We start from the raw sequence: 56572 nt of genomic DNA, 5'->3' as shown, positions 1-56572 counted from the left end.
CTGCGGCAGGGCAGATGGGGGATGGCGGGTCAGCTGGGCACTCAAGGCCCTCCACGGGAGGCCTCTTGCCTTCTGCGTCTGGAGAAACCTCTGGCTGCCGGTTCCACCACCAGAGTTATTTCTAAGCAGAGTCCAGCGATTCCCAGAGCCCAGTGCCCCCCGCCCAAGCCCTAATTCCAGCCTCGGGTCAGCGTCCCGGCTCGCCCTCCCCACCTCAGAACCCAGGGTGAGCACAGAGCTGGCGCGGGCACAAGAGAAACAGCTCTGGACACTTTGATCCCAGAGGCCAGATTCCTCCTGAGCCTCCCCGAGCCCCACCTTGGATCCCCGAGGGGTGCGGTGGGGTGGGCGCCTGGGCTGAAACCCAGCCCAGAGGCCTGCCTTCCACAGACAGGGCTGGCCCAGCTTGGGCAGGTGGAGGGGCAGAGTCAGGCTCTGCTCGCCAGGCTGCCCCTCGGCTTCTGCCTCAACAGTCCCCAGGGCTCCAGCTCAGCTGTGGTCAGAGCTGTGGGGTGATGGCTCATCGTAAAGTAAAGGGATACAAGTGGCGGTGCCTCCAGCCCGAGGTCTTCTGTAAAAGGATCACCAACCCCAGTAAAGCCCGGGAGGCTGAGGCTCAGAGAAGCAAGTGACAATCATTCCTGCCCGAAGCCTCACGTCCAGACATCTGCGCTGGGCCCGGCACCAGCTACTCCATCCTCTACCCGGACAGCTGACCCCACGACCTCCAATGGGGGTTATGGATTCGGTCCTCATTAACGGCTGATCACCCCCACCCCCAACACACGCAATTTTTTGAGCCTACCACGTGCGAGGGCAGCACTAAGAACCTTATTGAGGTATCACCTCATCGAATTCTCACATCAGGGTACCAAGGTCAGGACTGTTAGCATTCCCACCGGACAGAAGAGGAAACTGAGGCCCAGAGAGCCAAAACCAAGCAGCCAAAGTCACAGAGCTAGGAGGTGAAGGACTCAGAGCTAAGCTCTTGCCCTTGGTGCTGAACTGTGGCTGCTGGTCCTTTGGCGTTGGGATGGGAGGAGACAAGGCCAGAGACTGAGGCAGAGAGGACTGAAGAGCCAGGACCCCGGAGGGGGCTCGAGGCTTAGAGAAGAGGGGTGAGGCTGAGCAGGGGAGGGGTTTGGGCTGCCTAGAGCCAAACCCAGGGGGCGGGTTGGGGACTGGGTGTGAGTCAGAGCCCCTGGGTGGCCCCAGACATCTGAGGGTCACAGAAGGGCCCCGTCAGGAAAAGCATGGCAGCCCCTGGGGTGCACTCAGCCTCGTCCTGGGGAGGGTGTGGGGGCTGCTGGGGGGAGAAGGGGAGGCCGTAAAGCTGTCAGGAGGCCAGGCCTCTTCCTCCTGTGCCCCTACCTCCCAGGAGACTCCTCATTCACCCAATACCCAGGCTGGACCCCTGAGAGCCTCGCTGACTCCTCCCTCAGCCCCACATCCAACAACGCCTTCCAGGCCTGCTCACCGTCCTCCTGGTCACCCTCTGTCCCCAACAATAGCCTCCTTGAGCCTCCCCTCCCTGGGCCGACACTGCCCTGCAGCCCCCACTTCTCTCTCCACGGCCCTCCCCGTTGCAGATCCTCCATGGCTCCCACTGCCCTCAGCACAAAGCCCTAGCCCCTTGGTCTGGCATTCAAGGTCATGTGGCCTCTGACCTCATCCCTGCCCATTTTCCTGTCCCCTCCATCGTCACCTTCCCATCATTCAGAACTGTTTGCTACCTTCCCAACTGCAGACACTCTCTCCCCTCTGGACCTTTGCACCTGCAGTTCCCTCCCCAGGGACACTTTCCTAAGTCTTTCCAGGATGCTCAGGTGCCACCTCTCCAGGATCGTCCCCATGCCTCCCTCACTCAGGCTGGACCCCCAGCTCGCCCACATCCCTGGTCACTCGCCCCCCTTTATTGTAACTGCCCTGCACTGTGAGCTCCTCCCGGCAGCTGGACAGACCCATTCCCACCCCGCCATCAGTTGGAGGAAGCAATCCCTTGGCTCCCCCTAGTGGCCACATAGGGGAAATTCTTGGGTTTCACTGAGCACAAGAAGGGAGCTGATCCCTGAGCAGCCACTGGGTGCCAGACTCTGTGCCTGGTGTTTGACAGGCCCCAGCTCAATGGATCCTCATGACACACCCTTGGGGGAGGTACTACTGCTCCTATTTTACAGAAGTGGAAACTGAGGCTCAGAGAAGCTTGTGAGTTTCTCAATGCCACCCAGCTAGTAAGAGACGGTGGCAGGGCTCAAATTGAGGTCTGCGTGACTTCAAAGCCAAGTGCTTCCTGGGTGGAGAGGGGAAGCGGGTGGAGGACAGGGCAGTGCCTTGGGGAGGAAGCCACGGCTCACGGTCACAGAACCATGGTTTGGCCTTGGAGGTGCCCCCAGGCCCAGCAGCTCTGAAGGGGGGGCAGGCCTCCCCCCTCGACCACGGCATCACTGAGACTGTCTGGGGTCAACCTGGGCAGGGGTCACACAAAGCCAGGCCCAACTACGGGGTACAATAGCGATAAATAGAATTTATTTTGTACAACTGTTACCGACGTACACACGGCACGGGGGCTTCCAAAACAGGTGTTGAGGGCCGGAAGGCTGGCCTTTGGCGTGGTGCCTAAAAAGTGTGGACAGACACACACAAGGATGTGGACTCACAGCAGCTGGGCCCGGCTGCCCCCTCCACGGGGGGCAGCGTGGAGGTGAGGCCTGTAACGCTAGGCCAGCTGAGACCCCTCGGCCTGGAGCGCCCAGGAGCGTGGGATGGCAGGGGTTAAGCTGGGTGCTGGCTGAGGAGCCAGGTAGGTCCCCCTTCCCCCGAGGGGGTCACTCATCTGTCACGTGGAGGCAGTGGACAGGGCATAGGCAGATCTGTGGTGGAGCCTGACGGTCCAGGAGAGGCAACGGGCACAGCCAGCTCCCTGCCCCTCAGCCCACCTGGGGCCCCAGGGGCCCCTAGAAGCATGGTAGGGTGAGGAAGCCCCTGGGAAGACAATCCCCCATTCTGGGGCCGGGGCATGGGATCACAGTCTTCAGTGACCTCTGAAGAACAATCTTGTCCATTAGCAGAGGCGTCCAGAGAGGGAGAGGGACACGACCAGAGTCACAGCAGAACCCAGATCAGAAGCCGGGACCCGGGACTCCCAGCCCAGTGCTCATTCCACCACACCTCACACCCCATGTCTCCACAGCAGGCTCTGTGTGCACTGAGATATCGCAATCTCCCCCCATCTCACTCCCCCTGGGTCCAGAGGGGCACCCAGGGGTGAAGGAGGGCCCAGGGTGGGGGCAAGCCAGGCCTGGAGTCCTGCTTCAACTGGCCACTCCCTGCCCCAGCCGGGCCCCCCAGCCGGGGGGTGGGGATGATGCCAGCAGCTTCCCCTCTCCCGGGTCTGGATGGCTCCGCCCCGCAGAGACAGCCCAGACGGCGGCCAAGAGGAGGGCTGGGGAGGCAGGGGCAGCCCGCAGGCTGCTGCTGGCCTTGCAGGCAGAGGTCCTATTTGCCTGGACTGGACATAGCATCTTCGCCTTGTGCTTCTGTGGCCTCATCTGCAGGGTAAAGGGAGAGGGAGACACGATGGAGTAGAGAGACAGAAGTGGGAGGGCCCACCCATGGAGGTCCAGGTTCTGGGTCTTGCCACCCACCCGGAACCTCCCAGACTCTTCCCTCCCAACAATTCCCAAGTCCCTTTCAGGGTCCCATCAAATCCTCCCAGCCATTCATGGGCAAAGGATAACTGCTATAACGGAGAGGAGGTCATGACCCTCCCCGGAGGCAGCCTTTATCAGGCCCATTGTACAGATAAGAACACTGAGGCCAAGTCACCTCGCACCTCAATGGCAGAGGATTCAAACCTAGATACATGGCTCTCACCCCAGAGAGGTGACAGAGGAACAGGGAGGGGTTGGCCCACCCCCTGCCCACTCCCGCCCCCCATAACAAGAGCTGAGGGCGGGGTCTGACCTGCTCACCTTCACCTTCAGAGGGGGAGCCTGGCTAACAGCCCTGCGCAGAAAGAGAATGGCAGCAAGGTAGGTGACAGGACAGATGACGACATGGGACAGGAGACACAGGCAAGCAGAAGTCACTTGCTGTGCCCAGGCTGGACAAGCCAAACCCACCAGGCCTAGGGGGATCTCTTGGCCCAGCCCCCACCCCTGGTTCCCTTCATGCCTCTCCCCTACAGTTAATCCCCCTCCCTGGGGTGGGGGGGTGGCTTCCGGCAGGGCCAGCCTCCAGCTGTCCATCCCTGCCCTGGCCAGCGCCCCCCAACACACCCCCAACGCCCCAGTGGCTACACGTACCAGCTGGGGCGTGTGCTGGTCAGACGCTTCCAGCTGGATCTTTATCTCGGGACACGCAGGGTCCCCCGACTTGCCGGCGTCTGGGTGGGGTGACCTCGAGGGGCCTGGGGAGGGGGGCAGGAGGGAGCCACCTCACTGGCCACGGGGAGGCACCAGGGAGACGGGGGCATGGATGGGCGGTCGGCACCAGTGCTCCCCAACCCCGCTAAGTCCACCCCTCAGGGAATCCCACCCTTAACTCCCTTCTTTACCCCCTGATCATCCTCCAAGACCCTTCCAGAAGCCACCAGCCCTCCAAGCCACCCAACCGCCTTAGGCTGGATGATGACCCACCCACTGTCCCCTGTCTCAGGGGCAGTCCCATCACGTGCCCACCAGCTCTCGAGCCTCTGTGCCCAGCCCTGTCCCCTCCCACCACAGGGGGCCCTGCCGGCGGGGAAAGCAGCCCTGGGCCGGTACCTGGGGAGCTGCCCCCGCTGGCGGTGCTCACGCTGTCCTCCAGCCACGTGCTGTAGATGAAGGAGTCCCGCTTGTGAGGCGTCCCTGAGGACGAGACGCTCTCCTGGGGATGGAAGGGCCAGGAGAGAGGGAGGTCGCCCCTCGTCCAGGCACTGGCTCGGCTCCCCGCCCCTCTGCCCCACCCTCCACAATTCACAACCCCCCACCCTTGGCCCCCTGCAAAGAGGATGGGGGCCCTGGAGTGTCTGCCCCGGGGAGGCCACAGATGCAGACCCAGGCACACACCACCTGCTCCCATTTATTCATTCAACAAATGTCCACTGATATTCTCCTGGGCTGAGCCGCCAAGACAAATCGGGCACGGTCCTGACCCTCAGAGAGCTCGGAGGCTAGGAGGTGAGGCGGGCTGTGAAGAGACTACAATAATTCTAGACTCTGAGCCCCATCGGGCAGGGTCGTGGTCGGTGCTCTTCCCTGCTGCACCTGCAGTTCCTGGAACACGGCCTGGCAAGGAACAGGTGCCCACCAAAGGCTTGTTGAATGAAGAACGACAAAAGGGTGCCACGGGCAAAGCCCAGGGGTCTGTGAGAGTGTAAAGGGGCGTTCCTAACCTACCCTGGGACTAGAAAATCAGGGAAGGCTTTCAAGAGGAGGTGATGTGAGGCTGAGCCTAGAAGGATGAGTAGGAGTCAGTCAGACAAAGGGGGAAGGAGGAGGCAGGTAGAGTGTTCCAGACAGAGGAAACAGCACGCACAAAGGAGTACGCCTGGTAGGTCTCGGGGACTGCAAAGAAGCGCAGGATGGCTGAAGTGGTAAGAGATGAGGCTGGGAAGAAAGGGAGGGAGGGAGGGAGATCTTCAATGGTCTCTGAGATTGGGCTCTCTCTGAGGGGCACTGGGGAGCCATGGAAGGCTTCAGAGCAGGGAGGGTTAGTCTGCATTACTCTGTCGGCCTGGGTCCCCCCATCACATCTCAGCCATACCCAGGCTCATGCTTCCACCCAGAGGACCAAAGAGCACCCCCTCCAGGCTGTTGTGGAGCACCCCACCCCCTGGGCCTCTCACCAGGCCTGTGTCGTCCCCGTCCACACCCTCCGTCTCCTCCACCACGCTGGCGAAGCTGCTGGCACTGGACGAGGAGCGGGAGAAGTCCTTCAGCACCTCTGCTCTCTGGGCTGCTGTCTCCACTCTGCCATAGACAGTGTCCATCAGCCAGCATCTGCGCTGGGCACCTCCTGCGCCACGCCCCCAGTCCCCTGTGCTCCCCGCCCAGGGAGGCCCAGCCGCAGCCAGCCGACGCCTCTGTGGACCCCGTCACAGCTCCCTGGGCCTCCCAGGGCCTCCCTGGCACTGTCCTTCCTAATATGTGGATCTGATCACAACCCCCCAACCTGCTCAAAACCCTTTTGTGGCTCCGCATTGCCGCAGATAAAGGTCCATTTCCTTGGCTTGGTGTTCAGTAACAACGTCTATTAACAACAACACTACCACACAAGGCATGTGTGCCAGGCTCTGCGCTGAGTGCCTTTTCCTGAGTTACCTCGCTGCTATCATTATTAGGCCCATTTTGCAGATGAGAAGACATGGAGGCACAGAGAGGGTGGGCACGCAGCCCAAGGTCACCCAGCAGTAGGTAGGAGGATAGGGGTTTGGACCCCAGTCTTCCAACTCTGCAGTCTACACTCATAACCCACAATTTTGTTCATGCTCCGGGCCTGTGTGTCTCCCGTCTGGAGTCTTACTCCTCTCAAATCACAAAATGCAAATTCATCTTTCAAAAATCAGCCAAGGGCCCTCTACTCAAGAAGGCCCTCCCTGATTCCTCCTCCCGGGTGGGACTGAGCCTCCCATTCTGGGTCCTGCATTCCTTGTCTCTCCCTGCCCCTGCTGCCCTTTCCTGCCTCTCCGTTTGCCTGCCTGACGCCCCCAGAGCCAGCAGAGAGAGGACTCAGCCAATGAGCACTGAATGGAGGGGCAGCCTCCTTGCCGGCCTCCCTGCCTCCACTCCGGCCCCGCCCCCAGCCCCTCCCCATGCTGAGCGCCATCAGCTTTTTAAAGCATCACTCCCCGTAACTAAAATCTTCCAAAGGCTCCTTGTGGCACTCAGGATAAAATTCAAAGTTCTCACACGGTGTCCAAAGCCGTGAGCCACCCCCCCGCCCACCTCTCCAACCTCATTCCCTCTACCACCAGCACAGTGTCTGGGCTGCCCAGGCCCAGCCCCTCACTCACTCGGCTCCAACCACACCACCCTTCTTACATGCCTTCAAGCATGCCTCAGGGCCTTTGCACTTGCTGTTCTTCTTACCTGGAACGCTCTTCCCTCTACCATGCCAGTTCTAGCCGGGCTGACTCCTTACTCAGCCCTCAATTCAAACTTCACCCCTTTGTAGAGGTCTTTCCTGAGCACCCATCTAACTCCCCCTCCACCAGTCATTCTTCATCGCCTCCCCTGCTTTATTTTCCTCCCATCATCACTATCTGGAAACAGCTTATGCTACACTGGACCGTCTGCTCCGTGAAGCAGCGGCCCAGTTCACTGCTATATTCCAGAGCTCAGCGAGGGCCCTGGTGTGCGTAAGGCACTCAGTGGGTGTGTGTCAGAGGAGGACTTGGGAGAGTGCCCAGGCCTCCCCGCCACCCTGGTGTGGCAGAGTCAGTGCCCCCGGGCAGCCCCAGGCCCAGGCAGGAAATGGAAAAGATAAGCCCCCCCACCCAAGCCTCCCAGCTCATGTGCCCCCAAGCCCCAACCTGTTCTTGGTCGTGGGCATCTCTGGGGAGCTCTGAGTGGATGAGTTCTCCGACTTGGGCTCCTGTGAGACGTGCCCACTGTCTGGGGTCTTCTGGCCAGCTGGGGGGCTCTCCCTGCGGGGCACACGGGGGCAGCGGGGGGACTCAGCACTGGGCCTGGCATCAAGGGTAGAAGGAGGCCCAGGTGGTGAGAGGAGGTCATGGGCACCTCCCGCCTCGTCCCCATAACCTTGTATCCTCAGGGGCCAACCCCAGAGCAGGCCCTGTGGCTCCCCGGCCAGCCCGACCAAGGAGGGGGCAGGCAGTGCTGGAGCCCCTCCACAAGACAGGACCCCTCCCAGGTCCTCCTCTCCGCAGGAGGGGGCACAACTGTCCCGTTACAGACAAGGAAACTGGAGTCCAGAGATGCCAGGGAACCTGCCCAGGGACGCACAGCTAGGACATGGCAAAGCCAAGACTTGAGCCCAGGATTCATGGGATTCTGGGCTCTCATGGCCGTGAGGATGGTGCCAGCTCCATTCCCAAGGCCTTCCCAGGGCGCCCGCCATCCTGCTTCACATACATTGCACTGCACCCCCACAGCAACCCCACGCCATTGGTTGTGTTCTCATCCTGATTTTTCAGATTGTGACAGTGAGGCTCAGAGAGGTATGGTGACTTTCCCAAGGTCACACAGCCCCAGTGTGGTAGAGACAGGATTCATGCCCAGGGACTATTCTCTGCTTCCCAGGGGCTGCCCTGCTGCTAATATAGCATCTGCCTGCATCCCGCCCGCACAGATGCACTCATAGACCCCCAGAGAGCAGGCCGCAAATCCCAGCTCTGCCTCTCACTGGCTGTGGGACCTGGGCAAGCCCCTGAGCCCTCTGACCTAGAGCATCTTGATGCGCAAGGTGTGCCCCCAGGGAGCCAGCAGAACAGCTGAGTGGATGAAAGCGACTCACGGTTAGGTGATGACCTGGCCCTGGTGCCTGGCACACAGCAGGGACTTGACCATACAGCTGTCACCGGCGGGGGATGGAGGGGCAGAAGGGTGGGCACTCCCTGCTGCCTGCTTTGCTTCGCCACCGAATGGGGGTCCGGGGAGGGACCCGGGGAGACACAGGGCCCTGCCCGCCGGCCCTGCTCTACCCACCTTTTCTCCTGCACCTCTTGTATGTTCTCGATGCCGATGGCGCTACTGCGGCGGGAGCCAAACGGGCCCGACTTCTTCCTCGTGGGGCTCTTCCCGGGGACAATCAGCGACTGCGGGGAGAGGCCCCAACTCAGTGCCCACCTGCCCTGGGAGCCTCGCTGTCCCCCACAAGCCACCCTAGGGCCCTGCTGCCCCAGGCCCTGAAGCAGAGGCAACGAGCGAAAAAGAATGAGAGAAAATGTCCGTCTCCAGAGACAGCCTCCTGGTTTACAGAGAGGGAGACAGGCCCAGCGAGGGCAGGGGCCCGCCAAGATCACACAGCAGGGCTGGGCCTGGGATCTTAGTCTAGGCGAAGGGCAGGGTCTGCAGGGGCCTGGGCAGCCACTCTGGGCTGGGATGGGAGGAGGCCAAGTCCTCAGAATGGCTGCCTCCTCTCTGTCCCTCAGGGTTTCACAGGACCTGCAGCCTAAGGGCAGTGGGGAGAGAGGGGGCACAGCGACCGGAGCCCCTGCCCCATGCCAGCCCTGCCCCACCTTGGAATCTCCAACCAGGCTGGGGAGGTGCTGGCCCAGAAGCGGAAAGGTCCTCCCAGGTTCTGCACGCAGTGGGGTGGGATGCCCCAGGCACCTGAAGCATGCCCCCACCTCCTCTGGGGGGGCAGGAAGGTGGGCCCCAGGGAGGCACGGAGGGGCAGGAGCCCCAGGCCAGCTCATGTGGGGAAAGGGAGTCAGGGCAGGGAGAGGGATGGTGCTCCATGCAGAATTGGCAATACTGGGGGACGTGCGGCTGGGCATAGGGTCTTTGGGTACCAGATCCTGGCAGGGACTGGGTCAGGGTCGCAGGGGCCAGGGCAGGGCCAGAAGCCCCTGGTGGGGAGCACTGGCTCTGGCACGATACCAAGCCCCCAGGCAGGTGCTGAGCGCCATCGGAGCTGCCAGCACGCCCTCCTGCACACCCTTGGGCCTGTCCCGGGGGAAGCAGGGGCAACGTCCCCAATATGGCCTCCGTCCTGACAGCGAGCAGAGAACAGCGCGTGCAGGCAGCCTCCAGAGCTGGTGGCCCCGCGGACGACAACCTCTTCCACGGTTCCTATGCCTATGGCACTGCCCCGGCGTCCGAATCTACTCGCACTTTTCCCAGGAATAAGCAATGACTGGCAAGCAGCAGAAGGCAGGGGCAGAGAGACAGACAGACACAGAGAGAGTCAGAGAGAGAGAGACGGCGGGAGGGGGGGACACAGAGTGAGACAGGGAAAGGGGGGAAGACAGACAGACACAGAGATGGGAAGAAATGGGGGACAAAAAGGGAAAAGCAAGGAGAGAAGAGCGGGAGAGAGGAGGAGAGGGGGCGAGAAGACGTGCCCGATGGGAGAAGAAACAGAAAGGAGCAAGAAGGGAGAGAGAGGCCAAGGGGAGGAGGCGAGAAAGGGAAGGAAGGACGAGGACACAGGAGAGAGAAAGGCAACAACACGAAGAGAGGGGAGATTTGTGCAAAAACAAAAACAGAGATGGGTCGGTTACTGCCACGGCGGGTGCTGCCGGCCTGGCCCTGTCCCTGGGCCCGCCACAGCCCCCCACAGGAGGCCCGGCCACTCGGCGGGGAGGAAAGGAGTGGCCGGTAAATCTGGGTTGGGGGGAGGGTGGGCCTGCTCCTCCAATGACAGTGGGCTTGGGGACTGCTGGACAGCAGAGGACCTGCCTTGCTCCCCTGGCCAGGACAGACCATGGGGTAGGCCTTGGGGGTGGGGGGACTCCCTCCTAGCACATGACACAGCCTCACGGCACTGAGCACAGGGCTTGGCATGCAGCAAGTCAATAAATGATGGATGGATGGATGGATGGATGGAGGATGGATAGAGGGATGGAAGGAAGGAAGGAAGAAAGATGGATTGATGGAGAAGGGAGAGCAGAGCGGTGGGTGCAGTGCCAGGGGTGGCCACTAGGCAGCAGAAAGCAGACAGGCCCACAATTGAAGGCCTATCCATCCTGTGTGCCCAGCAGACCCCCTGAGTATTAGCAGCAGAATCCCAGAGACTGGCAGACAGTAAGTAATCACACAGTAGGTGCTCACTCAGGAGATGCTCACACAGAAGCCCAGTTCTTGACACATAGTAAGTAGCCACAACCACAGAGGCCCTGGCACACAGTAGGTGCTCACACAGCAGCCTAGGACCCAGCACACGGTAGGTGGTGCACACACAGCTCACTTCCTGACACACAGTGGGTATTCCCTGACATCAGGGCTTAGCACACATTACGTGCTCATTCAGCAGTCTATTTCCTGACATACAGCAGCTCGGAGGTGGGCACACAGTAGGCACTTACAGAGTTGATGTCCACACAGTAGCCCAGGACCTGACACACAGTAGGTGCTCACAGAAACTCAGGGCCAGGCCCACAGGAGATGCTCACGGAGTACATGTCCACACAGCAGCCCAGGTCCTGATACACAGTAGGTGCTCGCACAGAAATCCAGGTCCTGATACACAGTGTGTGCCCACAGCCCGACACACAGTAGGTGCTCACACAGCAGCCGAAGTTCTGACATACAGTAGGTACCCACAGCATCTCAGAGCCAGGCACACAGCAGGTGCTTACATAGAAATCCAGGTCCCGATACACAGTGCGTGCCCAAAGCCTGACACACAGTAGGTGCTCCCAGAAACTCAAGGCTTGACAGCAGTACTCACACAGCAGCCCAATTCCCAGCACACGACAGACAGTAGGTGCTCAATAAGGAATGTGATATAGAGACTGCACCAGAGCTGAGCCACAGAAAGTCACACTTGAATAAGGGGCCAGGAGGAGGGGAAGGCCGAGGAGCTGGGGAGGGAGCTGCAGGCTCTCGGCACCCCAGTGTCATGGCCTGGGCACTTGACTCCCATGGAGAGCAGTGGCTAGGCTGAGTCTAGAGCCCAGGATGGGCCTGTGGACAGCAGGGCAATGGGGGAAGGTGGGGCTAGGCCTCAGAGGCAGGGGAGAGCTGAGGGTCCCTGGGGGAGGGCACTCACTATTCCGGCCGCCTTGGCCAGGTCGGGGTTGTTGGGTGCGAAGCTCCCGCTGTGGCTGGTGGACACCGTGTTGGGCTTCTTGTTGCTCAGGCCCATGGCATCCATGGACTGGCTGCGGCTCCGGATGACCCGCTGTAAAGGGCGGGTGGGGTGGAGGAGGTACAGGTTTCCTAAGGCCCCATCCCCTCGGGAAACCCAGGGCTCCAGGCATCCGGTCCTTCCCCACCAATGCCACTCTGGGTGACCCCAGGAAGTCTCTTCCCATGAGGCCACACAAGAGTCATGTCCACATGGTGCCAAGGGTAGTTTGAGGCTTGATCCTGCCCTGACTTGCTGGGTGACCTTGGGCAAGCCACTGCAGCCCTCTGTGCCTCTCATGTGGTTGTTGTAAGGACTGCAGAACACACTGGGTTGTGAGCAAAAGTGTGCACAGAGAGCCCTCTAGACCCTCCAGGTCTCTTGGAGCTTTCTTTCTTTTCTTTTTTTTTTGGTGAGGAAGATCTGCCCTGAGCTCACATCTGTTGCCAATCCTCCTCTTTTTTGCTTGAAGAAGATTGGCCCTGAGCTAACATCTGCCAGCCTTCCTCTATTTTGTATGTGGGTCACCGCCACAGCATGGCTGGATGAGTGCTGTAGGTCCACACCTAGGATCTGAACCCACGAACCCCAGGCCACTGAAGCAGAGCGCACCAAACTTAACCACTATGCCACCGGGCCGGTCCCCTTTTCTTTTCTTCCTTTCCTCCCTCCCTTGCTCCTTCAGCCAGTCTGCTCTGTCCCTCAGTGCACCGCATAAGGCAGGCACCACTACCATGCCCATTCGACACGGGGTAAAGCTGAATCAGAGGCGAGGCTGGAACCCAGGTGCCAAACCCAGACCCTTAACTGTGGGCTCTGCTGCCACTGTGAAATTCTGTGACTAAGCCAGGGCCACCGTCCAGCACCCACCAGGAGTGGCCCACTGGGCCCCCCCTCAAAGAAGACACCCCAGACCCATGTCCACCCCACCCAGACCCTGTCTCCAGTGGGCAGAGGCAGGGCCCTCCTCAAGCCTCCTTCTCAAAGACAGTCTGTCTACCTCGGTCCAGGGCAGGCCTGGGCGGCTGGGCTAACCCCCTTATTCAAACCCACATCTCCAGCTTTGCGGCCTGCCCTGGGGTGAGGGTGAGGCCCAACCAGCCTGGCTGGGCACCTGGAGGGTGGGCAGGCCTCCGCCTGCGGGTGGAGCAGACCATGGCAAAGAAGCCACTGCCTGGGGACCTGCAGCCTGTGGAGTCCAGGCCCTATCCGGGGGGAAGAGGCGCTGTCTCCTCCTCTGCCCCTCACCGTGGACAATAGTTGCCGAGGTAGACGGGCAGGGTTTCGCATTTTGCTTTTTAATTTATGTTGCACTAGTCTAACTGCTTTACAAATAATTCTCAACAATTGTATGACGTTAGTTGCCATTACCCTACCCAACAGTTAAAGAAACTGAGGCTCAGAGAATGCCCAAGCTGGTAAGTGGCAGAGCTGGGATCTGAACTCAGGGAGTCTGTGTTCTTAATGCTAAACTAAACCAGAGACAGCCGGGATTGGTCACACAGGCCTGAGGTCACACAGGCCAGGTCCCTCTCCTATGGCCACTTGGTTCACCCCTTTTCTAGACCTCTGTTTCTTTCCCTCGGTCAGGACAGAGGCCTCCTCCTCTCTTCTCTGCCTGCTGACCTGGCAGTCACCACCCTTGGCACCATAGGCACCTTGTTGCCACCCAGAGGGCTCCAACCTTCAGCAGAACTCCCAGGCAGCCTCTGCCCCCAAGCCTAGGCCCAGCCTCCAACCATTAACTCCTCCCCAAGCCAGAGCCCCAACTTGCACTCCCAACCGCGCACTCTACCCCAGGCAGAGACCACATCTCCAAGACTAAGCCCACTCTAAAGCCCAAGTCCACCCTGAGGCTCTCCATCACCTAGACTCTAGCCCAGAACGTGCCCGCCTAGCCCTGCTCTCACACCTGAGTCTACTAACCCCACCCCCGACTCCAGCCCTAAGCCACGCCCCCACCATACTGTACCTCCAAAATGAGCCCGCCTCTAGCCACACTCCCAGCCTTGTCCATGACCCCACCCCTGACCCCACCCTGAGCCACGCGCCCATCCCACCCCCAATTCCAGCCAGCCTCTAGCCACACTCCGCCTTGTCCATAACCCCATCCCCGACTCCACCCTGACCCACGCCCCCACCCCACCTCCAACGCGAGCCCGCCTCTAGCCACACCCCCACACTTTACGTCCTTCTCCCTCCGCGCCCAGGTAGACCCGGGCCCTTCACCTTGAAAGACTCGAAGAAGCCGCCGCCACCGCCGCCGTTCTCCATCTTGTCCTCGTCGCCGCCCAGGCCCAGCATGGACTGGCTGTGGATGTGCAGTTCCTCATAGAGCGTCTCCAGGAGGGCGGCCCGTGTCCGCTCCTGTGGGGAGGGCCGGCAGGAGAGACCCCAGGGATCAGCCCTTTGTCCCACAATGCGAATCCCAGCCACCTTCTCTGAGTGAGTAGGGAGTGGGCCTGGGCCCCGAAGCCCACGCCGGCTTCCCTCAGGCCCCTCGGCAGCTCAAGCAGCCCCCAGGGCTCCTCCAAGATCTGGCTTCGTGTCCCCGTCCCGCAGTTCTCCCCCTCGCCCACGGTGTCCTCTGTGCCGGCCTGCCCACCTTCGAGCCCCTCCTGGGCATTCCTCACACAGCCCTAGAAATGCCCACTTCCTCTCTCTTGACCCGAGGCCACCCATCCGTAAATCCGTCCTCCCCCAGACAGCCCTCTCTAAGGCCAGGGTCTGAAGGTGGCTTTTCCCTCCCCAGGGGCACAGCTGAAATTCTCGGCTGGGGGGAGGGGCTCAGCTCCCACAGCCCATCCTCACCTCCAGTTTGGCAAACTTCTCTGCCTTGTAGCAAGCATATTCAGCATTGATCAGCTTTGTCAGCAAAAATTCCTGGAACTCAGGCCCCTGGGAGCCCCCAGAGTGGAGGAGAGGAGAGAGGGGGGTTAGGTGAACAGAGACCAGGGGCTGAGCCCCCAGTGGTCAGGGGCTGGAGCTGCCGAGCCACGCCCTGATGGGACCTGGGGGTTGCCCTCTTCACTCCCACAAGGGCACCTCCTGGCTCAGCTCCCCAGCCCAGGCACCTGTGGGGGCTCCCTATGCCCTTCATGGCTGCCCACCCCTCCGGAGAACAGATCCCACAGACGTAAGGGGTTGGGGGTTGGGGTCTCCTACTGCTTCAGTCTAGGGGTGGGGGTGACTGAAGCCAAGACTGCAACTGTGCTTCTGAGAGGTGAGAGAGGCATGTGCCCCCTCCCCAAACATTTTAGAAGAAGACTGTAATTGTCAAAAAGAATAGGAATGAGGAAAGGCCACAGAGTCTGCTATGAAAAATGTAAAACAATGATATAGCTTGTTCTGTGACCTTGTAAATAAAGGGCACAGTTTTTATCAAGATGAACAGAAAAGCTGGGTTAGGGGAACCCAGTGGCCCCGGGACACAGTGGGGCTTCAGGATCTCGCACCACAGAATGCGTGCTCCCCTCGGCCCCCACCCATAGAGTCCTGCTCTGCCCATGACCGGGGCTGGGGCCTGCCCCTCACCTTCCTGAACACAGCAGGGTCCGGGAGGGGGGGCCCAAAGAAGGGCACGTCGTCTCTCGCAGTGACGGAGACCTGGAAGACAGGGAAGCAGTCCCTGTGGAGTCCCCACACCAGCCAGAAACCCCTAATTCACCACCCTCCCCTGCCCCATGCTGGGCACAGGGCCTGCCACTGGGTGGGGGAGGTTCGGTGACAGCTGACTAGGCAAGTGAACCCCAGGATTTTAGCTCCTCCATCCTTGATCCTGAATTTGAGTGGTGGGAAGGGGTGGGGATCTCAGGAGTCACCAAGGATGAAGGCGGAGGAGTCTAAAGGGTGGAGGAGGGGAGGCAGCCTCCTTCAGGGGGGAAACAGCAGGGAGCAGAGAGGACAGGATGGGAATCCTCATCAGAGCAAGAGCAGGGCTCAGAGCCCTCCAGACAGTGCCCTGTCTATAGTTGGGAAAACTGAGGATCAGAGAGAACTCAGAGAGAGCGAGGGCGGGGCTGTGTCTGGACCACGGCCGATGCCCCTTGGAGGCTCCATGATCACCCACCTTGTAGAGGGGGCCGTCGGGCCCCCCGCCCTCGGCCTGCACCACCACATAGGCATGCAGGAAGTTGGACGCGATCATGTCGGGCACAAAGGGCGTGTTCTCATCCTGGAAGACCACGGCCACGATGTCATTGCCGATGTGCCGCTTCCGCTGCAACTGAGCACAGGGCCACAGGCCTTCACGACCCGGCTGGAGCAGGGCTCCAGGGTGCAGGGGACGGTGCCCGCAGGGGTGGGGAGGGTTTGGGGTAGGCAGCAGGCATGTCTAAGGATTTGCTTCCCCCCAAAAACATGTGGTGACAAACTTGTGTTAAAATTATTTCAGTTTTCTTGGAAGCCAGTGACAGATGAGGAAACCGAGGCCAAGAGAGAAGTGACTTGCAAGGCCCTACAGTGAGTTAGGGCACTTGAACCCAGGGCTCCTGGTCCCCAGGCCCTACCTCTCAGCCCTTCTCCTGTCTAAATACCACAAGCACGGCCCCTCTCGAATAAACCAGTTCCACTCAGTATATATTCATGTTGCTGAAATGAACAGAGGATCTTATTAAAAGAAAATTAAAAGACACTAAAAATAAGGAATAAATATTTCCATTTTTCTCACATTACCCTTTATCCCCCTGGGGGCAAAGGGTTAAGATAGACAGTCCTGCAGGAAGCTTAGGACAAGGTGACAAATTTCTGAGTTTGGCTGCAGGAACATGCCTGCACTTCCTCACTTCCAGGCCTCTGCAGAGGGTAGAAGCCATTCTCTCCACCTGGAACACTCCCCTGCCTTCTCCCAGCTCCTTTGCAGCCTACAAGTCACTTTATCTTGAAAGCTCTTCCTGACTCCTACCTCTGCCAAGCCTACATGTGGGGGCATGTGACCCCACAATGCCCCGCACTCCCTGTAAAAACACTCACTCACACGTACTGAGTTCTTGCTCATACCACATACTGTTCTAGCCACTCTGCGTGTGTTCCCTCAGTTATGCCCACCTATGAGGTCGGTGCCATTATTATCCCCATTTCACGGATGTGGAAACTGAGGCTTTTACAACATGGCAGCAGCTTGTCACTCTGCCCCAACTAGAGCCCACAAGCGGGGGAACTGGATCACTTCCATCTCTACATCCCAGGGCCTGAACCTGGTGTGGTGGACACTGAACAGACAGGTAGATGGGACAGGAGGAGAGGACAGGTGGGAAGCAGGTGGTGGGTGCCCAGGCTACCTGCTGGGCGTCCCCTTCTGTGTAGGGCAGCTTGGTGGACACGTGAAACATGATCTCCTTGTTGCGGAAGTTGCAGTACACAGACTCGGTCCCCGTCTGCCCGTGGGTCACGTCCAGGCCTCCTCGGAACCTGCCCCAGGCCCCCCAGGCCCCGGCTCAGTCTCCAGCCCCGGCCAGGCCTCCATGGGGCCGGGACGGGGGCTCCCTCCCTGCCCAAGGGCATGGGTCAGATTATACTCTGCCTGTCCCACCCTCATGCTCACCCCTTAAAGTCCTGCAGTTTGACTTTCTGGCCAAGAAATTCGAGGAACTCCATGAAGGCGGGGCTTTCCTCGTTGGTGCTAAAGAGTTCTTCCTCGGAGGTCTGGGGACACACAGAGGGCAGAGGTCATCAAGCTGGAGTTCCTGAGCAGCCTCTGCCCCCCTACCCCCACTCAAACCCAGAGAAGGCTGGAAGGAGGACCTCTGGCAGCCCCTGAGCTCCAGGGAAACTGAGTCCCTGGGCAGGTGCTCTCCCTGGCAAAGGTCTGAAGTCCCAGGTACACGGCTAGGTGGGCTGGGGGCGGGGCAGGGAGGGGGCGGTGAGCACACCTGCCCAAGCTTCTGATAAATGACTCCAAACTTGAAGTTATTGCTGATAACATGCTCGTCAAAGGTGACGATGAGGCGGGAAGCCTGGGGGGAGAGGATGATGGGTGAAATAGACTGCTTTTTCAAGTTACCGTTTATTGCTCTTACCACCTGCCAAGCACTGTGCCGGGCTCTCCACAGGCATCCTCTCATTTAATCCTCAGAACAAGCCCGTGAGGGAGACACTCCTGCTGTCCCCATTTTACAGATGAAGAAACCAAGGTTCAGAGAGCTTAAGTAACTTGCCCAAGGTCAACAGCTTGCAAGTGGCAGAGTTGGGACTTGAACTCAGATCTGTTGGATTCCAAAGCTTAAGCTCACTGCTCCCAAGTTTTGCCCATCAGTCCCATCCCTACTCCGCTCTACAACATCCAACTTCGCTCCTTGGCTCCTCTGTAAACCCCCTCATCATTCTAGAACAGACCAAGTCCCACTCACGTGCTGTGGAGCCTTGAGCAAGTTCCCCTCCTCACCTTGGGTCTCAGCTTCCTCTTCTGTAACTGAGAGGTGGGACCTGATTTCCAAGGTCCTTTCCTTCAGGGGACCTTTCCTGGACCACACCACCCCTCAGGGACCTCACCCGGCTCTAGAATTCAGTCAGAGCCACCAGGGTTTACATGTCTTTCAAGGCCCGCTTCTTCCAGGAAGCCTGCCTGGCTTGTTGAAGACAGAAGCCTCTACCCTTTTTCCCACATTGTCACAGTGCCTTGAACTGAGTACCCAGCAGCCACCACGTGAGCTGGCAGTGCAGCTGCTGTCTGTGGGGCAGTATTTATGGAGGTGCCCGTGTTATTCTCTCCCCAGGTTCCCAGGGGTCAGAAGCCAAAGCCAGTGGAGTTCCCTGGCTCAGGAGCACAGATTGATTGCCCTTGGGAGGGTCCCAAATGGCACTGAGAGTTTCCAGAGGTAAGTAAGGCTTGCCTCCAAGGTGGATAACACTAGGTTTAAATGCAGGCCTCTCTTATCTGCTCTGCATCCCTGGGTAAGGCCCAGAACCCTTTTGGGCCTCCGGTTCCTCTTCTGCAAACTGTGGACTTTGCAGGGTTATTGTGAGGATTAAATGAGAGAACTCAGGAAAAATATCTTGCACACAGCAGGTGCCCAATAAATGCTCAGTCCCCCAGTACCCACCCACCCTGAGTGAGCAGGGCCCAGATCCAGCCATACCTTGGGGTAGAGCACAGGATAGAATCGATCCACATTCACATCTTCACACACCAGCTGCAGGAGGAGATAAGGGAGGGCCTGAGGGGGGCCGGGAGGAGGGCTGGGGCCCCTGCCTGGGGCCAGGGCAGACCCTGGCCACGGTCTGGGGAGGACAGTGGCAGAAAGGGAGGGAACAGCCAAGACGGAGGCAGGACTGGGGCTCACTGTTGCTCAGAATGGGGTGCAGAGAACTGGGGTCCCCTATATCTAACGAGTGCCAAAAGCACACAGGCAGGGGACAGCAGCCCAGAGCACATGGCAGCATGTGGACACCATGGGAACAGGTGAGAGGCAGGACCCCTTACTTGGGGCTGCAGCACGCAGGGCTAGCACCTGCAGCTAAAGATGAGGGCACGCTAAGGCAAAGCTGCCGCCCAGCTGTGAGCCCACCTGGGCTGCCCAAAGAGGGCTAAGCGTGAAGGAGCAGAGGCCTCACCTTTGCCATCTGGACCACGTTGGGGAACTCGGTGAGGCAGGAGATGGGGATGACATCATGGTATGTCCGACATTTGGTCCTGGGAGGAGAAAGCCCATAGTGAGGGACTAGGCAGTGGGAAAGGGGGATGGGAGCCCCTCCACGCAAAGTAAGACCAGAGGGGGCCGACCCCAGGGAGGACCAGAGGTGATGATGGGGGCCTGGCCTGGCTTGGGCACTAACTTCCTGTGCAACCTCAGGCAAATCCCAGCCCCTCTCTGGGCCCTGATTGGAAGAGTGGGTAAAATGAGATGGGCTCTCAGATTATAAGACTTCAGCCCTTGCTGCTGTCGCAGGATCCCCTCACCCCGTCCTCACCTGAGCAGCAGCCGCAGGTGCTCCTGGTCCCCGATGACATCATACTTGAGTGAGAAGACAAGGTGGCCCAGGGCGGTGTCCAGTGAGTAGTAATTGAAATGCTCCTGTGGTGGGAGGTGGGGGCCGGGGGAGTGGGAGAGGCTGAGGTCGGGGCTTCCAGAAACCAGACCAGAGAGCCAACTCACTCCCATATGGGGGTCCCTCATCAAGCAGCAGGTGTCATGGCTAACAGCAGACTCTGCATCAGGCAGACCTGCATTCAAACCCCAGCTCTGCCACTTGCCAGCTGGGTAGCGTGAGAAGGTCACCTCACCTCTCTGTGCCTCAGTTTCCAAGTCTATAAAATGGAAGTGAGGCCAGTGACCTTGTGGGATGGTGGCGGGGACTAAAGAGATACAGTGCCTGGCACAGAGTGGGTGTTCAATGGATGTCTATAGGAACCTTGGCTCTCTGGGTCCTCATCAAAGTCAGGACCACAGCTGTACCAGTATACCTGTCTCCCAGCCCCTGCCCTTCTCAGGGCTGGGTACACAGTAGGTGCTCGATAAAAATATGCCGACTGACTGACTGCTCAGCCTGTGGCTCTGTGGCCCCTGGAGCCAGGGCCCGTGAGAAACAGGAAGTGAAACTTCTCATGAACATACCAGGCGGCTGACCGGGCGGGTTCCCACCCTCCTGCCTCACCTGGAGAAGCCACAGGGTTGGGAAGAAACACCCCCAAGGGCACAAGGGGCAGCTGCAGCAGAGGTGGGACCCCCCAGAGAAGAGCCCAGGGCTGGCACCTCCAGGTGGGGGAGTCCCAAAGCAAAGGGCCAGGAGTGCAGGGAGATCACACCCCAGCCAGCCCTAGGCTCCCACTGCTGGCCGGCCCTGGGAGTGGGGCTGGCTCCCCAGCCACACCCACCCCAGGAGTCATCCTGGAAATACGTCCTGTTCAAACATGAACACCTGTGCTCAGAGGGCAGGAGGAGAGAGAGGCAGGGGCCAGGGGATGTGCCCCACAAATCCGCAGCTCAGGGGCAGTCTGAGTGAACATGGGGTGGAGTCTCCCTCAGCCTTGCCTGGTCACAGAGTGATGGAAACCCCCAAATGCTTGGCACCATCTTGGCAAAGAGGGAGTGCTAGGCACTTGGCAAAGAGGGCTGGACCGAAGTCCCCGGGGTGGGGAGTTCCCCAAACCCCCTGCCCAGAGGAGCCAGAGCAGAGGGCTCAGGGTCCCAGGGAGTCAATGCCCAAGGTCACCATAACCTCCTCCCCTGCCAGGACAGGGCCCAGTGCCTCCCCAGTCATCCCACCTGGAGTCAGGAAAGGGCCCCTCCTCTCTGTCCTGCTAACCTGACCCCAGTCATCATGCCTCTTCTGACCCCTGACCTGTACCTCTGCAAATCCTTCTGTGCTCAGGGCAGCACCTTCATTCTGTCACTTGTCACTCCTTCAGCAAACTTTCCTGCCAACTATGTGCTAGACCCACACAGTCCCCGAGATCCCACCAGCTGCCAGAGCCAGCTGACAGCCTCTGGATGGTGGGTGCCCAGATGCAGGTCTCTCTCCTCCCAAAGGGCTCAGCCAGGGGTGGGAATCCCAGGCCCTGTTCTGGGTTTGTCTGGGTTTGGCTCCTGAACCGGGGCCTGCTGGTTAGTCAAGGTCACAATGGGTTCCACCCCTTGTACCCCTCACCTTAGCACCAATATCCCCCAGGGTCAGGCCAAGGCCCTGGGCCCAGACTGAGGTCACACAGCTCCACAACTCCCCAAGAAGTCACCTCTTCCTCCCAGCACCCACACAGCTAGGAGCATGACCCTCCCATAGCGTGTCTTTTTTTAAAATATATTTTACATATAATACTGTATAAATTTAAGGTATATACATGTTACTTTGATACATTTACATACTGTAATATGATTACTGTTGTAGCAATGTTTATCACATTACATAATGACAGTGCAATATTGTTGTCTATTCCCATAGTATGTGTGTCTTAATGGAAGGTCAGCCAGAGCTAGGTCCAATTTCTAGCTCAGTAATTGTGTGATCTTGACCAGGTCACTTCACCTCTCTGAGCCTCAGTTTCCTCTTCTGTAAAAATAGGACAATCTTGATGTCACAGAGCTAATGAAGATGTAATAATAACAGCTCACATCTATGGAGTACGTACTATGTGCCAGGCACGGTTCTTGATGCTTTATGTGTACTTTTATTATCTCCATTTTTACATATGAGGAAACAGGCTCAGGAAGATTAAATAACTCGCCCAAGGTTATACCATCAATAAATGGACAAGCCAACATGTGCACCCAGGCCACGAGACTCCAGAGCCCACGCTATACTCCGCCACCTCAGAGTAAACTGACAGAGAGACGGCACCTGGCATGGAACCAGACACAGACAAGGTCCCAGCATGTAACCTCCCCCTCCAGCTCCCACAGCCTTGTGCAGTCACTCTTGCCTGGAACACCATCGGGCGACACTCTGACAAGATCTAGGGCAGTGTCCCTGCTCTGGGGCTGGTGGTGGGGCAAGGGCTGCATTGATCCAGGTCAAGCCATGATATTACTGTGTCTTCCCAGCCCCAACCTCAGGCTGCCCGAGGGCAGGGCCTGGGTCTGTTTTGTTTGCTGCTGTATACCTGGTGCCTAAACCAGGGCCAGGCATGCAGCTGGTGCTCATTACTTGCTAACCCTGATTGAGCGCTTACTTTGTGCTAGACGCCATTCTAAACACCTTACAAGCACCTTCTCATTAAAGCCTCACAGTGACCTCATGAGGTGTGTATCATCACCATCTCTGTTTTTATGGATGAAGAAACTGAGGCACAGAGAGAGTAGGTGACTTGCCCGATGTCCCATGTGGTAGGGGGCAGAGCCAGGATTCAAACCATAGTAGAGTCTCTGCCGTTAACCACTATGCCATAACACTGCCTTCTGTGGTAAATGTTTGTTGAATGAATGAGGGAATCCATCATGCACACTCCCTCCCTGAGACTGTCACCCAGCCCCAGCCCATGGGTGCTGCTCCCAACCAGGCCTGGCCTCCCCCTGGGCTGGGCTGTGACCCACTCTCTCCCCAGCCAAGCCCCGCAACACCAGGAGGCTCCCCACCTTGCCAAGAAAGTGCTTCCGGTAGATGCGGGCCGTGGGGTTGCACTCAAGCTTCACCTTGGCTGTGGGCGACTGCAGCGGCTCTGTCTCGGGGATGCTGGTGATCTCGTGGTTGGTGCCTTCAATCCAGTAGCCCCCAAACTGGGGCAGCAGGATGAGGGGGAAGGGCCCTTCTCGCCCCAGGACCTGAAGGGGGACTCAGCTGAGAGCCACCCACACTGCACCCCACCGGGGGCGCCAGGACACACCCCAACTCAGACCTAGGGCCACTTCTGCCATGGCTAAGGGGAACCAAGGGAAAGCCCAGAGCCTATGTGGGTCTCAGGCTCGCATCCACCCCCTCCAGGGGACTTGCTCCAGCCCTCTCGCTCCCACTGCAGGCACAGACCAGAGCACATGGAGCCCCAAGTCCCATTCTCAAAGGATGGGGAGGGGGCAGGTAGAGCTGGGAGCATGACCTTGGCAGAGGCTGAAATGTTTGGCTCAGAGGCCTATGGGCTCAAATGCGCTCTGAAGTCTTGGGCCTGTAAACTGAGTCTCCGACCCCCACAGCAAGGCCTGTGGTCAGGTTCCTGACAGGGAGAAGGACCCGGGCATCCAGACTCCCTGCGTGAGTGCCTCCCAGGCTTGGGGTGAGGATGGGCTCCGGGAAGTCCAGCTGGTTACCTCGTGGACGCTCGGGTAGGGAATGTAGTCCTCCTCCGTCTGCAAAACACAAGCAGGGCAGAGGCCCAGCTGGGGTGGGGTCCTCATCCTTTACTTCCAGCCTCCCCAGAATGCTCTGTTGTTCAGCCAGCCATCCCTCATCTCCCCATCTCACGGAGGGCAGGGTTTGCTTTGAAAGGGTGACCCACAAGGCAGGGGCTGAGGCAGGCTTAGCTCGCAGAGTGCTGGCAGCCTCTTCTGGGTATCTTTCTGCCTGCAGAAGAGGAGGCTCACGGCCTCCCCACAAGAAACCTCTGGACCAGTGGTTCTCAGTACATCAGAATGGCCTGAAGGACTCATTAAACACAGATGGCCATGCCCCCAGCCCCCCAGAGTTTCTGATGCGTGGGTCTGGGTGGGGCCCAAGAATTGACATTCTAACAAGCTCCCAGGTGATGCTACGTTGCTGGTCTGAGGACCACACTTTGAGAACTCCTGCCCCGGACAAAGCATCAGGCTTATGCGTAAGAACCCCGCCTTTAACCCTCACCCCTGAAGCCCTGGCCCACTCCCCCAGGCCCAGCCTGGGTCTTCTTGGATTGTTGGGGTCCCAAATCACCAACCAGAGAACCATATGACTATGTGAAGGGGCTCTGCAGCTCCCACTCCAAGAAAATTCTGAGTCTAACCAAAAGCCTCCTCGCATCTCCTTGGGTCCCCAGCCTCCTAACCAGTCTCCTCACGGGATGTTGTGGGGCAACCAGGTCACCCCTCCCTCTGTTTCCCTCTCCCCCTCAGCCCTCCCAGGCAGAAGCTACACAGAGCAGAAGAGCATAAGCCTCCTGGGTCCCAGTTTTGAGTCTTCCTGCAACTGCTGATCTTAACCGGCTCCAGGAAAACATTTCCCAGCAGGCTGTCTTGTGAGGGATGGGCTTTGACTTTGGGATGGGGAAGCCTGGAGAGGCAGGGTGAGTTTGCAGTGGTGTAGGTGGGGTGAGGAGGAGCCAGAATGAAGGCCCCAGGCCGAGAGTAAGGGAGGGGTTCTCTACCCCTCAGAAATCCTAGAGGGCGGGGACTGGGTACACCCTCCTCACCCCCTCAGCTGGCACCTGGCCCACAATAGGATGCACTCTCCTGGGCTGGCTGCTTGGATGGGCAGCTGTGGCAGCCCTCCCCAGGCCCCACCCCCACCCCAGGGAGGGAGTCTGCCTCCCCTTCCCCATCCCCCTCCAGGTCTGCTGCTCAGGAAGCAGACAGCACAGGCAGACAGCCCACAGAAGGGTGGGGTGGGCCGTGGTTCAGACCTACTTTGAGGGGTGGTGGGAAGGAGCATCGTTGTTCATCCATCCTGCTTCCCTGCAAAGAGAAGGCAACACGTCCCGTCACACCCCTCCCATGCCTGCTGCCTGTGACGGCGCACACCCTTCCTGTGCAGAAGGGGAAAGCCTGGCTGATATGGGGGGACCCCTAGGGCAGGGTGCCGTCCGGCCTGGTTACTCAGGCCTCTGCAGGGCTGGCTGTCCTGGGGGTAACCTGGGCTGAGGGAGGCCGGCAGCAGGGAGGGGCTGGGGGCTCGGTGCGGGAATGCCTGCCGCTGGGAGTGGGGGCAGGGGTGGCGGCCGCGCTTGAGTGCGGGGAGGGAGGCTATTGCATCTACACAGATATGTGTTGTTGAGCGAGAGGCAGAGAGAGAGGGGGAGAGAGGGGGAGAAAGAGGGAAAGAGAGAAAGGAGGGGGAGAGGTGGACACGGACTAAGAGGCAGAGAAACAGGAAGGGGCAGGAGAGAGGGTCTGGAGGGTGAACTGCTGTCAGGGAAAGCTCCCGAGGTTTGTCCAAGTCACCCCCCCGACCTCCCAACACACACCCATGCCAAAAACAGGCAGGGGCCTGGAAGACCAGGGCTGGGGGGTAGAGGGTGGGCAAGGGGCAGGCAGAGGGGCGGGGGCTGCACTCCAGGCTGCCCAGCTCATTAACACCTCCCCCTACCTCAGCACAGCCCCTGGCTGCCCTGTGCCCTGGCATCTGTCCCTCCTCCCATCCTTCGTGGGGGTCCTGCAGAGCCTGTGGGGCCTCCTGGGGGGGGGGGATGGGGATGGTGTGTGTATGTGGGAGTGGGCCGAGGAGCTGACCCCAGCCCTGGTAGGGAGCTACACAGAGATGGGAGCTGGGGAGACGCAAGTGGGGCCTGGGCCCTTGGGTAAGACAGGGAGTTGGGCCCTCTCTCTACTCTGACCCCCAGACAGAGGGCTCTGGACAACGCACTGCCACCATCTCCTCCTGGCACCATCTGCCGAGGGCTCCTGGCCCCTCCTCAGAGAGACACAGCAAGGGCACCCAGACCCCTCTGTGGTTCCCCATAGCAAGGGCCCCCACCCCCAGCTCAGCCACCTCCGTGGCTCCCCAGAACAGGCTACAGAGCCAACCTCACCTGCATCTTTTCAATCATCTCAAACAGATCTGTGTTCTGCAACAGAGATGGGCAAGAGCAGGTCAGTCCTCAGGGTGGCCCAGCTGATCCTGCTAAGCCCCCAAGGAGTCTCCACCCACCCCGCCCTCCTGGTCCCCCCAGCTCTGACCAAGCACAGTGGGCCTGTCCGAGCAGCAAGCGGGGGTGGAGGGGGCATCGTAGGAGGCGGCTCTGCGCAGCCGACCCGCAGAGTTTGACCAAGTGCCGAGTGAAGTCAGCCGGGGCCCAGGGCCCTCCCCAGGCAGCCCACCCCACTCAGTCCCCTTCCCCAAGGGAGGAGGCTGCGGCCTCAGACATAGAGGGATGTGACCCTTGGAAGGAGACACATCTCCCCCATGCCATTGCGAGGTTGGCAGTGCCAGGATTGGCCCATGCGCCCCTCAGAAGAGCCCCAGGTCCCAGCCCAAGATGAGCCCAACTGGGATCCTCAGGAGGGTCTGTGGTTCCGTCCCCCTCTCCTGGAAGAGGGCCCCACTCTCCCCGCCCCAAGCAGTGCGGGCTGGGGGGCTGTTGGGGGAGAGAACGCTGGGATGTCCCATTGGCCCAACACTTGTGTGTGAGTCCACACGCACCCCCCACCACTCACACTCCAGCCAGCCTCTCCCGGGGCTGGCCAGGGCACACACAGGGTTAATCCGGGCATCTGCCAGCTGCTTGGCAGCTTCGGCCTCTCCAGCGCCAACTCCCTACGAGCCTTCCTGGAAGGCGGCATCCTTGCCGGCTGACAGGGCTGGGGGCTGGGCCTGGGAAGCCCCCAGAGTCTCTAGGATGGTGCCCCTCCCCCAGCACAACCAAGGCCTCAACTCAGCCGGCTCCTGCTGCACAGTGGGGGCACCGCCGGAGCTCACACACATGTGCTATGGGGTTGTGCACCAGGAAACACAGACTCTTTCTCTCTTGCTCGAACACACACAGGCCTGCACACCAATATTTAAAAACAGTCTCGCTGTACCAAAGACAGCAAACACCCACAAACGCACGGGGTCTGTGCACATCGTTCTTAGAGCTATACACTACCACAAATATACACATCGGTGTCCTAAGTTACACAACAGCACACCCACTCACACATACACAGGACCATATACCACAGGAGCCACACAAACAAATGCAAACCCACCCCTGTGCAGATCTGCACACCAGTAACTGCACATGAAGCTACAAAAAACTACTCTCACACCTGCGTGCCGAGAGATACACTAACATGCGCTCGCAGATGCAGGCAGGTATGTTCACAGAAACTCAGCCACAGAGCCCACTCTCACGTACAAGCTCACCCTCCCCCATCAGAGTCACACACCCTGTGTAACAGACATGACAGACTTGACCCAATGACATTAAATGAGTTTTGAGAAAAAGAAAAAGCATGCAGCAACAGCGAGAGTATTTAATCACCAAGGATGAGGGACACAGGTCTGGACCTCACACTGCCCCTCACACTAAGTACACACCACCCATCACTCACACACACAGAGCTCTGTTACAGATCATGAGACACAAACACTCCACGTGCACATGCTGAGGCCTGTTCACAGGGGTGAAACCCACCCTGTAAAATGCACCACAGGAGTCCACGGGAGATGCTGACCCACGGCCACCTATGGCCATAACCAACACTTCTGAGCTTGGAAGAGACAATTCCATAGGCAGTTAGAGAAGAAACCACAGACACCTGTAGACCAGGTAGACAAAACACGCCCGTCAACCCAACACCCTGTACAACAGCAACATCCGCAGCGACACAGCCGCAGCCCAGCACAGGCCTAGCACGACAGTGATGTGGGCACGCTAATGTCTCGCAGAGCACCCCACTCAGGGGGACCTAACCTGGCCAGGAACAATGCACTGGGAGTCACAGCCACATGAACACTAACACATGGGACTGTCACCCAGAGCGCACACACAGCAACAAGTGACACCCACAGTTACAGCCTCTCTGGCGCAACAGACACCCTGACACATGGAAGGATGTGAGCAAAGTGGCCCAGAGCACCACGCAAAATTACACGGTGACATTCAGACCTCTCCTAAAGGGCGCAGGGGATGGGTGAAGTGGTCCCGAGACTAGTACACACACACACACACACACACACACACACACACAGTGCCACTGTAGCCCAGAACCACAGTGCCACCACGGACACTCTGTTCTGTGGGCAGCTGCAGAAAAAGCCCAAGACCCGGGACCCCCGGGCAGGGGTGCGCCCTGCAGCTGCGGTGGCCGGGTGTCAGCCCAGAAGCGAACACACCCTCCATGACGAGCCTCGCACACCCGCCCCGGCTGGGGCAGAGCCTGCCGGGCTCCGAGGAAGTCGGGCTGCCCCGGCTCCCGCGGACCCCCTCGGCCAGGCCGCCCTCGTCCTGGTCCTCACCTGCCAGCCGGCCCCAGTGGGCAGCGAGCCCCTCCGCGGACGGCCGGGGGGCGCCAGGGGCCGCGGCTGCGCCATCCCGAGCCCGGCCCGGCCCCGGTCCCCGCCCGGGCGGCGCTTCAGCTGGCCCGGCCGGCTCCGGCCCGCGCGCGCCCCGGCCCGGCCCCGCAGCGCCGAGCTCCGCGCTCCCGGCTCCGGGCTCCCGCCGGCGCGCTGCCTGCGCTCGGCTCGCCGGGCGGCCGGGCCCGGAGGGGGCGGGGCGCCAGGTACGGGCAGCGCGGGGGCCGGGGCGGGGCTTCGGAGATCCGGGGCGGGGACACGGGAGGCCCCGCCCCCGGTGCAGCCCGCCCCGCGGCCCCGAACACTGCGCCTGCGCGCTCTTTCCGGAGCGCTGGAAGCTTTCCTTGCGCGGGGTCCCCTGGAGCCCCCAGGCTGTCCCCTGCGCGCCCGACCCCGTCTTCTCTGTCTACCCAGACTCTGGGGACCCCGCCGCAGGGCCTCAAAGACGGGGTTCTTGGACCGGGCTGTAAAGCCGGGCAGGAAGAGGAGGGGGTTCCCTTGGAGATCGAGGGCTTTTCTTGAGCACCTACTAAATGTTGGGCCTTTCACAGGTCTCATCCTCTCCTCACGACCCAGGAGGTACGAGTGTCATCCCCATTTTACAGAATAGAATACTGATTCCAACAGGTGAAATATGCTCAGGATCACACGGCTAGGAAAAGACAGAACTAGGAAGCCAAGGAAAGGCCTGGAGCTGCTGTCCCCTCCTCCTCCTAACCCCTCTCCGGCCTAATGCCTGGCAGGCCCCATGCCCATACCCCATACTGGGCCCTATCTGCCCTGATCCTGGGGGAGGTGACCACAGTGCCCAGGCAGGGGCTGCCAAGGCCCCACGGTATGGAGTGGACATCAGGACATGTGGGTTCCAGCTCTGGCCTTGCTACAACTTGCTGAGTGGACTTGAGTGAGTCCCTGCCACCTCTGTAGCCCTCAGTTTCCCCATCTATAAAATATAAGAACTCTGCAGGCCCTTCCAGCTGACTCTGTGCTGTGTCTGCCCCTGTACAGCGGGGACAGGGCTGGGGCCTCAGCACCCCCTCCCCAGGCAGATGCTGGGAAAGTGGCAATTACTTTCTGAGCTGTGGCCAAGTCAACACCAGCTGATGTGGACCCTGCAGGGCTGCCCACCATCTCAGTGCCCAACCTCTCTTCAGCTTCCTGAAGAAGGTGTTCCAGCTGCCCACCACTCTCCATCTCCAGGGCCAAGAGTTCCTGGAAGGAAGGCACTGCGCCTTCCTTTCCCCCAGACCTGGCCCTGGGTCATGCTGGAGCCCGGGGAGGCAGCAGGAACTCCGGAGATGTGTGTTCCAGACACGGTGTAGCTTTGTTTTTAATAATTAACAGCAGCAAATATTGATTTACTCAGGCACTCCAGGCCTGAGCGCTTCCGGGCACCCATCGAAATGCAGCCAGAGAAACATCCATTCCCACACTGCTCCGGGGGGAGGCAAGACCTGCTCACATCACCAGAGACGTCTGTGTGCCAGGAGAGTGGAGGGGGTGCACGCGTGTGCATGCAGCTGTGTGTGTGTGACTCTGAGACCAGATGTGGCTGTGTGTGCATGGACATCCTGGGTATGTGTACTTGTGTGTTTCCACATGTGTATCTGTATATACACGCATGTGTACATGTGCAAGTCTCGGAATACATCTGCAGACATGTGAATGTGTCTGTTTTGTGTCTGTGTCTGACCATATACATGGGTGTGGGTAGGCTGTGTATGGACATGTGTGCAGATTTCTGAATCCCAGAGTCAAGAAACCCCTGTAGGAGGGCAGCGAGGGTGGGTCCTGGATTCAGTGTCTGTAAAAATGTGGCTTCCCAGTGAGACGGGGATGACCCTTCTGGGTGTTCTGTCCTGCCCTGGGAATGTAAGATGCTGATATTAGTTCAGCTTCCTAATTTCTACTTTCCAAAGTCACTTTCATGATGTACACCTGAAATTTATATACTGTTATAAATCAGTGTTACCTCAATAAAAAAAAAAAGAGATAATTTAGACAAAGTTACTTTCATAGTCATCACCCAATTGCAAACTGGCAAGATGGACGAAGAAGGAATTGTCACCTCTATTTTATAGATGCCCAAACAGGGGCAAGGATTTGCCCATTGGCACAGGAAGGTCACTTGCCCCTCAGAGTGGCTCCACTGATATTATAAATGTGTGCAGAGTTGGGTGCTGGGGGAAGGGGATGGAGAATGTGTCACAGGCCTGGTTCCCTCAGTGCCACCACTGGTTTGCTGGGGATCCAGACGGATCACTCAATGTCTCTGGGCCCCCCGTTTCCTCCCCTGTCAAAGGAGGACGATCCACAGACTATGTCTTGATTCTAGGGTGGGGTGGGCTGTCGGGACGGGGTGGTTTGGAGCCTGCCATCTGGGCTGTGTTGGCACAAATGGAGGCTCCTAGCCAGACAGGGTGGAGGCCAGGAAGCCTGAGGGGAGGCAGCTCACAGCTAACCTGAGAAGGCCAGCCCTAGGCTCTCTGAGCAGGCAGGACTCAAGGCAATGGGCTGTTCCAACCCTCATTTTCCTGATGGGAAGACTGAGGCCCAGGGAGTGGAAGCTATGGCCCAAGGGCACAGAGTCCCTGGTGAGAACCCAGGCCTCATCCCAGGTAGTTAGGGGGTGAGGGACTGGGAGCCTCACTCATGAACCCAGCTGCCATCGAGTCACTCCCTTCTGCCCAAGCCCCAGGATCCACACGGCACAGTCTTGGGCTGTCGCTCAGGTACTGAGAGCAGGAGAGGGTCTCAGGGACCCCCTGATGCTGCCCCAGGACCTCCACTTGGGACCCTCTCAGAGGCGGTGGTCCCCACAAGGACACCATTCCTTGGCCACCTGTCCTCCTGGCCTAGGAGAAGTACACGGCCCTTGTTCCAGGCCAAAGCGCTGGGAGAGCAGCTTGGCAGATCCTGCCTCTGTGACCTTGGGAAAAGGTCACTTCACCTCTCTGAGCATCTGGATCCTCATCTGGAGAATGTCTACCACCCGAGGTTTGATGAAAGGACCAAGAGGCATGATGTCTGTGGACGTGCTTTAGAAACTGTCAAGTGTGCTGCAAAAGCGAGGGCTTACAACCCTCTGCATTAGAGGCCACAAGACTAGGCACTCTGGTCAAACAGCCGGAGTTCTGGTGCTGGCCCCATGGCATCCTACCTGTGTGTCTTTGAGCAAATTACTTAACGTCTCTGAGCCTCGATTTTCTCATCTGCAAAAAGGGACTAAAAGGAGCAGCTATCACAGAGTACTTAGAGTTTGAGGATGAAATGACATACTGCACGTAAAGAAGTAAGTACCCACCTGGCACACAGTAAGTCTCCATGAATGTTCATGGTTATTACTGGTATTTGACACTCTGTATAAGTTGTTTATCTATTTATCTCTTGACTGGACTACGGCTCCTTAAGGGCAGGGTCTGTGTCAGATTGATTTCTGGCTCTATCGGCGCCCAGCACAAAGTCCCACACAAATCAGATGCTGGGCAAACACCTGATTTTGATGATAATGACAATAATAGCCTCATTTATCAGGCTCGTGCTCTGTGCCAGATATTGTGCATGGAATGCTTCGTTGGCACTTTTTCATTTAAGCTTCACAATAGCCCTGTGAAGTGGGGTATACTCGATCTACAGATGAGGAAACTGATGGTGATGCTGATAATGAAGACAATGAAGAAGAGCTGGTTGGCCAGTATATTTCCACCTGTTTTGCTCCCCCCACCAACAGTGCTACAGACCCTGGTTCCACCTCTGAGACTGCACCAGGCCCACCCAGGGGTGAGGAACGGTATCCCTTTAGGGGGCTAAATCCCAAGCAGCATCTACCTGAACATTTTACCTCTGCCCAGTAGTCATTCTTAGGTATCTCTCAGCCCTGGGGGGGGGGCTCCAGACCAGGGGCAGTGGGAACAGGGGCATTCACCTTAGGGTAGAGTGAAGCAGTATGGGAGGGAACGAAGTCCACTCGTGTTAGGTCTAGTGCCTGAGGGAAGCGCTGGTTCTGCCCATCACTCCTCCTAGAAGAGAAAAAGAGTCTGAGGTCAGAGAGAGCCCCAAGTTGGGAGATTTGTGAACTCTGGGAGGAGGATCACTCTCAGAGTTGGGGGATGTGAGGGGGGACGGATTTCATGGAGGAGGGGGTTCTGGGTTCCCCGGGAGAAGGGAGAGGAGGGGCTTTCTGAGTAGGGCTGCCAAACAGGCTCTCCTTCCCCAGAGATCAGAGATGTGGACAGGCTCTCCCCCCAAGCTCTCCATTAGGCCTCCCTAACGCATACTCCAGATAAGAGGTGTCCACAGCCCATTCTGAAGCTGGGTAGACCGAGGCAGGGGATAGTGAGGGTTGTTGTAAAGGGCTGAGCCCTGACCCCTGAACTAAGCAGGGAGCCCCAGCCTCTATGGACCCCTCCCTGAGAATCAGGGAGACAGCAGCCTTAAGGCTGAGAGGCACCTGGGCTACTGCTGTTACAAACGACAGTAACAATAACGACACTCCTTGGGCCCACTAGGTGCCAGGCCGTGTGCCGAGCCCCTCTTTCCAGGCCTGGGGGCACGGACTCCTCACCAAGCTGTAGTCCCGCTTTACAGATGAGGACCCAGAGGCATGCAGAGGTTAGCAGCAGGGCCAGCATCTGAGCGAGGCTTGAATGACTCCAGACCCAGACTCTTTGCCCACACCCAAGCCCCTCCCTGAGGAAAGAAATCAGGTCTGGCGAGGGTGAAGTCAGCTCCTGTCACCCTAGAAAGCCTGCCAAGGAGGCCACCTCTGGGATCAGGGAGAGGAAGCGCCCAGTGGTTCCTGGGACCCAGGGAGCCCCAGCCCGGGTGAGCAGGCCTGGCTCTGCCTGCTGCTTTGGGCCGCCCTGACGTGGCTGCACTACCACCCTGGTTGATCCCATCGACGGAGGCTGGTCCCGAGAGGGTGAGTCATTCAGGCCACCAGATGATCCTCAGTGGCCCACAGAGGGCCTGAGTCAGGCAGAGCTGGGACTGCCACACCCCAAGAGAGGAAGGGCCTGTGCAAACCTGGCCCTGGAAGGAGACTGTGAGGAAGCTCTGAGTCCCCTGCTGACTTCCCTCGGCTCAGCTCCTCCAGGAGGAGAAAGAGCCCAGAGGAACCGTCCACAGCCCACTGCAGGCACCAGATGCCTCTCCACCTCCCAGGGGTGCTGGCCTCTTAAGGTGGGCCTGCTCTGGCCAGTGCATGACCCAGAAGGATAGATATGGTGGCAGTGGCATTTCAAGCCCATGGCATCAGTGTGGGGGAGATACTCCCAGGCACTTACGTGCTGTGTGACCTTGAGTCAGTGACACACCCCTCTCAGCCTGTTTCTAAAAAAATTCATCACAGAGCACGGGCAGCTAGTAGGTATTCACTCACTGAATTCTTCGGTATTCATTCATTCATGGTAAACTCTGGCTCCCCAAGTTAGAGTCTCATTAAGTGTTTGTTGAATGGATGAATGGTTGAATGGTTGAATGAATGGATGAATGGTTGAATGAATGAATGAAAGTTAGCAGTAGGGAGGCACTGAAGGTTTGTGAGCAAGGGAATGGCCTAAGCACAGGTCCCTGGATTGTCAGGTGCACTGATGTGGGGAGAGACTGGAGACGAGGGGGTAGAGAGAGGCCCATAGACATGGTCTAGGCAAATTCCATTGAGGCTGCCATGGGGACTCTTTGTTGAGACCTACTGTGTGCCTGGAACTATGTCAAGCATATCACACCCTCACTACAGTGCTGGGAGGTTGGCATTATTTATCCCCATTTTTACAGATGGAGAAACTGAAGCTCAGAGAAGTGAAGCCACTTCCCCCACAAGTGGGTGACAGAGCCAGAATTTACAGCCCATGCCCTTGATCAGGCAGGGCCAGTGCCAGTGGGATGGAGAGCAGAGGCTGCCCAGGGGCCAGGGAGTCTTGGGGTTAAAGCCCAGGTGAAGCTGGGTCCCTGGATGGTGGGGATCATGGTCTTGGTGTGGCCCTGGTGGCCGAGTGGAGGTTGTCGCCCATCATTGAGCTATTCGGTGCTGTCCTGTCTGCCCCCGTTCACGCCCCTAGGCTCAGACAGTGGCCGCGGCAGGTCAGCTTGGCAGCAGCTCCCTAACACACTCCCCTTCTAGAACCCTGTCAGCCTCAGTTTCCCCATGTCCAGGGGTTCATCTCACTCAGGACTGCTCATGTTGGCACAGGACTGGGGAGGTCTCTCCAGCCAAGGGGGCTCTGATTCCATCCGGGACCCCGCCCCGAGGCCCCCAGCTCTCCAGTTCCTGGCTGGCCAGAGTCCACCCCTCACAGGCAATGCCCAGCTCCCCACGCCCAGGTGACTCCTCCACCGAAAAGGTCACTGCTGAGGCTAAAGGGCAGGGGAAGGGAGGGGATCCAGGAAGAGGACAGAGCAGGAGATCGGAGGCTCTGGGCCCTGCCTGCCCCCATCCATCCCAGCCCTGAAGAGACAAGGACAGTCATGACAAAAGCCACAAGCCACCTCTGCTTTGCCTGATTTTACTTAATCCTCACAGCTCCCCAATGAGGCAGGTGCTCAAAAACTGCTGCTTTTCACACGAGGAAACGGAGGCTCGGAAAGGTACCTTAACTTGCCCAAGGTCACACAGTTAACGAGGCAGAGCCAGCATTTGAACCCAGGTTTGTCACTCCAGAGCCCAAGATCTGAACTTCATAGCATGGGCGGCCAGCGCCGTGGACCCGGCACGTCACCTAGGAGAGGTAATAATAATAATAGTAACAACAGCGACAGCAGCCAACGCTGATACAGGACATACCGTGGGCAGGTTCTGCTCTAACTGCTTCACTTGTATTAACTCATTTAATCCTCATCTTTCAGAGGAGGGAACTACGACACAGAAAGGCTAAGCGACGGGTCCAAGGTCACGCTGACAGTAAGTGAAATGCAGAGGACTTGAACCCCGCCCATGCGGGTCTAGATGCAGGACCCTAAATTACACTACACGGCCTCTTAGTCAGTAGTAGTTGCTCAATGAATACTTTTGAAGAAATGAATAAACTCCGCCTCTCGCCTCCCTCCCACCCTCTGTCCTCCTCTGATGCCTCCTCCTTCTCCTCTCAGCTTGCTCACCACTCACCATCTCTTCCCCCCCGTTTCGGGCCCACCTCTGCAGACCTCCCCAGCTTGGTCCTTTTCCTCCCTCGCCATGCACTTGAACCTCTCTGTCCCTCCCCTCTCTCTCCTATCCCACCTTGTCTTCTCCTGGTCTCCACCATTCCATTCACATGGGGTCCCCCAAGTCTCTGCCCCCTCCCCACTTCTCTGGAAACCTTCCTGACCCTATGGCCTGGCTCAGCTTAAAACACTTCGCAATCTTCCTGCACATGCGGCAACTGGGACGTGCCTGGAGCATGCCGGGGGGAACACTCCCCTCTCTTCCCTTCCTCCTGCCATGACCATAGTCAGGTCTGCACCGCACTCTACAGTTTACACAGCCTTGTCTCATTCGATCACCACAGCAGCTTTTTGAGGCTGGACTATTATCAACTTTTGTTCCAGATAAGAAAACTGAGGCTCAGAGAGGTTAAGTGACAAGCCCAAGGTCACACTAGGGAAAGGGCAGTGCGAGGATTAACCCCAGCCCAGGGTTTTTCTATTACACACATCACATCAGGTCTCAACCCAGCCCTCAGTCCTGTCACCTAGCCTCGGCCCCCAGTGGCCTCCCCATCGCAGCCCCTGGCTCCTGCAGCTACCACCAAGCACCTTCCCTAGGTCCAGCTCCAATCCTGCCCTGTCTGCCTGGACACGTGCCTACAGGTTCAGGACACCTGGTTACAGGAAAAGGCAGCAGCCAGAGAGGAGGTAACTTGCCCAAGGTCACAGAGAAAGCAGGAGCCAGCCTGGAGTCTGGGCCAGGCACACGCCAGGGTCACCTTCAGGCCCTGTGGGTACATGGCCACTGGCCAGCTGGCTCCGGCTCCCCTCCCTCCTGGAGCACCCATCTCTTCCAGGGAAAGGGTGTGGCAGGGGTGTGGGGGGAGGGCCCGGTGGCCCAGCTCCTGAGTGGGAGGGGCTGGGCGGAAGCTGCTGCCAAGGCTCCCAGGTTTCTTGGCAACTGTCACTGCACCTCCTCCCCCTCCCTTATCCCCACATCAAGGTAACAATAATAATCACACTGTCGTGAGCGCAGCTCTTTGTACTTTTCAAAAGCTCTCTTTCTCTGCTCCCTCCTGGGAGTCTCACAGGAACTGGAGCAGGAAATAAGGCAGTTGCTAGGATCCCCAACTCCAAGAAGGGTAAACTGAGGCTTGGAGAAGTTAAACCACCACCTCGAGATCATAGCAGCAAGGCAGGAGCAGACTGGGGACTAGAACCCAGGCCTTCCACCAGTCCAGGGTCCAGATGCCACACGGGGGTGGGGGGCGTCTCGGTGGGGTTCCACGCTCTGCAAACCTGCAGGTCAGACCCCAGCATGGCGGAGGAGGTGGGGAAGACCAAGGACAGGGGACCAGATGCCTCCCTGGGTTGCTTCCCAGGCACCTGTTAACCAGCTGGAGAGTTGGTGGGAGGGTCTTGTGTTTTTCTCTTGTCTGCAAAATGAGAGATAATATACCCACCTCAAGAGGTTGCTGTGAGCAGGGGAGTAGAGTAAGTATGGTAGAACTGTTTGCTATTATTATTATTACTATTATTATTATTACTATTAGCCACTCTCCCAGGGAAGCCCACACTTTCAGGGCACCAGAGGGGTGGCTGGCCTGTCCTGTGAGGAGGACTTGGTCCTGTGGCCGTCCAGAGGTAGCTGCCCTGGATGGAGGTCCCAGGTGGGTCTGGCCCCTGCTGACTCCCAGCCTTGCCTCCACACACACTCCCCTCCTGTCCTGCCCTAGCCGCCCTGTCCTAGCCTGGTGGGGCTGCAGGCAGTTTTCTAAACAAGCCACCCTGTTTCATGCCACTGAGCATCTGCACAGCCTGTTCCCTCTGCCGAGGGTTTCCTTTTCCTTCTTTTCTGCCTGGTGAACTATTCATGCTTTAAAATTCAATTTAAACAGGTGAGGCCGGCCCTGTGGCTTGGTGGTTAAGTGCGCGCGCTGCGATGCTGGCGGCCCGGGTTCGGATCCCGGGTGCGCATCGAGGCACCACCTCTCTGTCCAGCCTGAGGCCGAGTCCCACATACAGCAACTAGAAGGATGTGCAGCTGTGACATACAACTATCTACTGGGGCTTTGGGGGCAAAAAATAAATAAAATCTTAAAAAAAATAAATAAATAAATAAACAGGTGAAACTCTGGTGGCCAGAGTAGGTGACACATGACTAGCAAGGCAGGAAGCCTGTGCCGGGGAGCAGGGGAGCTGGACAGGGGCAGCACAGGGGCCGGACGGCACACACACAAGTTGGGAAACCAGGCTTGGGTGGTAGAGAGACAGAGGAGGGGCTCAGGCTCGTGAGCACAGGGCCATGAGGGATTCGTGGGGGGCTAGCCCAGGGCAGGGCCCTGAGGGGTCCAGGCCAGCCCACAGCAGGTTACCAGAGGTCAGGGTCCCTTGAGTCTTCCTGGTCTCCATGAGACCAACTGGTCTCCCAACCTGGTGGTTCATGTGGGGGGAGGGGGCACAGACCTCAAAGTGAGAAGAGGTGCAGGGGGCTGCTCCTGTGGACCCTTATCCCCCTGAGAAAGGCCCCTCTCAGTGGGGTTTGGGGGCTGCCTGTGTCTCCCAGCCATGGTATCAGGTCTGAGGGGACTCTAATCTCCTGAAACCAGAGACTGGAGGCCACCCTGGCACTGCCCCCTCCCCCGGGGGCCACAGAGGCCCATTGTCTCTGGAGCTCAACCATCCGGCACTGCCCCCCGTTTGCCCCCTGGCCCTGCCAAGGTGCCAGGGAAGGTGGTCAGGGGTGCCCTGGTGAGCGAGTTTGTGAAGCTAGACTTGGGGAGCCTGGCCCCCTCCTCCTGAGGCCCACAGGGAGGAACAGGGTGGGGGATGGGGGGCCGGCATGGCGGCTCCCGGCTCTCCTTTCCCCTGGCACCTTTGAGCTCCGCCAGGACTGAAGAGGGGGCATGGGGCGGGGGAAGCCAAGTGCTGTGGTGTCCTGTAATCCTTACAGCAACAGCCCTGACTGAGGGCTGCTCTGATCTTCACCCCATTTCAGAGATAAGAAAGCGGAGGCTCAGAGAGGTTGCAAGATGGGCCAGGGGTCTCACAGCCAACAAGTGGTAGAGATGGCAGGTCCCCTTGGGGGTGGGAGGAGAGGGCCGCAGGCTCCAGGCTGGGCAGAGGGGTGAGCAGGAAGGTGGCACACGGGGCCCCCACCCTCACCCTGCACTGGCTGAGCGCCGAGACACCCGGATCCCGGAGCTGGGCCAGGCAGCGGCCTCCTGAGCAAACAACAGATTGGCAGCCCAGAGAGGTCACGGAACCAGCCCCCACCCCGGGGGCACGGCACCTGGGGACCAGGCCTCCTGTCTGCCTGCTGCCTACCTGCCAGCGCCTCCCCTGCCCAGGTGCCCAGCCCTGCTGTGGCCACAGCCTGACCCTGCCCACCTCCCCAGGCACTGACTCCTCCCTGTGACCGGGACAGGGGGAGGAGTGACACTGAGATGACCTAGCCATGCAGCCTCTTCCTGCTCAGCCAATAACAACACCTGCTTACCCCACCTGGCACCTTACAGTTTACACACTGCCTTCCTTCGCTGGAGACCCTGTTGAGGGCAGCCTCACCAGGAGCCTACGGCAGGGAATGTGATCTCCACTCCACATGGAAGAAAACTGAACGAAGCCGGGACAGAGCTGGTGACCTGCCCAAGACACCACACCCGAAGCTCAAACCCAGCTGCTCCTCTCCTCGCCCCCATCGGTGCGCGACAACTCCCACTGCCGGGCCTGGCACATGGTGCCCACCCTTAGCGCCCGGGGAAACGGTGCGCCAGAGCCCACGCGCAAGGACCTTCCCGGCCCCCACCGGCTGGGGACCGATGCCCACACATGGTCTTACGCCTCATTGTCCTTCCCCGCCTCTGCAGCCTGGGGGGTGCGGGGGGGTCTCCCTTCTCTGAAGTGCATGCATTCCTCTCCACTCGCTCACTCCATCATCCACCCACTCCTCCATGTGCCCTTCATTCCTGTGCTCGCTCACTCATTCAGCACGCACATCCTGACGCCCGCTCTGGGCCAGACAATGACGCTGGGCGTTGGCATCAGAGCGGGGTGAGCCAGGCCTCCCCTGCCTCAAAGCAAAGCCCCAGTGACACCCGCTGGACTGTTCTCTAGCTGTTCCCGGCGCTCGTTGGGCCCCACCGCCCAGACACTGAACCCTCCAGTGCTCAGGCCTTGTTTAATCCATCCCTCTCCCTCTCTAGTGGGTGAGTTTGCCGCCTCATGGGCCCCAGGCCAGGCTGGGAGCAGAAGTGCCTGCTAGGCTTGGGTGAAACTCACTCAGAGAGGGACAAAGTCATCGTCTCCTAACCAAATGTGACAAAGAGAAGCCCGGGCTCTGCCTCTACATCACTGTGTGCACAGGATTAAGTCACCACGACCTCTCTAAGCAGTTTCCACGGAAAACTGGGACTCAGATTAGACGATGCTGAGGTCCGGCTCCAACATGCTACAGGAGGGTGAATGGGAGGATGAGAAATGGAAGCCGAGTCCACCCAGAACTGGTTGAAACTGGAACCCTGGAGGGCTTCCTCTGCCCAGCAGGGGCTGTGGAGGGGACCTTAGACTCCTCCAAGTTGCTTCTCTTCTCTGAGCCTCAATTTCCTCATCTGCAAAATGGGATAATAATACCTACTTTGCAGAGCTGTTCTGTAGAATACATTAGATATTATATGTACAATCTGACTAGTCTAGAGCTGAGTATATAGTAGGTGTTCAATAAATTATGGGCTCCTGCCTGGAGAAGCAGTACAACATCAGAGGTGTGGGCTCTGGAGCCACAGTGCTTGAGTGTGTATCCTAGTTCTGCCACTGAACAGCTGTGTGACCTTGGGCAAGTTACTTAACCTCTCTGAGCCTCAGTCTCCTCATCTCTAAAATGGGGATAACACAGTGCCTGCCTCCGAGGGTTGTCATAAGGATTAAATGAGTTCATACATTGTCAAGTATGTAAACAGGAACTCTACATTGTCAAGTATGTAAACAGGAACCCTGAGCATTGCCTGGCCTTCCCTTCTCTCTTCCTTCCTTCCTTCCTTCTTTCCTTCCTCTGCAGGCTGCTGAAGACTGAGGCACGACTCCTTGGTGAAAGTCGTGAGAAGGCAGGCTAGAGTACAGCATAAGAAACAGTGTGATCAATAGAGCCGGCCAAGGGTAAAACCGCCAGCTGTACAAGGTACTGAGCTCCCGTCAGGCCAAGGCGGGCAGAGCCTGAGGGACAGAGATGGGAAGGTGTGGGAATGGGAGGATAAGGGAGAATGGGGCTTGGCTGGACGACCTCCCAGGCATCTCCCACGTTTGGAGTCTCCGCCTCTTGATGACGCTAGGGTCCCTGTGGCTGAGGGCAGAGGGTCCCTGTGGCTGAGGGCAGAGGTGGTAGACAAATTCCCATTATTGTCCCGGGTCTGCTGGGGGCACACAGACGGCTACTACTTCTCTACGGGGTGGTTCGGCCCCTCCTATTAAAGATGAAAAGGTGCATATTCCTTGGCCCCGCAACTCCATTTCTAGGCATTTAGTCTCCAGAAATACTTATATAAATGCACAAAAATATATAAACAAAGGCCAGTCATTGCAGCAGGGTTTGCAACAGATACATTCTGGAAGCCACCCCAACGTCCACTCAAAGGAGGCTGGCTACGTACATCAAGGCACATGCAGACCACGGGGAACCCTGCAGTGATGACAAGGAGGTTTCTAGTCCTGATGGAAAAGGGGTTTGAGGCATATTTTAAATGAAAAAACCAAATTGCACAGCAAAAATCTCACTTGTAAAAATTAAAAATTACGTGCAAAACAAAGGGTGGAGGGAGGCATTTATATGTTGACTGACAAACAATAACGTACAACACAAACTTCATAACAAAGAAAAAAAAACTACACGCAAAAGTTCACATGAGTTATCTCTGGGAAGATGGACCCCTAGGAACTTCTGCCTTCTACAGGATGTATTTTTCTGCATTGTTTAGATTTTTACAATGAGCACTTATTATTTTTGTAATCAGAAAAAAAGAAATGAAAGATTTTGAAAAACTGAGCACTTACTCTCAGTCAGCTCTCTGAGGACCTGACTCCTTGACCATCCTAGTCATCTCGAGAAGGAGATATTCATCATCCTTATTCCACGGAGGAGAAGCTGACACCGAGGGAGGTGGAACACCACGGCCGAAATGCCCCAGCCAGGAGTGACAGAGCTGGGCTGTCACCCAGTCCTGGCTGACTCTGAGGCCCACACTCTTTCCCCTACATTAGGCTTTAGGCAACCTGCTCTGGGGGTCAGGGAGAGAAGTGGTCACAGGGCTGTGCCCTGGGACCTCAGCTGTCACATCCTGGGAGCCAGGCCAGCCAGGGCTAGCCTATGCGGGGACAGGGCTGTCTACCTCATGTGCAAATGCACACGCAGGCTCTGCTCCCGGCTTCAGCTCTGTGCCCTGAGCTGCCCCAGACCAGCAGGCTGGCAGGTGCCCTGCCCCACCACTGCCACTGCCCCCTGAGGCTGCAGAGTCACCAGGCAGGTGGGCACGCACTGGGGCTCTAACTTTCCCTGCTGATCAATCTGTTTCTGGAAGACTGGGGTGGAAGGTCACTAGCCACCTTCTCAGTGAGAGCCTGGAAAGGTGACGAGCACAGCTGTGTGTGCCTGAGTCTGGGTGGGCCAGTGAACAGACCTAGAAACCAGATGGGCCTGAGTTCAAATCCCAGCTATGCCAAACTCCAGCTGTGTGGCCTGCAGCAGGTCACCACACCTCTCTGAGCCTCAGTGTCCTCAGCTGCAAAATGGTGTTGCTAATTCTTTCCTGCAGGGCTACTGAGGGAATTCAATGAGATAAGGCATAGGAAAGCCCTCCCTAAGCTAGGAGCCACCTTCCACGTGCAGGGGAGGGCTGTGATCCTGCACGTGTGTGCATGGGGCATGTGCATGTCTGTGCAGATGTGGAGGGAACACAGGTCCATCCTGGCTGGATCAGAGGGCTCTGTCCCAGAGAATCAGCCAGCAGGCGGGACAGATGTCTCACACTTATCTGGTAGCCAGCCCTGGGTTCTCTACAGCTCTGCCTGGCAGTGCGGGAGGTTGTGTGTGACTCTGGGGGGAGGGTGTGGATGGGAGGCCCGGCAGGAACGTGAGATGTGGGTGGGAGAGAAGGTGCTCGTGTCTGGGGCGTGCGTGGGTTTGTATGTGAGCGTGTTTGTACCTATCACGTCATCCACCTGCCTAAAAGCCCCCCGTGGCTTCCCACCACCGCACGCAGGATCGAGACGCCACCGCCTCACGTGGCCCACGAGGCCCTGCGTGTCTGCCCCACCTCCAGGCCTTTGCACACACTGTCCCCTCTACCTGTTACACTCCCCCATCCTCCCCATCCCACCTCACGGGCTACACTCTACAGTCTTGCTGGAGCCCCCTCCCCAGCCTGGGTCAGGCTGCCCTTACTCTGACCAGCTTTTCTAGAAGCCTGTCCTGGGCCATCACAGATTTATCAGTTTGGTTTACCCGTGTCCTGGCGTGATTTGTAGATCACTATCAGTCTCTCTCTTTCTAGCTTTGTCAGGTAAGGACTGGATCTGTTTGGGGGCCTGGCACACAGGTGACACCCAATTATGATGTGTGCACAAGTGAATGTGTACGTACCTAACTCTATGTTCACGAAGAGGCCGTCTGGACGAGAGTCAAGTCTATGAGTGTGAGTAGGGAACCTGTGTGTGTGTATGTGTGTGTGTATGTGTTGTGTGCATGTATTGGGGGTCATCTCAAAGAACCTCTGGCCGTGTGGGCAGGCCAGATCTGGGGAAGGCCGAGGCATTCTGTGGCCGGTGCCGAGGCCCAGGCTGGCTGGGGTGAGAGAGAAGGCAGGCATAAGTTCCCTTGCTCCTCTCCTCTAAACTTCTCCTAAAATAGTCAGGCCCAGGGTCTCTGTGCCAGACCCCAGAACACTTCTGGGCAGTGGGGCCCGGCCTTCTGCCTGCACATCCCACCTCACCTGAGGCCCAACCCAAGCCTGGTCTTGCCTGCCTGCCCACAGGCCCACACCCTCCCCCAGGCCAGCCTCATGAGCAGCAGTTCTCGATCTGAGAGAAGGTGGGCCTCCAACCCCTCTGCTTGCTCAGCCACCTTCCACCTGCTGCCAAGAGATGATCTGGAATGTTCCAGATTTGGGGTGGGGGAAGGATCTGGTTCCTGCCTCAGGGCCTTTACATGTACTCTGCCCTCTGTCTGGACTACCATTCCCACAGCCAGCTCCTTCCCACTCAGGCCTCGAGACCCTCCCTGGTACCCTTAGCAAAGGCAGGCCCCTTCCCACCCACCCTGTCACTCACTACCCATCAACCATCAGAAATCACCTTATTTGTCTTTTAGCTCATTTTGCATCTGTCTCCCACACTGGAAGATAACCTGCATGAGGCCAGACACCATGTCCGTCAGATTCGCTGCTGTATCTCCAATTCTTAGACACTACCTGGCACATGGTAGGGAGTCAATAAATATTTTTTGAATGAACAAATGGCTAACAGAAGCCTTGAAAGAATCCTGAGAGGTGAATATTGTCCCTGTTTACAGGTGTGGAGACTAAGGCTTAGAGAGGCAAAGTCTCTAGCCCCAGGTCACACAGCAAACAGTCAGATCAGGTCAAGATTAGGGATTATCTGACTCCACTAGAACCCCAGCACATCAGAGTGTTTCACAGCCAAACTTCCCATTTTATAGTTAGGAAAATGAGCCTCAGAGAGCAAGAGCCATGTCTCTCCAGGTCACTTGGGCCCAAAACGTTTCTTCCCTCCCATAGCACAGGGCACAAAATGGCTGCACTGTTAGGCTGGGCCAGCCCTTTAGAAGCACCTCCTCACTCCTCTCGCTCACGCTGAGTTGGGGACTACTCACACCCCAACTGCACAAAGGAAGAAACCACGGCTCAGCAAGGGGAGGCGCTGCCCACGGTCACCCAGCCAGGACTCGGCTCAGGCCTGTCTGGCTGCAAAGCCAGCGTTCTCAGGGCCAGTGTCAAGGTCAGTGCCCGTGGCCGGGGAGCAAGGTCACACGTGGGCAGGTGTCACCTCCCGGCAGGCGGTGAGCTTCCAGAGGGCAGAGTCCACACACTGAGCCATTCTGCCCCTCTGCAGCGCCGGCACAGAAGGATGACGTGGCAGTAACCGCGATTGCTGGCATCGCTCTGTGCCAGGCCCTGGTTTTTGACCTCGGCACACATTATCTCATTTAATCCCCACAGCAACCTTCGAGGTAGGTGCTTTTATTTTCTCCATGTTACAGGCAAGGAAACTGAGACGCAGAGAGGTTAATCCACACTGTACACGGCCCTGGACCAACAGCACGGCACAGGGTGGTTCCAGGGACGGGGAGGAGAGTGAGACATGGGGGCCCTGGCAGGCCTGCACCTCATGGTGGCTTAGGGTTCAGACCCTCTGGGGCACCCACAGGAAATCCCAACAGGGCTTGCAGGGACCTGACCCGGCGGCTGCCTCTCCTGCTTTCACCTGCTAGGTCCGGTTCTATCCTGTGCCCAGCACATGCCACCACATGCTTTTCTCCTCTCTCTTTTTGGAACATTCTGTTGGCACTGGCCCTCCGTGCCCCACCACACACAGACACACTGCCACTTGGCCCACTCCAACTTGTTCAGCTTCTGGGTCACCTCCTCCAAGAAGCCTCCCCTGATTCCCAGGTGTGGCAGAGGAGTCCTCTGAGCTCTCAGAACATCTTCCTCATTCACACTTATCACCCCCATTAGAGCCACCTCTTTCCTCTTTCCCCCTCTGGACTGTGAACTCCACGCGGGGAGTGGCCTCGTCTAGCATCTCCATCGCCGTGTCCCCAGCGTCCGGCACAGGGTTTGGTTGGCCCTCAGAGGGCGTCCCCACACTACATATTTATTGAGTTAATTTGCTGAATGAATGAATGACTGTCTTGGGGAAGACCCAGGCTGAGGAAAGCCTTTACGGGATTTGGGGATATTAGAAAAGTCCTTTCTTTCTTTTTTTTTAAAGGCAATATAATCGCATGCTTTTTTGTTTGTTTGTTTTTTTACTGTTTTATTTACTTATTTATTTTTTTGTGAGGAAGATCAGCCCTGAGCTAACATCCATGCTAATCCTCCTCTTTTTGCTGAGGAAGACCGGCTCTGAGCCAACATCTATTGCCAATCCTCCTCCTTTTTTTTTCCCCAAAGCCCCAGTAGATAGTTGTATGTCACAGCTGCACAGCCTTCTAGTTGCTGTATGTGGGACGCGGCCTCAGCATGGTGGGAGAAGCGGTGCGTTGGTGCGCGCCTGGGATCCAAACCTGGGCCGCCAGTAGCGGAGCGCGCGCACCTAACCGCTAAGCCGCGGGGCCAGCCCTAGAAAAGTCCTTTCTTAACCACTGCTTCTCAACCAAACCACCTCAATAGTGCCTAAAACCCTCCTACTAGAACTTTAATGAGTCTCTTTTTGGTTTAATGACTCTTTTCTCTCAAAATGCAAATGCTCAGAGAGAGGGAAAACATCCACTGAGTGCATACACTGGACTTATTTCATGCTAAGACCCCCGTGGGGTACAATACACTTCTCATTGTTATGGACAATCTGAGGTTCAGAGAGCCAAAGTGGCTTGGGCAAGGCCACACAGCAAGTAAGAAAAGTTGAACTTGGTATTTGAACTCAGGTCTGCCTGAAAACAGAAGCCAAATCTTTCTATGCACCACCCAGAGAGAGGGCCCCGAGTGTGAGCATCGTGGGACATAGAGGCAGGCAGTGCCAACCACACTGGGAACCTTGGGGCTTCCAGAATCCTTAAAGACTATCTTTCCCTCTTCACTGTGCCAAAGGTGGGCCTGGGGAACTGCCCGGAGAGGGGGCCTCGCTTCCCAAGATCACACAGAGTGTCCCAGGCGGTCCCAGGACCAAACCCATCCGGAGGGAATCTTCTCTTGTCTCCTTAAGCCAGAGGGGCTCTTTCCCGGAAGAGGGCGTCTCTCTGGTCTGGGGTCTCTCCCAGAAGTGCCCCCCCACAAGGAGGTGGCCTTCCCCAGAAGGGGACATCTCCTGGCTCCAAGGGAAGATAGAGAGAGAGCCATCTGAAGGGGCTTCAAGGCCTGCAGGAGCCAAGCTGAATAGAAGACGAAAAGGAGGGAGGGCTAGGAGCAGTGACTCTTGAGACCAGAGAGAGCAGACTTGGCGAGACATGATCCCCATCCTTCTCTCACTGAGGGGCCACTGTGGAGGAGGGAGAGCCAGAGGGTGCGTCTCGGCTCGCGCAGCGGGTTCTAGGGAAGGAAGAACTTTTGATATCCACCTGAACCGTCCAGCAATGGACTGGGCTCTTTCAAGGGTAGTGAGCCTCCTATCACTAGCAGTGAGCAAGGAAGGGCTAGCCAAGGAGCTGCTAAGAGGTCATAATGGTCTCAATCAGGGATGGTGGGCTTCACGAGGTCCGTGAAGTCGCTGAAAATAAAGGTGCATTTTTCTCAGGAGGCCCCCAAAGTCTTCTCCCAATATTCAAAGAGGTCGTGAACCAAAGCAGGGGTTTCTTGCTAAGTGGGAGGCCATAGGGGATACCTCAAAGGTCTCGTCCATCTCCAAAGATGCTAGGAGGCCCAAATTCTCTGATTCTAAGATTTTACAAAGCCAGGAGCCTGAGACCCAGTGGTCCTATATGTCAGGCACTGACACTGTAAACAAATTCCTACCCTGCCCGCAAGACCCTGCTCAGTCTGGCCCCTTCCCTCTCTCCAAACACACCCCAGACCTCACTCTCCCTCATCCCTCCAGCCACGCTGGCCTCCTCACTGTTCCCAGGACACACTAAGCTCATTCCTGCCTCAGGGCCTTTGCACCTGCTGTTCCCTCTGTCAGGACTGACCCCTTTCCAGGCTCTCTCATTCTTCAGGTTTTGGCTCTAATGCCACCTCCTCAGAAAGGCCTTCCATGACTTTCTTTCTCCTTCATCCTCCAGCCCTACAGCACAGGGCGATGTGCAAACTGGAGCCTGGCTGCTTAGGTTCAAATCGCAGCTTTGCCAAGAGATCCTGAACAGGTCACTTACACCCTCTACGCCTCAGTTTCCTCAGCCCTAAACCGGGGATAATAGCAGTACCTGTCTCATGGGGTGGTTGTGAGGATTAAATCCATCAATATATGGAAAGCGCTTTGGAACACAGCCCAGCACACAGGAAGCTCCAGGTAAGAAGAGCTCTTGTTAGAAGGTACACTTGCTTTAAAATTCAAGGCAACCATCATACTTGTTTTCTTGTCTATTTATAGACTGTCTCCCCTACGTCACTTTTTTTTCTTTCTTTTTTTTTTTTTGCCGAGGAAGATTGGCCCTGTGCTAACATCTGTTGCCAATCTTCCTCTTTTTGCTTGAGAAAGATTAGCCACTGTACTAACATTTGTGCCAATCTTCCTCTTTTTGCTGAGGAAGATTGGCCCTGAGCTAACATCTGTGCCAATCGTCCTCTATTTTGTATGTGGGACGCTGCCACAGCATGGTTTGATGAGTGGTGTGTAGGTCCGTGCCCGGGATCCAAACCCACAAACCCCCAGCTGCTGAAGCAGAGTGCACGAACTTAACCACTATGCCACCAGGCTTTCCCCCTACTCTCCATTTTACAGATGAGAAAATCGAAGCTCAAAGAGATGAAGTACCAGCCAAACCCAGCTCTCAGAGTAGGGACTGGGCCTGTCTCATTTTCCTTAGAACCGTGCCTGGCATACAGTAGGTGCTCAGTAGTTACTTGTGGCTGAATGAATGAATGGCGAATAAATGACCATGACTATCACTCTGAGGTTCTGTGCAGCCAGAAGCCTCTGCACCTAAGATTCGATTTCAGCCTGCCTCTGCCCACCCTAGTCCCAGATGACGCCCGGCTGCATCAAGCTCCCAGCCTCTCTCAGAAGTGGCTGCCGGGACAGGCAGACTAATGATCTGGGGACCAGCATCCAGGCCCCTGTCCCCAGGGAGACCCCCTCACCCACTGGACCAGGGGCATGAGGCAGGAGCTGCCTTGGCATTCGCTTCAGGGGATCCCTGCCCAGAGGCATGGTGGCAGGTGTGGGCCCAGAAAGCAGCTGCTGGCTCCCCCGTCCTGTGCTCTGCCAGCTGTCCGCCGGGGGCCTGCCCACCAGATGCATAATAGACGAGGCGGCCCAGCGGGCTGCGCCTGCCTGGCATTTCAGAGCCACTAATGAGGCCAGCCTCGTGCTTCCTGCAGCAGCACACAGCCCCCAGGGCCTCTGGCTCAGTGATTTCAGAGACGAGCCACCGGAGGATAGGGGCCGCCCACCCAAGCCCCGCCTCGGCACAGGCAGCATCCAGGAGAACGAGGGCTAAAGGTAGGGGCTCAGGCTGACCACGCTGCCAGTCTCGGTTCACCACACACTGACTGCGTGCCCCTGGGCCAGCCACGTCCCCACCCTGAGCCTCAGTTTCCTCACCTGTAAAATGGGGGACGGATGGTAATAGTCTCTACTTTGTAAAGCTGGTGTAAGGATGGAATGAAATGATTCAGGTGAAATGCTCAGCCCAGGGCCCAGGCCCCAGGAAATGTTTCCTATATGGGAGCAACTGGGACCATTACTGTCAAGGGGAGATCTCTCAGTGACCCATCTCTCAGATGGGCCCTCCGGGTGGGACACCTGGGGCTGGGCGGTGCCCCGTCTTGGAGATATGCGGGGTCATCTCATTCTCCCCCTCCTCCCTCACCCCATAACCAGGATTTCCCTCATTCCTGTGGCTTCCTCCTCTCTGGCCAAGGTCCCTTCATTGGCAGGAGAAAAAGCTGGATTCAAATCCAGCCCTCGCCAGCTCTGTGACTTTGGCCAGAGCCTTCACCCTTCTCGTGTTGTTTTGGCCTCTAAAATGGGGACATTAGGCCAACTTGCAGGACTGTCATCACGACTTATTGAGACCACATAGTAAAACGGTCAGCACACGGCTGGCACTTCATCTTTGCTGGGTCCTGCCTCCTCCTCCCAGGCTCGCAGCTTTGAGGTCAAAGTTGACTCTCCTCTTCCCAGGGTATTTCCAGAACCCTCCTTTCCCTGCACAACTCCACCTAGCCATTCCCCCACCTGGCCCACTCCACCTCCTTCCTCCCCACACCATTTGAATCCCCCTTAAATGTCCAGCCCCCATTAGGGCTGCAGAACCAGAGTCACTCACTGTCCCAGTGGCTCCTCATCCTCCCTTGGGCCTCATTCCTCTGACACGTGCACACTTGTTCTGAGCTCCTCCACCACCAATAACCTGCCGATGAGGGGCAGCGGGGAGGGGAATCCAGCCATGATCACATCTGGCCTCCACCAAGCCTCACTGCTCCCCTGATCCAAGCCCCAACCTTTTACTCCTTTTTCAAAAGGGCTGGGGAAAGCCATACCTCCTCCAGGAAGCCCTCCTAGCTTACTTGACAAAGTTTCACCTCTTCCACTCTCTGGACACATTCAGTTCAATTCCATGAACGTCCATTAGGCATTTACTGGATTCGGGTAGCTGTCCAAGACCATGTGGAAGACACAGATGAGAAGAGCACAGCCCGGCTCTTATGAGACTCATCCTGGAAAGTGAGCCTAAGTCAAAAGTAACTCAAGCAACCCCTGTTTTCAAGGACCTCAGGGCCTGCCTCACACTGCAGTGTTATGTGGACACGGTCAACTCACTGAAAGATCTAGGTCACCAAATACTTATTGAGCATCAAGTGGGGCTCAGAGAGGGGAGTGACCTGCCCAAGTGTGGCAGAGGCAGATAACCCATGTGTGTCAGACTCTGAAGGCTGTGCTCTTGGCACTACCCCAGGAATGGGCGGGGAGGCGTTCTAAGGAGAGAAAGATGGGGGGTCGGGAACCAGGAAAGAAAATACTCAACACACAGTGACAAAGGTGGGCTGGGGGTGTGGGGAGGGCCTGTGGAAATGGGAGGGGAGGGCGTGTCAAGGGGAGGGGACAACGTGAGCAAAAGCATGGAGGTGGTGCTCACAGGGGCCACATTCCCATTGATCAGAAATGCAGGGCAGGGGGGCCGGCCCCGTGGCTTAGCAGTTAAGTGCATGCGCTCTGCTACTGGCGGCCCGGGTTCAGATCCCAGGCACGCACCGACGCACCGTTTGTCCGGCCATGCTGAGGCAGCGTCCCACATACAGCAACTAGGAGGATGTGCAACTATGACATACAACTATCTACTGGGGCTTTGGGGAGAAAAAGGGAAAAAAAAACAGGAGGAGGATTGGCAATAGATGTTAGCTCAGGGCCGGTCTTCCTCAGCAAAAAGAGGAGGATTGGCACAGATGTTAGCTCAGGGCTGATCTTCCTCACCAAAAAAAAAAAGAAAGAAAATGCAGGGCATGGGCGAAGTGAGTCCCAGGCTGGAAAGGGAGGTGGGGACAGGCCTTGAATGCCAGTAAATCATGACTAATAGTCAAAATGACCCCCATTTACAGAGCTCTAACTATATGCCAGGCACAGGTTAGGGCTAGGCAATTGGCTTCTGGGGTAGGAAGGGAGGGCCTAGGGGTTAGCACCTTGGACAGCAGCTCCAGCCAGGAGGGTGAGGGGCAAGGCATTGTGGGTAATGGGCATGTCCTGGAGATTCCACACTCTTATTTTATAGGTGTATCAACTGAGGCCCAGAGAAGGGAAGGGACTGGACCAAAGTCACATAGCCAGTTAGCTACTATCAGCCCAGACCCCTCTGACTCTTGTTTCAGGGCTCCCTAGAGTGGGTTTTCTGGGTCACCCCTCCATCTTCAAGTCTTCCCTGCAGTGCATCCCTCACTCAGACCTGCCCTGTGGCCTGGAGGACCCGGGACAGAGTGGGTGAGACTCTGGGCTCTGTACAGAGTCTGGAAGATCAAGATTCAAATCCCAACTCTGCGGCTGACTAGTTGTGTGACCTTGGGCAAGTCACTTTCCCTCTCTGTGCATCACTGCTCTCATCTGTAATTAGAGATAATAGTCCTAGGCCAGGGATGTGGCAAAGATTATGTGGGATGATGCAGTTCAAGCACCCAACAGTACTTGGGGCACAGCAGATGCCTGGCAAGTGGCAGCTGTTGGGATATTGTCACTGAACTCTTTGAAGGAAAGGACGGTGTCTTCCTCACCTCCATCTCTATCTCCCCTCACCCTATTCCTGCTCTGGGCTTAGCATACACTCTTGCACATAGTAGAGGCTCAAACTGACTGGGCACAGCGGCGGGAGATAAAGCCCAGAGAGGGAGAGTAACTGGCCCCAGGGTGCAGAGAGAAAATCAAAGGATAATAAAAGGGCAGGCTCTGGAGCCCAGCCTGGGCACCCCCTGTGCCTCCCGCCCCAGGTGTGGCTTCCTAGGGGGGCTCTGGCAGCAGGTAGGGCAATGGTGCCAGACAGGATTCATCCAGCAGCTGGCGGGGGAGCGCCGCAGGGCCTGGGGACTCAGGAAGCCCTCAGCAGGGCAGGAAGCAGAAGCCAGAGCCGCTGGAGGCTCTCCTGCTGGAGGTGAAGTGGCAGCAGGAGCAGCCAGCTGGGCCCAGGTGACGCCGGTGCCAGAGAAGCGGGAGGTGCCCACCTGCTGGGGCGTCGGGGGTGCTGTGAGGCCCGAGGCGAGGCTGCACCTCCACCCGCCGCACTCGGTGTTGGGGAAGCTGCAGACGCCGCTGCCTCCCTCCTCCTCCTCCAGGGAGAGGGCAGCCTCAGACAGGGAACGGGCTGGAGGAGGGGTTCTGAAGGCTATGTGTGGAGTGGGACTAGGGGGCTGGGGGGTCAGCGAAAAGGCTAAGGGCACCCCCCCACCCAGCCAGAAGCCACCCGGAGGTGGGAAGGAATAGATCAGAGAAAAAGGAAGAAAACACTTTCAGGGAGGGCATACAATATGCCAGGGCCTGTTTTGTTTGTTTGTTTATAACTTCACACTCTGTTAAATAGGCATTTTAATCCCCATTTCACAGATGAGAACACTGAGGTTCAGAGAGGTTAGTGAATTGCTGAAGGTCACACAGCCAGTGGCAGAGGTGAGATTTAACCAGATTTGCCTGACTCCAAGGGGAGCTCTAGAAAGAACTGTGGGGGAGGGGCTGGCCCGGTGGTGCAGTGGTTAAGTTTACGTGTTCCACTTCAGCGACCCGGGGTTCACCAGTTCGGGTCCTGGGCGCGGACATACTCATCGCTTATCAAGCCATGCTGAGGCAGCGGCCCACAGAGAAGAGCTGCAACGCTACCACTATGATACACAACTATGTACTGGGGCTTTGGGGAGAAAAAAGAAACAAGAGAGGAGGATTGGCAACAGATGTTAGCGCAGGGCTAATCTTTCCAAAAAAAAAAGAACTGTAGGGGAGAATACATCGGGGCAGACCCTCACTCCCTCACCTGGAGAGGACGGTTGGCAGGCTGGCGGGTCTGGTCTGGCATTACAGGGGGTGGTAATGGTTTGAGAGTGTCCTCAAGGTTCAGCCAAGCAGCCCAGCCCCTCCTGAGAGCCCCGGTACTCACCACACACTCCGGCGAGGGGTGAAGGACTTGTCTACCCTGAAACACAGCAAGAGGGGCGGCAGGTAAGAGGGCAGCCCCTTCTGACCCAGCCTGGCCCAGCCTATCAGGCCAACCCTGTCACCACCCGCCGCTCTGCTGGAGGGGCCTGGAGAAGTAGTGTTCCCAAGGGGCCTGATGCACTGTCACCGTCCCCCGTGGGCTGCAGGGGCCCTAACGTCAGATTAGGGACATGGGAAGGCGTGGGGTGAAGGAGTAAGACAAAGAAGGAGGACTGGGACAGGGGGATAGGAAAGTAGAGGGGCCAGGACCAGGCTATGGGGTGGCAGCAGGGGTGGGGGTCAGCGTGGGAGGTCTTGGAACAGGTGGAGAAGGACAGTGACTACAGCAGTCTGGGGTCAGAACAAGGAGGTAGGGGTGTTTCTGGGGCCAGCTTAGAGTGTTTCCAGACAGGATTGAGGGGTGTGCTGCGTGTTTACGGGTTGTGGTGGGCAGGAAAAACAGCTCCCCCGCCTCGCTTCTCTAGCGGCCTGCCTCCATCCCAGAGCCCACTCGTATCCACCCAGGGGACCAATGCCTGGGAATCTCGGGGCAGGAGATCCACGAGGAGCCTCCTCCCCTCCCCTACTCCCAACACACATACCCCGCTCCCAGAGCAGAGCCAGAGGAAGACCGCAAGCCCCCGGAGTTCAGGGGCTACCTCCAGGCTTTGTCTCCCCACAAATCCCTCCAGGTCCTGCCTCAGGGAGACTGTGTGGGCAGTGCCCGCTCCCAGATTCTCCCCCAGTGCCCTCTGAGGGCACCTTGGGGTTGCGGAGGGCTGGAGAGGGCTCCACCCTCCTGCCCAGCTGGGGGCCGAGGGGCTGAATGGCTATTGGGACAACAAACAACCCTTGCCTGCCCCCTAGAGGCCAGAGGAGGATGGGGAAGGTGCCCCAAACCGGACTTCGCCAGCTAGGGCGTGTCTGCTGGGAGGCAGAGCTGAGGTCTCCCAGGGATCAGCTAGTGTAGATTCCGCAGATGAGGAAGGTGAGGCCAGAGAGACCAGGACTTGCCCAAGGTCACACAACAGAACACAGCCCCGCTTCCTGGGCTGCCTCTCCGGGTCAGCTGACCAGGAATCTCAGGGCTCAACCCAGGCTCCTCTTATCGCCTGATGACTAGCAGGGCCCCAGATAGGGAGGGCAGCCCTCTGGTCTCCCAGCCCACCCAGCCCCTCTGCCGGGGTCCTCTTGGAGGTTGGGCGTCCAGACAGAGGAGGCGCCTTGGACACAATCCCCACGCCTATTCTACACCAGCAGTGTTACATACGCGAACCCCAATTACTCCGCACCCCAAAGATGGGTGCTGTGTCCCTCTGACCATAGCGAGGCAGGGCCCGGTGGAGGTTATGCAACTACTTGGCCAGTCAGGGAAGGGGCTCCAGCCCCAGTCTGTCTACCCAGTCTTCCTTCCAATTTGCCAAATATCTGCCTAAGGCAAGAATCCCCCCAGCTCCCCTTTGACATGGGTATTTGGGGTCAGGAAGGACAGTTACCCCAAGATGGGCCAGTCACCCCTCTGACCTCCCCGCACACGTCTCCAGGCCCAGGCTGCCAGCAGTCCTGGGAGGAGCCGGTTCCTGAGAGCCAAGCGGCATGACACAGGGCCAGCCCAGGTGCCCGGGCAGGGGGTGGCAGGGACCTGCTAATGGCTTCTAGGTTCCCTTCTTCTGAAGACTCACTGCAGGGGCCCAGCAGCTTCAGAGGCCAAGTGGGGGCCCCTGCAGGGCCTCCCCCTGACCTGCCTCCCCCCACCCCACTACCATGCACCCAAGAGCGCACACACACAGGCCCAGCCTGCCTGTCCACACACCAGTCATCTACATACACTGTCAGGCACTTAGGCACAAACACAGAAATGCCCACCCGCGCATTCACATCCTGACACGTGCACACGGACACGCAACCGGAACACACAGGAATACAAATACACACACAGACACAGACTTACCAACACTGCTGCTACGCACTGACATCAAACCGCTCACCTCACACACAGCACAAATTCACAACCACTGAACCACCCAAACCGCCTCGCGGGAGCCAGGCGGGCGCGCGCACACGGGCCCCCGCGCGCGCACCTACCCGCCGTAGGCCCCGAAGGTGAAGCTGCGCTTCCGGCCGCTCATGGTGCCGCCGCCGCCGCCGCCCGCCGAGCGGAGCCGCCTTCCCCGCGCCCGGGTCACCTTGGCAACGCGGGCCGCCCCGCCCCCGGCCACAAGCCCCGGGATTGTCCGCGCCCCCGCGGGCTGCGGTCCAGCTGCGGGGGGCAGCGCGCGCAGAAAGGGCCGCTTGTTCGCGCCGCCCTCGGGCCGGGGCGGGGGCTTCGCTGGACTTTCCGAGCTGGGGACTGGGGCGGCGGGGAGGGGAGGGGAGGTGGGGAACTGGGGGGCGGTGGGGGGGGGTGGGGGGCGGTGGGGGGGATGAGGGGGCCGGGCGGGGCCTCTGCGGTGCCTCTGCGAGTGCCGGCGGGACCGGGTAGGACGAGACCGACTCTCCACCCCAGAGCAGGGGCGTAAAGGGCTGCAGAGCCTCTTCTGGGGGCGACACCCTCTTCCATCCCCCCTAGAGCCATGGGGCTCTGTCGGTGGGTCTGTCCCCCGTCATCACGAAGGGGGCGCTCACAGCGGGCCGGGTCAAGGACTTGGAATCCAGGGTCAAAATGGTCTGCCCTGTGGGCAAGTCCCTGCCCTCACTGCACCTCGAATTTCTCATCTGTAAAATGGGACTAATTCACACACACGCCCAGGGCCCTTGCAGTGACCGAGTGAGTTAACGCACCTGAAGGGCTCGGCCCAGGCCTGGCACACAGTAAATGCTCAATACATGCCAGCTGCCAGAGTCCCCACTGTCGTCAGAAGCTCTGCTCTTCCGGCAAATGACTGAGTGAAGGAAAGAACCGAGGCTCTAACAGCCCTCTATTGCCCACTCTCATCGTCCTCTCCCAGGAGCCGCCCATTGCCCCCAGTGAGGAGGAGGGGCAAAGGGGCAGGAATGGAGATACCCCATTCTCTTCTGGAAAATTCATCAGGCCCATGTTCCCTCACTCAGCAACCTTTCCAGGGGGAACTGGCCTCTGAGTCCTAAGGCTGGTCACACAGTCACCCAACAAACACTCTGAGCCCCTCCTCTGCACCCAACTCACCCAGAGCTCACAGTCCAGTGTTCCACCCCACAGGAAGCTGTCTCTACTGCCCCAAGTAAAGATGTGTCAGGAGACGGGGGACACTGGCCCTGCCCCCAGAACTCACCCACCCCTCCCAGAATGCCCCCTCTGCCCCCCAAAGAGGGAGGGATTATCCCCTCCACCCCCTGCACCCAGGGAGGCCCCCAGAGACTCAAGGTTTTCTATGGAGTTTTCTGTTTGAAGGGACTGCAGGGAACGGATGCAGTGGGGGCACAAGGGAGGAGGGACGGCCAAGGGCACAAGGATAGGGCGGCAGAGATTCTTCAGAAGGCTGTCAGGAGCTGTTCTGCCTGGGCCCTGGGCCAGGGCTCAGTTAGCTCCATCTTCCCCTGGGAAATGACAGGTCTGGGGACAGGGCTCCATAGTTTGCCTCACCCAGGCAGGGGGAGGTAGTACAGCGGTCTCCCCATTTCAGACACATAGAAACTGAGACCTTGGCTCACAGCAATTACTTCTCTCTTGGGGGGTCTGCCCCCTTACCCCCCTCTA

At 58.0% G+C, this 56572-nt stretch overlaps 1 protein-coding gene across 10 annotated transcripts; it reads right to left on the bottom strand.

Annotated features, from left to right (window-relative positions):
• Positions 1-3279: 3279 nt before the first annotated feature.
• Positions 3280-52889, bottom strand: RAP1GAP (RAP1 GTPase activating protein). 10 transcript variants are annotated; one of them, XR_015555838.1, is made up of 24 exons: positions 52859-52889; positions 32210-32303; positions 25817-25852; positions 24696-24743; positions 23409-23447; positions 22743-22928; positions 19645-19748; positions 19288-19366; positions 18813-18866; positions 17607-17690; positions 17279-17379; positions 17016-17145; positions 15806-15961; positions 15271-15342; positions 14548-14634; positions 13966-14103; positions 11659-11790; positions 8649-8758; positions 7514-7669; positions 5828-5951; positions 4764-4866; positions 4305-4439; positions 3972-4005; positions 3280-3548 (listed from the first exon to the last, which is right to left on the bottom strand). XR_015555838.1 is itself a non-coding variant. In XM_087446630.1 (24 exons), exons 3-23 carry the CDS (start codon positions 25832-25834, stop codon positions 3997-3999), a joined length of 1992 nt encoding a protein of 663 aa, XP_087302756.1. In that variant the 5' UTR covers positions 25835-25852; positions 32210-32303; positions 52859-52889; the 3' UTR covers positions 3280-3548; positions 3972-3996. The 10 variants fall into 10 exon arrangements, 5 of the variants coding, with proteins under 5 accessions (XP_087302756.1, XP_087302751.1, XP_087302754.1 ...); XR_015555839.1 differs by having other exon boundaries at positions 7514-7627; XM_087446630.1 differs by having other exon boundaries at positions 4305-4408; positions 7514-7627.
• Between the last annotated feature and the right edge of the window lie 3683 nt (positions 52890-56572).

The sequence above is a fragment of the Ceratotherium simum genome, chromosome 22, assembly GCF_057802395.1.
Source record: "Ceratotherium simum simum isolate JZ-2026a chromosome 22, ASM5780239v1, whole genome shotgun sequence".
In the NCBI taxonomy this organism is placed as follows: Eukaryota; Metazoa; Chordata; class Mammalia; order Perissodactyla; family Rhinocerotidae; genus Ceratotherium; species Ceratotherium simum.
This window is presented reverse-complemented; position numbering and strand designations above follow the sequence as displayed.

What these genes read in the sequence shown, in the direction of transcription:
- RAP1GAP (XM_087446625.1), bottom strand. Translation starts at nt 28,302, where the DNA reads ATGGCGCAGCCGCGGCCCCTGGCGCCCCCCGGCCGTCCGCGGAGGGGC. An exon ending in GGAAGCACTTTCTTGGCAAG is followed by an intron (nt 19,749 to 22,742) that starts GTGGGGAGCCTC and finishes CTCCCACCACAG; the next exon opens with GAGCATTTCAATTACTACTC. An exon ending in CACCTGCGGCTGCTGCTCAG is followed by an intron (nt 19,367 to 19,644) that starts GTGAGGACGGGG and finishes TTCTCCTCCCAG; the next exon opens with GACCAAATGTCGGACATACC.